This window comes from Pinus tabuliformis, chromosome 7 (assembly GCF_031772625.1).
Source record: "Pinus tabuliformis cultivar Carrire ecotype Pingquan chromosome 7, CPIR1, whole genome shotgun sequence".
Taxonomy (NCBI): domain Eukaryota; kingdom Viridiplantae; phylum Streptophyta; class Pinopsida; order Pinales; family Pinaceae; genus Pinus; species Pinus tabuliformis.
Genome location: NC_142293.1, coordinates 2,004,881,371 through 2,004,953,459, shown reverse-complemented (window position 1 = coordinate 2,004,953,459; position 72,089 = coordinate 2,004,881,371).

Below are 72,089 nucleotides of genomic sequence, written 5' to 3'. Positions count from 1 at the left end.
CATGCCCCCAGGCATAGCGAAGTAGAGTTTCCAGGTTACCATATGAAAGCTCTTGCATTTGCAAGATTGCTCCATCCGCGTTGCAGACAAAAAACTTCCTTGGCGATGTCTACCGAAATAGACAAAGGGGAGTGGCACGGTCACCTCCACTCACATAACTTTGACGAGGGAATCTTATTCCAGTCTAATCCCATTTTCCTAAACGAATGGGTGTGTCAGACTAGTCATATATCCTTCGCGGAAACCTAACCTATACCCAAGGTTTTCCTGCCGAAACAGACCAGGGTGCATGTCCCCTGGGTTTTACTCATGTCCTCTCGAATTACTCGCACTCTTTAGGTGGATGGACTGGAGATTGATGAGACATTCCTTGCGTGAAAAAGACCATTTAGGGATGGAATTTGACTATTAGCTATGTGTGAGCCGGGGAATGAAAGTTGGTATATGAGATAGACCACTCGACCTTCATGCGGAAAACACATTACTCTAAAGAGTGAGGAGAGAATGGCCCCCATGCTATAAATATAGTCGCACCCAAGGAGTAGATTATAATCTAGAGGTCCTTGGACTACCATCACGTTCATATAAATGGTTTTCCTTATCAATGTTATGGGCACATTGGGAAGGATCCCTAACAGTCAACTGGTTACTTTATCGAAGCCTGTCAGATTTCTTATCTCAGGCAGAAGCGATGGCGAACCAAGCGCTTCCCAAGTAGTTGAGGAAAGGATGCTCACAGAAACCCCTTCATCTATGATGTTACCGACCATGATCATTTTGTAAGCTTGTACAATGATTTGGAATGGTACATTAGCTGGTAAACAGGGTCTATCTAGTAGATTCCAATCGAAGGAAACGACTAGGTTTCTTGGAGGTGGGACCGAATAGACGGCCGGATATGACTCTAACGAACTTCCTTCCTGCGGTAAAGGAATGGGTAGATTGCCCCCATATTCATCGGAGTCTGTGTTTATGAAAAGAATTTGAATGGTGTCATTGTCATTCTGTTCGGTGATTGTATCATCTGAAGATGGACCTTCCGAAGACAAGACCGGGTCGACTTCCACCTCAACCTTTTGACTTTCGTCTGGTATGGATTTAGTGGGTTTATCTTCAATGGCAGTTTCTTCAACTAACCATAATGACGTGTCGGTCGGATTTTGATCTAGTGATGGACTCGACAAGAGTTTCTTGTATCTAGGAGGAAGCCATAGCGGTGAAGCAGGACGGTCATCCAAGACTCTTTTAGCTTCATCTAGGAAGGGACAATGGTGGACGACGTGATCACCTTCACATAGTTTACAAGGAAATTTACATTTCCTTCTCTGTCCAAACGCTTTGCTTTCACTAGTTGATGGTGTACTTTCAACATGATCTTCAGAGGTTGATGACACCAGATTGTGCAAGCAAGGAGTCCAGTCCCTTAAGAACTGAGGGATGTAGACAATCTCGATGATAGTGGTCTCCTTTGCAAATGAGACATGAAGATTTAGGCTTGGATGGTGCAGTGTGTGGATTTTCACTAGACGATTCCCGGTTACCCCTTTTTGCCTTTAGCTCCTTCTTCTTCTTCTCTTTCTTCTCCTTCCCTTTCTTCTCCTTCTTAGTTACTTGATTTTTGGCTTTACCAGCTTCATCAAGCGAAGAGGAAGGAGGAGAGGGAGAATCAGACGAAGTAGAAGGTTGGGGGGTAACTTTAGTATCATCTAGTTGCTGACTTGATTGTTTAGGAATCACGGTGTTCTGAATGATGGAGGTTGAGAAGAGCCATATTGGCAAGCCAATTTTCAATCCTGGAAGTGACAATGTGGCCATATGAGGTGCACCAACATCTCCCCAAGAGGAGAAAGGACTAGGATTTCCTCCAAGGGGAAATCCTTTGTTGGTGGACTCCATTTTTCTCAACCTAAGACCAATGCGGGAATGGTGATATTATTCTAATAAAAATAAATTTTAGACGCTTGGACACAACTTGTTTTTTCAAATTTTAAGAGTCAAGAAAAAACAAAAGATGACTCTAGTCGCCTTCGATTTTTAATGAGCCTGAAGTGAAAAGTGCTCAGATGTACCTTTTCCTTTAAGGAGTTTGAAAAGGAATGAAAGAGACTACTCTGGAAATCTAGACAGAGGGATTACGAAACCAATCTCAAAACTACAGAATTCTTTTTACGGTACGGCAGTCAATCTTCCCGAATGATGTGTTCAGTGCATTGCGATCGATAGGGCGGTAGACACGGCTTCCTATGGATAAAGGATATAGCCTATTGTGGTCTTCCAATATATACTCGACGGTACGTGGGAGCACAAGTCCATACTGGCACTTGTCATCTCAAAGAGGATGAATCACCCAACCAATAGTGAAAGCGATAGTTACCAGGCTTTACGACGCCGGAATATGTCTCTAGCCTAGACTTCTAGATGTTGTGTGTTAGGTTCCAAAGCGTTTTTATGTTCATTGAATTTATTTTACAGTTGATATTTCTTAACAAATTGGCCTTTCAAGTTCACTGTGTGATGTTGATATACAATTCCTAAAATGCAATCTAAGATGATAAACAATCTTTTAATATTCTTTTTGCAATGAAAATCCTAGCTACTAAAGAAAGAGAGATGATATTCTTTCAACATAGAGCAAAGAGAACACACTAGATGCACTGTCCTAAATCAAACCAACGAGCAGTCTAAATGCAAATGCATATGCAAGTATTTTTTTTTAGATTTCTTAATGTGTGAATGACAAGAAGAATGCTAAGTACAAATCTGAATTATCTTTCCAAAGTGACAGTACTAACAAATTTCTCTTCAAAAACGAAAGGAAGATAATGACAACACTTTGCTATTTTGAATTGAAAACTACTTTCGACACTTGAAAAACTATTAATTCAAATCAAATACAAGAGTAACTATATAATCTACCATCAAGAAAAATAGAATTCTTTTCTTTGACTGAAAACGACACTTGCGACACATCAAAATCAAAAGACGACATTTTGATTATGCTACTTCTTTGTAAAAGAGAACTGTAAATGGCGCACAATACATAAAAACATTCACAATTCTTTGTACTATGGAGGCAGAATCATGCAAAAGAAGCGAGTTTCTACAGTGGTATACTGATCACAAACAGCAAAACTCCTGAATAAAGCTTAAGAGAGTGAACACAGAAACCAAAATCTGAGAGCAGAAGAGGTCTTGTCTGATCAACGCACCTGCAACACATGGAAAGTGCGATGCAGCGCACCTACTACACACGAGAGGTGCGATGCATCCAGATTCCCAAGAGGAGAAAGTGAGATGGTCCAGGGACGAGACTTCAACTTGGTTCTGGGTCACAATTTGTAGCTTAATTCAGGGATTTAGGCCGAGCTAATGATAGTCAGTAAATAGAAATCACAGGGGCTGATCTAATGAGGTTACTAGAGCCACCACTAGGGCAATTAGAAGGTTTGTAAATCGATTGTTCAGTTTATAAACAAAACTGAGAGATAGACTAAAGTAGCATTGATCTACTTTGCACTTGCATAGCAAACGCAGTTCGAAGGCTAGCTGGCTTAACTTCAGGCTCCATCTATAAGTTTATAAAACAAACAAATATAGACAAGCAAACAACCTATTCGTTGCCCAATGGAGTCGCCATTTTGTTATCATGAAATCTAGTACCCATTTGGAGCTGCTAGTCCCACTAAGACTGGTAGCTATCTTAGAAACAAAGAAACTAACACTACTTTCACTTTCCTTTATGAGAAGTAGATAAGAGGGGAACAAATTACACCAACCTTAGTCTTGCACTTGGTTCCTTGCTTAGTTCCTCTCCCTTCTAACAGATCCTTGCTGCTTTTCCTTCACCTACCCAGCTTCAAAGAGCACCTGTGGAATCAAAGGAGAATAATACTATCGAAGAACAAAGATCAACAATCATAAATAATATAGGACCAGATATATATTGACCACACAAATGCATATATCATCAAACATACAAGAATGTGGAGGAAAACTTCAATAGCTTTATTAATATCAAGAATAGCAAAGAGGATTATAACTAAATGTTCTGACCCAGCATCATCATCCCAGCATGAAAACCCTTCTTCACCTAATAAAAAGCTTAGATCACCCAACACTATGATGTTCTACCAAAGAACCAACAGCACTTCCTTACAAGATACAAAATTCCAGCCTTCGGATCTTTGGGATGAGGGATCCATATATAGATGATTGGAGGGGGTGAGTCAACTTCTGGGATTTTGATTAGTGTCCTCTCTCTGATAGTTCTTGATTCCACTTGGAGATTGATGATCTCTTACTCATCCCTGAGTGAATTTAGAGAGGCAAGTGTCACAGGAGAAGTTTCTGGAAGATCCCATGACGATCCACCTTGAAAACTGTCTCTGCCATTTGTCTACCCTCACCCATCTCACCCTACAAAAGGGCTTTCTAGTATGCATCGCACCCTTTACACTGAGAAAGTGAGACGCATCGCACCCTCTACACTGGGCAGTCTGTATGGTCCAGCTTTGACCAGTTTTGAGCAGTTTTCTATGGAGAACTTCTAGGAGATGATATAATCAGTTGACCTTGTTCCTTTAGGGTGTGAAGCAACACTTTTAGGGACTTAGGAGCCCTTTGTTTATGGACATGTATGATTGGGGTTGCAATGCCCAAAAATGTCTATAACAGATAGGCGAAAAGGAACCTCAGAAGCCAAACTACAACCCAAAAATTTCTTTTGTGGAGCTCTCAACAAAAAATCTATAGGCACTATGAACTGATATTTTATTTATCTTTAAAAACTTGTAGGCGCTACAAAATGATTTCATATTGCTCTAAGAAAAAATTGTTTTCGAACTTTAGGGAAGTTGAAGTTTATCTCCCTCGAAAAACTCGATTATCCATAGTATGACTCATCACTCAACTTAGGGAATGCTATCATCCTACCTCTCCTCGTTAAGGATTCACTCTCACTCAATTTGATTGTCGAGTTCCAATCAAAAGAATGAGTAATTTCTTGCAAAAAAAGAAGCAAAGGCATTGAGAAATAATTTGAAGGGCCGTAGGAAATAAGACATTCACAAATAAGCACAACTCAAATTCATGTTTGACAGGCATATAAAATTCTAGCAATGGTTACAATGAATTATGAAATTAAAATAAATAGAGTTTGATTGGAAACCATGGAAGAAAAACCCATAGATTTATGAATATATACAGATGCAAAACATTTCTTTCATTCCCTACATACATACATACTAGGAGGTAGGAGAATATATGTTCCTCATCCCATTATTATCCATTTCATTCAAAAACATTAGCAAATGTTTTGATTTGTCTTCTCTCCCAAATGAGGGAAGTCAAACAGACAACTAGGTAAGCTAGTCATTACAATGGCAAATAACTCCTAAGTTATATTCTCTTTGAATTATTTAGGAATATTCCAATCATACAACTACATTAAATATTTAGAACCATAACAAAAACAAAAAAATTATTTGTCAGCATTAACATGTGGCCATTCCACCCCATTGTTAAGATCTATTGTATTTCTTCATCTCTCGAGCTTGGTCTAATGCACCTGCATCATTAAGAATATAGAGATAATAAATAATAAATAATAGGAAAAGATTGTTTCCATCTTTAGAGAGGTTCAAGCCAATGAAATTAGAATTCTAGTATAAGGCAGAGAAGAGATTAAGGTTGATTGGTGTACCATGGATCTTTTACAACCACCTATGTTTACCAGTAAGAATTTTGATTTTTGGGTTGTCAAAATGTAAACTATTCTTCAATGTAAGGAGTTAATTTAGTATCATTATAATAACCCATATGATGAAGTATGTGATGCTTCAGTATTGAATTTTATAAAATAGGCATTGGAATGAGAAGTTTTTGTGCAATATAGCAAAAGCTTCATCTTCCCAAAATGCATGGAAGATCTTGGAAGAAGAATTTGGTACAAAGGAAAGTGACATTCAGTAGCAAGTTGTTTTACAATCTACTGAAGAATAAATAGAGAATTCAACAAAAGGTTTGAGAGTAGACAAGAAAGACTCTAGGAGGACAACAAACCTTGGATAATCCCACTCAAATGTGGATGTTGGTCGTGAACACCGTAAAAGTGTAAACCATTATGCAAACGTGCATATGGATGAAGAAGAAACAATAAACATTGTAGAGGGAGAATGATACCTTTGTGTGTGAATCAATGAAAGAGCATATTCACATGGATGGGGAAGATGATGGTGAATCCTACTTTTACGAGACACATGTGGATGATGACTACAAAGTGAGATATGAATTAGCAAATTCAACAGGAACTAATGAATTTGGTGAAGTTGAAATTATTAACGAGCGCATGAATTCTTAGATATCCCACCATAGATTGGATGAACATTATACTAAGGAAATTTGTGATTGTAACAACCTTGGTGAAAATTCCATGTAAGAAAAGTTAAAAATGATAACCATGGTTGATGGGATGCTTATTCCAAACTTAATGTTGGGTAAGACATCCTAGGGGATGTTCATTTGGTTTATTATGTATAAGGAAATTGGAAAAGGCAATGAATAAGGCTTTGGAAAGGAAAAATGGAATTTTTGGCACATTTATTTATGAAAATAATGGAAATTAGGAGAAAATGGAGATGAAAGGTCACAAGTTGCATGTGAGGAGGAAAATGAAGGAAAATAATGGAAAATGAAGAAAATAGAGGCCTCATTCATAAAAAGGCTTCTAAGTATTAGTTGGTAACCTTTTGTTAGTTAATTTATGGAGCTCTCCCATTATTCTCTCTCTCTCCCTCTCATGCTTGGACACTTAGATTTTTCTTGGAGCACTTGGGCATTGGATCAAGAAAGGAAAATAAGGCAAGAGGAAGTGAAGATCCAAGAAGGAAAAGCAGGATCAGGCAGGTACAACAGGATTCTTTGCGAATATTGATTTGCATGTGTGATTTCATTTTTATGTTTGGCATGCATGGTATTTCATGTGGCTCTTTTGTTGTTATGGCAGGGGTTTTACTAGGTGTGATAGTGTTTTTCAGCCCAGCCTTGCCATTTCCTGATAGCCTTGATGAGATGAATTCTCATACTTCGGTTGATCTAGATTGTCGGAAAGATTCAAAGCTCAGTGAGGTATATCTCAGAAATGAAAAGTACATGGCCTAGTGGTGATAGTAAAGCCATTGGCATAATAGCCCCTGAGCTAGAGTGTAGGTTGCGGTAAAGCCAGGATTATGTGCCCCGGTGGTCTTAAGAATATTTTCTGGTGAATGGCAAGATATACAGTAGATAAAAGAGGTGGATTTCTCTTTGTTGGTCCCAGTATTTCTCGCATGGGATGTACGGTAAATCCTGGAGTGTGGGTCTCGATGTAGGGCCTAGATATATCTTAATCAAACTGTGGATTATGGTAAAGCCTGAGAAACTAGGAAGCCCTCAAATTCCTCATGGTGTAGGTGGAGAAATCTAGTAGCAATCATGCTTGTTTGGTTCTTTTCAGTTGGTTATGAGTCCCATATTCATGCTTGGAATATGTCACTGGGGTGATTGGTTGAAGATATATTTGGCTTATCCAATCTATGGTTGGGTGGAACGTTTATTCCCATCCCCAGCTGGTTTCTACATTCATTAATGAGGAATTAATCCCTTTGGTTTTCATGTGTAAACGTCCTCAATTATATGTGGATTCTATGGCTAATTTATTTATGGTATTTATGTTGTTACTATGTTGGTTATGTCTATGTTTTATGAAAATAGATATGTATGGATCTCACTATGTTTTTACTTGTAAATGAATGGAAAATGTATCAATGACATAATAGATGATAATGTAGTAAATTACATGAGGGAACAATGGTTCTTAGTGGTTCTTAGATAAGTACAAGATCCCTATGCTTAAATATGTTGTTTACACTTGTAGATTACATGTTTGTGATATGTTTGATGAAATGACTTTCATAGCTAGCAGGGGTCTAGTTAATGGCTTGTTCAACTAATTTATTTTGCATCATTATTTCCCTTCTATTTTACTACTTTGAAGATGTCATTCCATTATGGGCAGTGACTTGGGCTTTGGGCCTGAAAAAGTGGCTCAAATCTTGGGGACATTGGTATAGAACTGGACAAAATGGTCCCTCAATGCTAGCTTGTAGGCCTGTGAGAGCGTCTAGAGGTCCTTGGACGCTGGCATGCCCATAGCATGAGAGTGTCCAGAGGTCAAGTGATTAAAAAATTTAGTGGGACCTAGGGGAAAGATACCTAAAGTGTTGGCATGGTTCTGAGGGGTCCTATAGCTAATGTGGAAGTTTTGTATGTTGTGTCTCCATCAATTCCATTTCCTTAAGGTCTAAAAGAGGGAAAGATCCAATCATACATACAACCATGATAGCCACTAGCCCCAATAGTGGAATGTTACAGTCACTACCGCCTACTCCTCCAAAGAGATGTACTCGCTCTTCATTGTGGAGAAGCCAAGGCTCATTACAATACACTCCAAGCTTTCTCTAAGTTATACCTATTAGAATATTGGCTCCCAAAAGCCTGTAAAATGAGTTATGAGGTTCTATATATATAAAAGGGTGGGGTGACCCTTGAAATTCCCCTTTGTGACTCTTCAACTACCCTCATGACTCTTCAACTTACACATGATTGTTTACATTCTACTATTGACACTTGGTCTTTCACTTTACAACATGTTTACAATACAATCTACACATGTACCCATGTGAGACAAAAATGGGCTTGAGTAAGCCATGTAAGGCATCACTAGGACTTGGACAGCTAATGGAATACTAACGCATCGATATCCTCTTGGTGATCGATGGTAGTGAACTGATGCCAAGCTTGGTAGTCTATTATGGTGTTCGCGTACTCTATGGTGACATCCTTCTGAAAGAAAAATCTAACCTCTGTTGCATCTGGGTACACTGATTTGGTACCTTTCTCCATCTCGTTAGATAGCATGTACATCATGGTCTTGAGTGTAGCCGGACCAACGACATACTGGTGCATAATGTGTGCACTCATCTGCAAATTTGTGATGGTGGCTATGCACATCAACTACTCAAAGTACATGTCCAACTCCATTCATACTTGGTTCTTTTCTTTTGCCTTGGTGAGTGTGCCAATGGATGGAATCATATGTGTGCACACAATGACATCCATGCTCCTGAACACTCAAGCATGTGAAGCCTGTAAGCTAGTGATGAGCTATGGGAGTTCCTCATAGTTCCAGATCTGACTTTGGATGCATGCCTTCAACTCCATTGCCTTTGGCTTTATCATATTTGAAAAGTAAAATGGGTCTCCCTTGTACCTCACTGTCCTTATCTGCATGTGATCAAAAATAGTGTGTATGTCTGTCAAGATGCCTGCTCTCCTAGTACAACACTACTACCAACCGTTAAGATGGAAAACTGACTTATGCACAGCGACAAAGCTGAAGTGCAGCTTCCATATGGTTCTCTCGAGGGAAGATACTTCATCAAGTATCACTTTCTTCAACTCTACTCGAGCAAATGTTTCAGTTTTCTCTTCTCCCTCCTTGGGCGCTTGTAAGTCCTTGGCCATGTGGTCATTCTCAACTATCAATAATGTCACACTTGAGCTGGTGGCTTCGACATATGCATCTGTATCATTTGCCAATGCAGTTTGATGTCTATGCACATCGAGCACGATCACTCGTTCTTCAAACTGCGCAAGAGATACATGAACATCCGGAGTGGGCACTCTGTGTGACTCCACAACTCTATGTTGTGACTTGTCGAATGATATGTTGTGCACATCTGCTTCCAGGTTGTCCTCAAGGATTTAAATATCTCCTTTATCACTTGGGACGTTCTCTGCTCCCCGATATGGTGAGGTCATGAGGTCTGTATCTTAATCTTGCTCTGCCTAAACCACATTCGTGTCCATCTATTCCAACATCTGCTAAATCTTCTCAGCAAAGTCCTACTCCTGCAACTGCTCATGCTTTTTGCTATCTACCAGTTGTTGTGAAGAATCAGTAACCTGTCTCAGTGCAGTTTCATTAATGTGTTCATGGTGCACCTATTTTTTTTCTTGTTCATGCTACGCTTCCTTCTCTATTTTGTCTAGATCCTATTCATCCCTTAGTTGTCGCTTCAACTCCTGCAACTTCTTCTATGCCTCCTCCAGTTTCTGTTACTCCCTCTATCTTTACGCAATCATTCTATTGCATTTTCACTTACTTTCCCCAATATCCAAAGTTTCTCTCAATACAAGTGGATCTACCTTAAACTTGCAGCTTTGCTCCACCTCTGCACTATCGGAAACCTTCCTCTTTTGTTTGTCATGCATAGCTATGCTACCCTCTGCTACTGTTCATATTGCTACTCTCTAAGATGTTGTTTCCTTGTGCGCTACTAACCATTCTACAACTAATATGACTAGTTCATTAAGCCTTGAGAATTTATAGTAGTATCTCCATTGGTCTTCCTCAGGACAATGGCATGCCCTATGGATCCAAGGATGATACACTCTCACACAATGGTCTTACACTAAGCGATGTGGGTCATATGGATTGAAACTTCTAGTGTCGAAGGTGAACCTCTTGAATTCCTTCATCTCGGCCTCAACATGTTTGAGATTTTGGATCTCGTACAACCCAATCTGCAAAGTAAGAGCGGGCCAAGGTGCCTTCTTCTTCCCATGTAGTCTTGCTGACAACCCTCTCAAGATGTGGTATGCAATCTCTTGCATGACTAGCTTATACATGGAAAACTTCGGTAACACATGTAGAGCCTTCTCCGACTTGTACATTCAAATGAAGGTCCAATGGGTGAGGGATACCAATCTACTATGTTAACCAATGCCTCCACCAATGCGTGTGACATGTAAGGCAAATCCTGCTCAAATGTCATCCTATACACTAGGGTGACGAAGTGGTCTAATAGTTGTAGTATAACTCCACAGAAGCTGCGTTCAGAGAACAACCTGCAATAAGTGTGCACAGAGGTTTCTAAAGGTGTCCATGCCCAACCCAAGCCAGGGAACTACTGATGGGCACAAATTGGATCAAGAATGTAGGAATACATGAAGAGGTTTCCTTGCAGACCCTTGGGAAAATGTTGGCCATTTGTTACTTGTCCCTTCAGCTAGAGAGCCAACATGTTAGACCAATTGAAGGGTCTTCCTTCATTTGCCAGCCAATCCAACACAATCACCCAACTCTACGGGAAGGTCTTTGTACTCTCCTGGCTATATGAGCGACATGCGAAGATGACAAAGAACAGATAATCCTTCCACATTATCTTTGTCTTGTATACCTGATTGGGCATTCTCCTAAACATAGATGGCTCTCTCACCCATCTCTACAAGATGTCTCTTGAGTTTGCATTACTGCTGGGCTTGGTGAAGGGTCCATCCATTGTGATCACCAGTTACGGAAAGCAAAACATCTCCTGAAAATTCTTTGCCCTCAAGGTAGCAAGTTCTTTTCCATTGACACTTATTAACACCATAGTCTTTGGATTAGTATGTGAGACAATCTAGTGGATCATGTGTACACATGGAAATGCGGGATACCTACATGCAACCTAGTACAAGCCAGACTTGTGTATGTTCACATAGACTCTGTGGTCCTCCAGATTCTCCTCAAAGGTGCCTAAAAATATTTCACTCATTTCCTACCATTTGACCTTGATCTCTTTGTCTATGAATAACTTAGTGTCTTCATAGGTGGGCAAGTTGATAAACACTTTCTTGATCACATCTTGAGTTGTGCTCTCAATGGTGTCCTTTGACCCTACTTTGTTGGAAGCCATTGTAACTCTACTGTTAAGAGACTGATGAACACTTGTGATACATGGTGACAACCCAACACTCATGGCAAGAAAATTTTCAGTTGAAAACAAAAGCAACTTGAGGACTGCCATGCAACATACCTCAGTGACTAACATGGAAATTTGCGCAAGAAGGACTTCCACAACTGCGCAGAACATAGTCCAGACTTCTAGTGAGGTGAGTGACTACTGAAACTACGTAGAGCATAGTCCAGCTTGGTCTTTGGAGGATTGAAACTTCACAATGCATAGTTTCAGTCAGCATGATTGCAACCCGGGAAAATTACATTATGCAATTCTTGAGGCCAACTGAGGCACTGCCTTTCAGAATTTCACAGAGCACACTCTGGGAGGCCATTGTGAGGCAAGCTCTACACAATTTCTGTGAGCAAGGCAGGCCTTCCATCCCAGAAATGCGCAGTGAAATCTAGGCAAGGCAAGGTTCGGATCAAGGCAGCTAAAAGCCACTAACGGGAAATTGAAGATAATAAGGACTGAATGCATGTATGAAACTGGGTGCAAACATGAGTGAATGAACATGAATGTAATTAGTGAGTGCAGGATTCAGTAAAATAGGAAATAAATGAAGTGTGTGAAGCGAGTCGTCACAACGATGATTGTTATTGCAGAAACAATTTCATGCATGTGACAAGAAGGAAATGCAATGGAAAACTTGAAACAATTCTTCTACAATCTAACATGCATTAAAATGACAATAGACGTTCAATGAAACCAAGAAAACAACACTCACATAAACCAAAATACAAAAAGCGACTGAAAAACAACAAAAGACATGAAAAGTGAACTTACCCGGGAAAAACCTACAAGAAGTGTGTCGAAAGTTCCTAGATGCGTTAGGATGCCAGAGCTCCAAGATTGAAGTTAAGAATGAGCTCTAAAGCATCGAGTAAATATTTTTGACAAGATCAAGGTTGATGACGTGCATGCCACAATTCTAGGAAAAAGCGACACTTGGCGGGAGGTTTCTAAAACAAATTTTGCATGTAATCTTTAACTGCTAAAAATAGATCCCTAAAATCTAGGGATGCTTTTTGCTTTTTTTCTTTCTTTTTCTCAGGAAAAATCTATCCATTCATGCAAGGAAAGATTCCATAGTCCTAGAGAGAATGGGTCAACTTATGAGCACATTCAATATACAACAAGCCTCATGATGACTTTTGTACAGTTTCTAGGCTAAGTGGCTCTCACTACCCTCAAGCTCTATGCAATTTTGGGACTGAATCCAAGGCTTTTAGCGAAAACTTTGAAAATTGTGAGAGGACGCTAGGTGATGGGAAGCTCTACGCATTTTTCAAGGGGAAGGTAACTTGCATGCTCTGCAAAATTTTAGAGAGCATCTGACTGCTTGGATACTCTACACAATTCTGGAGAGCAAGGCTAGTTTCCCTCCAGTTTTGCGCAATTCTTCAAGTCACCAAAAGAACTAGTTGACGACCAAGTTACAGGATGTCATCTTGCGGGTGAAACAAAAGCAAGTTAGTGAGCACAAGTTTATAAGCCAAGATATTCAATTGAAAGCATAATTACCTATGCAGTGTAAGACATGCTGCTAAGGATGGTTGGTGGGGAGGATCCAAAACGAAGCTAAGGTAAAAAATTTGGAGGATGGTTGTAGCCGTTACAACACCACCTTATCCACATGCTTCTCTATATGACCTACCCTTATATCCAGCCTATAGAATTCCTCCATGTATTCTTTCAACATCATAAAAAAATTTCTTAGATTCTGTAGCTACCTGAACAAATTTAATTGGGAGTCCTTCAGCATAAATTTGTTCTTAAATTTTTCCACCATCCTATCCCAACTTCTAATCTTCACTTTTCCTTTTTTTCTACATCTTCCTACAACTCATCCCACCATAGTGCTGCATGTTCTCTTAACCTAGTCACAACATACTTGATCTTTAGGTCCTTCTCAACATCCTCATAGTAAAAATATTTATCCAGTGTTGATCGAATCCAACAGTTCTTCCACATTTAGGTTGCCATCATTTAGCAACATTTCCATCTTTGGTCTGGACCTAACATTGGTAACCGGTTTAATAATTTGTTCATTTGACTCTTCAATTCATTGATTTCTTTCCACTTCTTTCTTATAACTTGTGTCCTCACTCTCATTGGCCTCTCTTGCATCTAATTCTCATCTATGGGTGGCTTCCACGACCTCCATCCTTTCCTAGATATGCCTCAACTCCAATCTTCAGTCATCATCCATTCGACACCCTTCTCGTCTTCCTCTTTTGGGTGGCATATAAGCATCACACTCTTAACAACTTCTTCAAATTCATTAGTAGTTTCAGGACTCTGATACCACAAACAACACATCGACAATGTGGTATTATTTTTTCTCTCAAAATTATAAACACAAAAAAAAATCAAAATAACTCCACAGTTCTCAACTCTCCTTCTGCTCTTACTCTCTATTTCTATGAGAAAATCTCTTTACAAATCCCTTTTCTAATTTTTTACAAACTTAACAAAACTCAATGTAAAATAACCTACACATAATTTATGAGACTAGTAGGGAGTTGGAATCACTAACCAATGAGGTTTGCAAACTTTCTCTGAAACAAACACTATCTAACTATATTTTATGACATGTAGTTCAGAGGATTCAAAACCGATTGGGGTAAGGGTTTTCTTATGACCTCAATCACCAAGATCTACGCTATTGGCTCGATTTCTGACTATCTGATGATCCAACAGAGGATGATGAGGGCACAACTATGCTCATGGTCCTATGAAACAAAAGAAAATTTAGAGATCTAATTTTTGACTCCTAGATATTACTTCAAAATTTCATTAAAAAATATGGAATTTCGTGCAAATGAATTTCTATTACTCCACAATGTTTTTCTCTCTAATGAAACATGAAATTGCTACGTCAACAAGACCTGGATTTGAATCATTGATTATGCAATGGTTCATTCTCGCTTGCATACATATTATTATTCAACGATTGATAGGGGACTAGGCTACACTATGAATACACCTCATGGTATTCCCTTAGTGTGGGACATCCCAATCGAAAAGGATAAAAACACAGGGACAATATTAAGAATGAGAATTTTAGCAACAAAGGAACTTGGAGTAGAAATCATTGAAAACACAAAATAACATCATTCATTAATTTTGCCTCCATCCATCATGCTTGTGAGGTCTTAAGATAGGTTTACATATAATAATATGAAACAAAAATACATTTCATATAACCCAGGCGTGTTTCTAACAATATCTTCTCCTAATTCAACAACTTGGCCTTTCCTAGAAATTTTAGGCAAACAAATAGAATCATTGTCACATAAAATGGGACACATCTACAAATAGTAAGAAAAACACTAGATTAACTTTCCCTCCATGGACACATAAGAAGCATTAACTCAAGGATATTTAAAAAACTTTTTTTTAGAACAAAAGGCAAAGTGATGCTCCTTCACCATTTGGAATGCTTCACACATCCAAAACCACATTGGAAGCATAGGAAGAAAACCAAAATAGAAGCCTAAAAATTCCATTTTTTTTACATCAAACAAGTGGGACCATTTTTTTAGTAATACTCAGGTGGATTCTATAGTCCATGTCTTTTTCATAATCCGATAAACTTCTTCCACCGAAGATAAGGAAAGTTTAAACCATCCCCTTATGAGGGTGTAGACCCTTCGTAGGGCATTTATAAATCCACCCCACTTGATCCAAATGGATCCTAAAACCTCTAATTCTTCATGTATATTAACTATTAGAAACACTATTGCAAGGAAAAATAGTGAAAGAATGGTGGAAAATAGAGCTATCGGTGGTTCAAATGATGCTACACCAGAGCCATTGGATCAAACAGATCAACGGTTGGGATATCACAATCGAGAGAGGCCAGTGGAGTATATCGAAGGCGGCCTTATGGAAATCGCGATAGCAATCAGTGCAATTTAACGAGGACTGTTGAGCGAGCATGCAGATCAATGGTCTAGATCAACTCGCAATATCGCATCGCTATAACACAAAGGAGGACTTACCAATGGCTTGAGGCTTAAGCAATATGCGATTGTGATTTATCGCATCGCAACAACACAAGGGGTGATGCCAATGGACCACGGGTCATGTGATATGTAGATGTGATGGGCCGATAGCGATGCGCCGATACCCGATAAGGCCGATCAAAGCAATCGGCGATCAGAGATCGGGGAAATGAAGAGACATGCGATATGTGGAATGAGTGAACCCGATAGGTTTATAAATGCAGCTCTATAATATTTGAGTTTTGATATAAAAGTGTTTTGTCGGAATTTTATGTGTATTGGTGTATTTCCATTACAAAACTGAAATACAAAGGAAACATGGATTTGCGATAGTGATCAAACGCCGACCCGAAAGGATTATGGGGCAGACTTTATATCATTGGAAGTCCAACTTTGGCATTTCGGTAGGGATTTCCTGTGTTTTTTGTGTCTTTTTGATATTTCTCTGTGTAAACAGAGAAGTGTAATTTCTGGGATCTTCACCCGCGCTCAGTCCTTTCCATTTGTAAACAGGTGGCAATAATGTCTTAAGCATTATGACAATGATTGTTTAACACTCAGCAGGAAGATGAAGGGATAGTGTCGAGAGCCAGAGAGCCCAAAAAGGGAGATGAACAGACAAACACCGATAGGCTTAAAATCCATCACATGGCAGGACAAAGGGGAGAGTTGTTCAAAAGAAGCAGTTGCTCAGAGACAGTGAGTCAGAGAAAGCGTAGCTACAAACAGTTGATTAGAGGCACTAAGAGGGAGAGTTTGTGTACTCTTTAAACTCGAGGTGAATGAAATCCCTGTGTAATATCATTGTTTTTGTGTTGAGACTCTGCTTGAGCTCACACTTGTAATATTCTGCTCTTAAAGACATAATATAGAGGTTGACACTAAAACATGGAACAGGAGACATAGCCAGGAAGTCTGGTGAACTCCTTGATTATTTGTTGTGTTGATGTGGGTGTTTGTTATGTTTTCTAACTTCTCATTGTCTATATTATTCGCAATAATTTAGATCCATTGCAGTAAATAATATAGGAATTCCTAAACATGAGTCGGTAATAACTTGATATTGATTTAAGATCTCATTTTCAGATCAAGTGGTATCAAAGCTTAAAATTCTGTTAAGGTTAGACAAGCTTGTGCTGGATTTTGAATGCTAACTAGATTAAAGCTCAGACTAGGAGAAGGAGAACTTGTTGAGGCTAATCCAAAGATTGGAATAGTCTATTCTCATAGGAGAATGGTAGAAGAAACTCCACTGGGATTAGAATCTTAGTTCATGGATAGTTTTATGGCCATGCGAGCCATGGTGGAAGAGATGTATTTGGAATTTAAGAAGGGTCGAGGTGAAAGCACTTCAACACCCAAACCAGACAAAGGAGCAGATGAACCTTTTCTAGTTGCCCCTCCAAAAGGCCAAGGAAAAGGAAAAATGCCTTCTCCACCATCTCCTCCATCATCACCTTCATCATCCTCATCATCTTCTTCGCATAAAACTAGCCCTAATAAGGAAAAGAAGAAAAGTTATTTAATTAAATTAGATGTGAAGTTTGATTTGCCAATTTATGATGGAGAACAAAATGCAGAAAAGCTAGATAATTGGATAAGACAGATTGATGTATATTGTAGGGTACAGAATGATGATTCAGAAAGGAAGAAGATTCAACTAGCTAGCCTTCGACTTGGAGGAGCTACACTAGTATGGTGGGAAGGCAAGACACACGTTGATCTGCAAAGACATGGTAAAATCATTTCTACCTGAAATGAATTTGTTTTTGCTATCAAAAGGAAATTCTATTCTTTAGCTTACATGCAGTAGGCAATGATGAGTTGGAAAACTCTTCATTAGTTGAAGGGTCAAAGTGTACAAAGTTATACTCAGGAATTCAGAAAGAGAGCTTTAACTCTAGGTATATCATTAGATTCACCTGAGACTTTATTGAAGTATATAGGTGGTCTTCATAGCTATTTAAAGAATACTATTCTCATGTTTAATACCACTAGCTTAGATGATGTATCAGTTCAAGCAACATATCTAGAAGCTAGAGATAAGAATGTAAACCTAGAGGTTGGGGGATCATCTAAATATTTTGTAAGCAAGAGCAAGGAAAAGAAGAAACTGAAATGGAAGGAGAGGAAAGAAAACACTGTACAAAAGGATAAACCTTTATGGACTCATTGCAAGAAAGAAGGACACGATGAGGCACACTACTGGCTTTTGCATCCAGGACTGAAACCTAAGAAGTTCGGTGGAAGGAAGAAAAAGAATGCTGCAGCTATTCAGTAGGACTTGGGATCAGATTTAGGCGATGAAACAACAGTTACAACCATAGGTATTAAAGGTAAAGATTTTGTAGCATCCAAAAGTAATTCTGCACAATCTATTGATAATGGAAATAGTGAGAGGGAAAGAAATGATCTTTTTCGTATTAGAGTAATTTCCAAACACAATAAGATTGATACTTTGTTTGGTAGTGGATCACAAGTAAATTTGATTTCTGAAACAATTGTAAAGAAGCTAGGATTTCAAACAAAACCTCATGAGAAGCCATACCCATTAGGCTGGGTGTGTGATAAAACAAAGCTACAAGTAACGAGACAATGTAAACTTAGGTTTGCTATTGGATCAACATTTGTAGATGAGGTTGAGTTAGATATAGTTCCATTGGATATATGTGGTATTGTTTTGGGAAGTCTTTACTTGTATGATAGGAAATCTATTTTCTATAGAGCTGAAAATAAGTATCAACTCACTAAAGATGGAATGGAATATATTGTAAGAGCTCATAAACTCAAAGATAACTATTCTCTCATAAACTCAGGACAGATGAAAATAATTGTGAATGCAAGTAATCAATTTTTACTAATGGTTGTAAAGCCAAAGGATCGTGAAAAATCCAATGCATTTGAAGGCTGTGATTCTAAATAGAACACTGATTTAGTTAAAATTGTTTCAGTGTATGATGTTCTATTTCAAGAACCAAAAGGTCTTCCACCCAAGCGAGAAATATTACATGATATTTGTTTGCAGCAAGATGCTCCATTACCTAACATTGGAATGTACAGGTTGTCAGCTTTATAGAGTGCGGAGATAAAGAAGCAAGTACAGGAGTTGCTCGATAAAGGGTTTATACGACCAAGCACATCACCATGTAGATCTCCAATCGTGCTGGTGAGAAATATAGATGGTTCATGGAGAATGTGCATTGATTATAGAGAACTAAATAAAATAAGAATCAAGAATCGTTATCCTCTTCCTCGTATTGATGATTTATTAGATCAACTGAAAGAAGCAGTTTGCTTTTCTAAGTTGGACTTGTGAAGTGGTTATCATCAAGTCAGAGTTGTAGAACAAGATGCATGGAAGAGTGCTTTCAAGACAAAGCAACGACTTTATGAATGGTTCGTTATGCCTTTTGGCTTGACTAATGCTCCTGCTACATTTATGAGAGTTATGAATGATGTACTCAGACCTTTTATTGATGACTTTGTAATTGTTTATTTAGATGACATTCTTATTTTTAATAAGACATGGGAATACCATGTAAAGCATGTAAAGCAGGCTTTAGATGTTTTAAAAAGAGAAAATATCTATGTAAAACTGTCAAAATGTGAATTTGGCAGAACATCTTTAAATTATTTAAGTCATATTGTATGGGGTGGTGAATTGAAGGTAGATCCCTCTAAGGTTGAAGTCAGTGTGATCTGGACTAAACCCAAATCTGCTACAGAGGTTAGGAGTTTCTTAGGGGTAGCACAATACTGGAGAAAGTTTATTGCTAACTTTTCTTTGATTGCAGCTCCATTACATGCTTTAACATGATTGATGCAGGTGTTTTAATGGGGAGGCACACAACAGAAAGCCTTTGACACCCTAAAAGAGAAAATCAGTACAACACCAGTACTAGCACTACTAGATCTTCAACATCCAATTGAGATTGAGATAGATGCTAGTGACTATGGCATGGGAGCAGTGTTGATGCAACACAGAAAACCCATATGCTATCATTTGGAGACATTTTCTTCTGCAGTAGTTAATTACCCCACATATGATAAAGAATTGTATGCATTAGTACATAGTGTGAAAAACTGGAAACATTACCTAATGGGAAAAGAAACAATCATACATACAGATCATCAACTACTTCAATATTTGCACTCACAAACTAAATTGCAGCAATCAAGACATTATAGGTGGATGCTTTTTCTACAGAAATTTCATCTCATCATCAGATATAAGAAGGGCATACACAATAAGGTTGTAGACATGTTATCAAGACCAATCATAAATGCATCTACTATAATTAAGCATAACTCAGTAATGCATGAAAGTTACATTGAACAATATGCTCAAGATGTAGATTTTAAAGATGTATATGCAACTTTAAGTCATGGCAAATAGGTAGAAGAATTGGATTATATGTAAAGGACCAACTCTTATATCATTTGAGAAATTTATGCATTCCAAAAACTGAAAGAGTTAACATAATTCGAGAACCACATACATATTTTATATCAAGTCATTTTGGTGTAAGTAAAATAGTTGCACAATTGCAAAGGTTTTGTTATTGGCCAAGAATGCATGAGACAGTTTCTGGATATATCAAAGGGTGTACAATGTTTGCTACAAGAAAGCCCAGTAATGGAAAATTAGGCTTGTAAACTCCACTTCCAATTCCTTCTTGTCCTTGGGAAAGTGTTTCCATGGACTTTGTTGGGGGATTGCCAAAATCTAGGAAGGGTCATGATTACTTGTATGTTGTTGTGGATAGGTTCAGTAAAATGTGTATTCTAATACCATGTAACAAGCATGTTACAACTGAACAGACAACAAAGTTGTTCTTTCAGAATGTATGGGTTCATTTTGGTTTACCCACTTCTATTGTATCTAATTGAGATTCTTGATTTGTTGGGAAGTTTTGGTCAAGTTTATGGGAGTTGATGGACACTAGGTTGAAGAAGAGCACAACATTTCATCCACAAATAGATGGCCAGACAGAGGTGTTCAACATGACAGTGATCTAGTTGCTCAGAGGCTATTGCAGCAAGCATCCCAAGCTTTGGGATGAGTATTTGTGCTATGTGAAACATGCTTACAACCGTACCAAGAAATCTTCTACTCAGAGATCTCCTTTTGAGACTTGTTTTGGTTTTATACCAAAGTCTCCCTTGGATTTTTTCTTTGGTAAAGACATAACAGTTGATGGACACAGTGATGTGGACAAAGCAACCAAATTCATTGAGCAAATCTAAGAAATTCACTAAGCAGTACAGGAACAGCTGGAAAGAAGTCAAGCCAAGTACAAGGCAAGACGTGACAAGCATTGAGTTGAGCACAGTTTTCAAGTTGGTGATCAAGTTTGGTTGTACATTAGCAAAGACATAATGCAAGGTGAAGGTAAGAAGCTAAAACCAATAAGGTATGGACCTTTCAAGGTACTTGATAAAATTGGTGAAAATGCTTTTCTCCTTGATTTTCTAGCTTATATGCAGATCTATTTAGTCATTAATGCTAAAAACTTGAGATTGTATGAACCATCAATGATTGGAGATCTTGAAGAGCAAAGTCAGTTACCTTCTATTGAGGATCTATTGCCTGAATATCTCAATGAGTTACAAGAAGACATAGTTCTCGATAGGAAGGTGAGAACTATGCATTGAGGGGATGTTGAGTACTTGAGAGTAGGGCTCAAAGGTTCAAATCCAAGCAGAGCACGGTGGATAGAAGTTAAACAAGTGAGGGGGTTATATCCTCACTTGATCGATGCCTAAAAAGCCAACTTTTGGTGGTCCAAAAGATTTTCAGTAGGAAGGTGTGATCCAAAATGGATCCTAAAACCTCTAAGTCTTCATGTATATTAACTATCAGAAACACTATTGCAATGGAAAACAATGAAAGAATGGTGGAAAACAAAGCTATCAGGGGTTCAAATGCCACTACACCAGAGCCCTTGGATCGAATAGATCAACGATCTAGATTGAATCGGGATATCGCAATTGGGAAAGGCCAGCGGAGTATATCGGAGGCGGCCTTATGGAGATCGCGATAGTGATTAGCATGATTTAACGAGAACCATTGAGTGAGAGAGAAAATCAATGGTCTGGATCATCTCGAAATATCGCATCACTATAACACAAAGGAGGACTTACCAAGGGCTTCAGTCTTAAGAGATATGCGATTGAGATTTATCACATCGCAATATCGCATCGCAACAGCACAAGGGGTGATGCCAATGGACCACGCATCATGTGATACGCCAATGTGATGGGCCAATAGCGATGCGCCGATAGCTGATAAGGCCGATCGGAGCAATCGACGATCAGAGATCGGGGAAATGAAGCAACATGCAATATATTCAATGAGCAGACCCGACAGGTTTATAAATGCAGCTCTATAATATTTGAGTTCTGATATAAAAGCGTTTTGTCAGACTTTATGTGTATTGGTTTATTTCCGTTATAAAACTGAAATACAAAGGAAACATGGATTTGCAATAGCGATCAAGTGCCAACCCAAAAGGATTATGGGGCAGACTTTATATCATATGAAGTCGAGATTTGGTGTTTCGGTCAGGATTTCCTGTGTTTTTAGTGTCTTTCAGTATTTCTCTATGTAAACAAAGAAGTGTAATTTCTGGGATCTTCACTTGCGCTCGGTCCTTTCCATTTGTAAACAGGTGGCAATGATGTCTTAAGCATTATGACAATGATTGTTTAACGCTCAACAAGAAGATGAAGGGACAACGCCGGGAGCCAGAGAGCCCGAAAAGGGAGACGGACAGACAAGCACCGATAGGCTTAAAAGCCATGACATGGGAGGACAAAGGGGAGAGTTTTTCAGAAGAAGTAGTTGCTCAGAGACAGAGAGTTAGAGAAAACACAACTACGAACATTTGATCAGAGGCAGTAAGAGGGAGAGTCTGTGTAATCTTTAAACTCGAGGTTTTTGAGTGAAATCCCTGTGCAATATCACTGTTGTTGTGTTGAGACTCTGCTTGAGCTCACACTTGTAATATTATGCTCTTAAAAACATAATATAGAGGTCGACATTGAAAGCTGAACCAGGAGACGTAGCCAGGAAGTCTGGTGAACTCTTGATTATTTGTTGTGTTGATGTGGGTGTCTGTTATGTTTTCTAATTGCTCGTTGTCTATATTATTCGCAATCTTTTTGATCCATTGCACTAAATAATATAGGCATTCCTGCACATGAGTCTGTAATACCTTAATATTGATTTAAGATCCCGTTTTCAGATCACCACTCCTCTGAGGCCCACTCCAAAATATTTTTTTGTGTTGAATATCATTCTCCTTACACACCCTACTATTTTGGTAAAACACAACCCCCCCATAATTTTTCCAACAAAATAATGGGGACCCTTTATTTTAATTTTCCTTGCATTAAGTTTTGGTTTATTTGTTTTCATTTTACCCTCCATTTTGGAAGACTCCCTTCTTTATTGACCTTCTTGCTCGGCTTTGGAAATTTTGATTATTTGAGATTTGAACGTGTCCAACATGCCCTTCATTATGGTGGTTGAAATGATCATGATGCTTACTTGAATGTTGCATTCACTTTTCTACCTTTCACTTTCATGGAAACACTCCCTTGATGACCACAAGAAGATGATGTCTCAACTTTGGTCACGACATCATATTGCATATTGGGTTGTGTTGGTTATTTCTCTCCATACTTGACTTGCTAAAATGCTAAATCATTAGCTAATCATATTGTAAATATATTTTAACATACATATACATATTTTTGAATGTAAAATAATTATTTTTTACCTTCAGATAATGTATTTAATTTTGTAATATATTACATTGTAAAGGAAAGAGCTAACCAGCCATATATTCGGTATTTAATGCCCTCAGAGCAGCACGCCATTTAACGCGATAACACGGGAGCGGGCAAATTCGGCGTTAAATAATATTTGCCCGCTCCCGTGTTATCGGGCTAAGTGGCGTGATGCTCTGAGAACATTAAATACCCAATATATGGCTGGTTAGCTCCAACCCATTGTAAATATTAAAAATAAGCCAATAATATATATATAATTCATAAAATTACACAACTTAATATTTTGTATATAATATATTACAACACATTTGATAAAATAAAATCATTATTTTTATTGCAAATATATATATTATAAATACATATTGTAAATATGACACATTTGTTTATATATGCCACCATGTGCTAAATGACAAAACATTAATGACCAAAAGCTAGACTTCCCCCGACAAATATAATGAAAGGATACATTTTAAAATGCAAATGTTAAAAAGTTTTTCTTTATTTTTGGATGGAGTTTTGTAAAGGCATGTACGTAATATGTCATCAAATTCAAAAACATTATAATCCAAAAGAAACGGACCTAATGCCACTATCCTTCATTCAATATTAAATCTTGAATCAACCTAACAATTTTGGTGAAAAACTTGGTATCGCTGTAACCAAGACCAACCCCCAAAGCTTGGAGCATGCAATTGTCCCGTGACATGCAATCATTACTTAAGCCACGTAAACATTGTCATCATATTATGTTCATTGCATTTGAAAACAAAAAGTTTTAATTCTAATGCGTTTTTTTGACAAGAGGTTTTTATTGGTGCCCCGGATAATCATTAATAGCCTCCAACCGCATATGGGAAATTACTTGAACCTGTGAAGAATAAGAAAATGACACGCAATTGTAAACTGTGAAGTACCAATTGTCAGATAGATCAGATGTCGATAAATGCAACACTTCACTCCTTAATCATCGGTGGTCAATTGAATATGGTGGAATTTTATGATTCAAGTTTCCACATTGTGGAATCTTCAAACTATATCTATCTACAGAAACATGTTGTAGCAGCGATAATTATCCTCTAAAATTTTAGCCTGCATCCAATTTTGAAGCTTTTCTTGAGACTTTCAGTTGATGACTGCACACACTCGGGTCTACTCTGTGAGCTCCTGTGAGTCTTCACATTCACCTTACTTGTTCATTTCAACAAGTCTTGCATGTTGATGTCAAAGTCATGCTTGCCACCATGTTCTGGGTATGCTCAAAGTCTTTGCTTCGTGTATACTTGTTTTGTTTGTTATAAAAACGTTTGTCACTCACACACAGAGTCACATTCACTGTAGCGCAAGTGTCGTTACGGTGGACCAACAATCAATCATAAGTGTCACGCTTGTCACTTACACAGTTGGTTAGTCATATTGAACTTCCTTCCTGCGGTAAAGGAACGGGTAGACTGCCCCCATGTTCATCGGAATCTGTGCTTACGAAGGGAATTTGAACGGTGTCGTTCTTGTTCTCTTCGGTGATTGTATCATCTGAAGATTGATCCTCTAAAGGCAAGACTGGGTCAACTGCTGCCTCGACCCTTTCACTTTCGTCTGGTGTGGATTCAGATGGTTTATCTTCAACGATAGATGCTTCGGCCGACCACAAGGGCGTGTCAGCCGGATTTTCAACGAGTGATAGACTCGGCAAGAGTTTCTTATATCCAGGAGGAAGCCGTAACGGTGAAACCGGATGGTCGTCCAAAACTCTTTTAGCTTCGTCTAAGAAGGGGCAACGGTGGACGGCGTGATTGCCTTCACACAATTTACAAGGAAATTTATATTTTCCTTTTTGTCCAGGGGCTTCACTTTCACTAGTTGATGGTGTACTTTCAAAATGATCATCAGAGGTTGATGACATCGGATTGTGCAAACGAGGAGACCAGTCCCTTAAGATCCGAGGGATGCAAGGACAATCTCGATGATAGTGGTCTCCTTTGCAAATGACACATGGCAATTTAGGCCTGGTCGGTGCAGTGTGTGGATTTTCGCTAGACGATGCTTGGTTGCCCCTTTTTGCCTTTGGCTCCTTCTTCTTCTTCTCCTTTTTCTTCTCAGTTACTTGATTTTGGGCTTTACCAGCTTCATCAAGCGAAGAGGAAGGAGGAGAGGAAGAATTGGACGAAGTAGAGGGTTGGGGGGTAACTCTGGTATCATTTAGTTGCTGACTTGATTGTTCAGGAATCACAGTGTTCTGAATGATAGAAGTTGAGAAGATCCATACGGGCAAGTCGATTATCAAACCTGGAAGAGACAATGTGGCCATATGGGGTGCACCAACATCTCCCCAAGAGGAGAAGGGAGTAGGATTTCCTCCAAGGGGAACTCCTTGGTTGGTGGACTACAATTTTCTCAACCTAAGACCAACGTAGGAAAGGTGATGTTTATTCCGTTTAAAATAAATTTTAGACGCTTTGACACAACTTGTTTTTTCAAATTTTAAGAGACGAGAAAAAACAAAAGATAACTCTAGTCGCCTTCGATTTTTAATGAGCCTGAAGTGACAAGTGCTCAGATGGACCTTTTTCTTTAAGGAGTCTGAAAAGGAATCAAAAGGGACTGCTCTGGAAATCTAGACAGAGGTATTACCAAACCAATCACAAAACTGCAGAATACTTTTTACGGTACGACAGTCAATCTTCCCGAATGCTGTGTTTAGTGCATTGTGATCAATAGGGCGGCAGACACGACTTCCTAGGGATAAAGGATATAGCCTATTGTGGTCTCCCAAAATATAGTCGATGGTACGTGGGAGCACAAGTCCGTACTGGCACTTATCATCTCAAAGTGGAGGAATCACCCAAACAACAGTGAAAACAACAGTTACAAGGCTTTACGACGTCGAAATACGTCTCTAGCCTAGAATTCTAAATGTTGTGCGTTAGGTTCCAAAGCGTTTTTAGATTCATTAAATTTATTTTATAGTTGATCTTGCTTAAGAAAGTTGCCTTTCATGTTCACCACGTGATGTAGATGTACAATTCCTAAAATGCAATCTAAGATGATAAACAATCGTTTAATCTTCTTTTTGCAATGAAAATCCTAGCTACTAAGGAAAGAGAGATGATTTTCTTTCAACAAAGAGTAGAGAGCACACACTATATGCATAGTCCTAAATCAAACCAACAAACAGTCTAAATGCAAATGCACATGCATGTATTTTTTTTCAGCCTTCTTAATGTGTGAATGATAAAAAGAAAGCTAAGCGCAAATCTGAATTATTTTTCAAAGCGACAATTACTAACAAGCTTCTTTTCAAAACAAAATGAGGACAATGACGACACTTTGTTATTTGGAATTGAAAACTTTCTTTTGACACTTGAAAAACTACTAATTCAAATCAAATACAAGAGTAATACTGTAATTTACTATCAAGAACAATCAGATTCTCTTCTATGACTGAAAACGACACTTGCGACACTTTCAAATCCAGAAACGACAGTTCAATTACGCTACTTCTTTGTAAAGGAGAACTGAAAATGACTCAAAATACATAAAAACATTTACATTTCTTTGCACAATGGAGGCAGAATAACGGCAAGGGAGGGGGTTTCAATAGAGGTGTACTGACTACAGGCAGCAAAACTCTTGAATAGAGCTGAAAAGCATGAACACAGAAGCCAAAATCTAAGAGCAGAAGAGGTCTGATCAGCGCAGCTATAGCATAGGGAAACTGAAATGAAATGCACCTACTACACTCGGGAAGTGTGATGCATTCAGGTTTCAAAGAAGACACAATGCGATGGACCAGGGACGAGACTTTAGCTGGGTTTCGGGTCACAGTTTGCAGCTCAGTTCAAGTATTTAGGCCAAGCAAGTGGTAATCAGTAAATCAATCACTGGGGTAGATCGAAGGAGGTTACTAGAGCCACCACAAGGGCAATTAGAGAGCTTGTAAATAAATTGTTTAATTCATAAACAAAACCCAGAGATAGACTGAAGCAGCATTGATCTAGTTTTCACTTGCATAGAAAATGCAATTCGAAGGCTAACTAGCTTGACTTTAGGCTCAGTCTGTAAGTTTATAAAGTAAACAAATGTAGATAAACAAACATTATATTTGCTCCGCAGTGGAGTCGCCATTTTGTTATCAGGAAAAATAGTGTCTATGCAGAGCTGCTAGTCCCACTAAGGCTGGTAGCTACCTTAGAAACAAACAAACTAAAAACTACTTTCGTTTTCCTTTATGAGAAATAGATAAGAGAGGAATAAGGAGACCAACCTCTATCTTGCACTTGGTTCCTTGCTCGATTTCTCTCCCTTCTGATAGGTCTTCGCCACTTGCTTCCTCGCCTACCAAGCTTCAAAGAGCACCTGTAGAATCAAAGCAGCATAACACTATCCAAGAACATAGATCTATTATCATAAGCAATATAGGACCAGATATATATTAACCACACAAATGCATATAACATCAATACAATAATGTGGAGGAAAACTTGAATAACTTTATTGATAAGAAAGAGCAGAGAGGATTACAACCAATTGTTTTGACCCAACATCATTCTCTCAGCAAGAAAGCCCTTCTTCACCTCATGAAAAGCTTAGATCACCCAACACTATGATATTGCACCAAGAAACCAACATCACTTCCTTACAAGATACAAAATTCCAGCCTCTGGATCTCTGGGATGAGGGATCCATATATAGATGTTTGCAAGGGGGATGAGTCAGCTTTTGAGATTTGATTAGTGTCCTCTCTCTGATAGTTCTTGATTCCACTTGGAGATTGATGATCTCTTACTCATCCCTGGTCGAATGTAGAGAGGCAAGTGTCATAGGAGAAGTTTCTGGAAGATTCCATGCTCCTCCACCTTGCGGATTGACCCTGCCATTTGTCCACTCTCGCCCATCGCACCCCATAGAAGGGATTTTCAACATGCATCGCACCTACTGTGTGTATTCAGGTGGGATGCAATGCACTTTGACCATGGAGCAGGTGAAATGGTCCAGTTTTGACCCGTTATGAGTAGTTTTTCATGGAGAACTTCTGGAAGATGTTGTAATCAGTTGACCTTGTTCTTTTAGGGGTTGGTACAACACCTTTAGGGACTTAGGATCCCTTGGTTTATGGACATGTATGATTGGGGTTGTAGTGCCCAAAAATGTCTATAACAATTATTGAAGTTCAAAACTTAAAAGAAATTTTCAATTACAAGAAAAAAATTCCCATAAAAGGTCAAATCGTGTGGCATTATCTACAATTTTGCTACAACCTGGTGATTTCATAGCAACTACTATTACTTCTATAGCACCAATGGTGAAACCAACTCCATAGCACACTCTTGGAAAAAAATTCAGAGCAATGATGACCCAGGGTTCAACCTCATTTTTCTAACAAAGGAGGATGGTGTAGTCTACCTTTTTTCCAATATTTTCACTCCCTTCATGCAAAAGGAGTGTCTCACCCAAGGTGAGCCATAGCTAGTGAAATAAATAAGGGATTCAGATCAATGGCAAAAAGCTAAGTCTGTCATGCTATGATTTGCATCATTAATCATCTTATTATCCCACACAACTAAATCATTGTCGAAACATACATTCATAAAAGGAAAGATAGAGACATCATATACTTAAAAGAGACAAGAAATTTTAAAAGGGGCCATGCAAACATTGAACCATGTAACACAATATTTCCCTATAACTCCTCTTATTATTAATATAGCCCAACCATTACATCTAGGATTCAGATAGACATGTGTGATCTTCTGAGATCAAATCACATTGCACCATATATTACAATCCATATACACAAATCAAAACTTTTGTGCAGATTGCAACATCCTATAGGAAATTATCAACAGTGATGGAAAAATTGTGGATTAGAAGTTTTATGTATTGATGCCCAATTTGTCCCTCTACATCTTATTTTATCAGCTCGCTCACATGCTCTGGTCCTTATGGGGGTTCCTTGATTCCCCCTTTGATCTGGTCCACTTTGACAAAATCATGGTACCTTTTCCCTTTTTCCTCTTGATTCTTTCAAAATCAATCCAACTTTCCTACTTTTGCAGGCAAGTTTCTCTATTTTTCTGGTTACTTAAGTCCCAACATTTAGTTTATTGCCACATTTCATCTTTTGGTGATCTGCTTCCAGTGGATTTATCCATTCTTCTTTTGCAACTATTCTACAAGCCTATTTTCCACATTTCTTTAGAAACTAAAGGACCCAATAGGCCCCAAACACAATCTATGGACTCTCCCTTGAGTCAATTTTCCTCTGGTGCATTAGGTCCTTGATTTGTCCATGCTCCAATGCTTATAATTGTTTCTTCCTCAAATGAAGGACCCAACTCTCATACCAACTGCAACACATCATCTTTGAAACTTGTGTATGTAGAGAAAACAGTATACCATGTTTCTAACATAGCAAAGACTTGGCCTAAACACTATGTTGTCTTCTTGGCATTAAGCTTGGTGGGCTGAGATTGGATGACCCCCTGAAGTTGGCCATCGACATTCGTAGTGAGAGCCTTTAAGGTGATAGAATGTCATTGCGCGACTGGATAAAGCTCACAAAGTACAATGCTTGGTGACTTGTGAGGCATCTTTTATCTGGTTGATTTGAGTATCCAATACATCTACTTGCCCCAAAAATTCATTTTGTTGTTCTAGATCTGAAGTGTTCATAGATTGAGCATAGAGTTGCTTAGCATTTTCTAGGAGTGGATATACGGGGTAATTCTTCCAAGCAAGAACATTTCTCTAGTTAGAGACTTGAGTAATAATACTCTGTGAGTCATTCACAAAATATGGAAGGGTCTCTTTAACTGCCAATTTTTCAACGTGCTTTTGAGAAATCTCCATGTGATACTGGGTAGACTGATCTAGAAGTGCCTAGGGAATTTTACTAACAGTAGCATGTAATTCTCGATTTTTCAAAACCAACATCAAGCAATATGCTTCAACAAAGTCACAATGTTTGGTAGGGTAGAAGGTTGCAAAGTATTTAGGTTGTTCATCAACGAAGATGACAAGGGGGAGGAGTAGAAAACGAATGTGGAATGACATAAGTGATGAAGGTTGGTTCAGTTTTCGTTCTATTAATCTTGTCAAAACTAGTATCAAAATTGGGTCGGCAGAAATGATTTCCTCAGAATTCTTTCACTATGAATTGGGGATAGACTAAAGTGAAGGGGGTTTCTCTTTAGTGACGGAAATGATAAGAAGAGTAGTTGTTGCAGTGCCCTCATCTAATAGATCAATGAGGTTGAGCGTGGTGGTTTTGGGATTTTTATGGTGCTAGTAAGGGGAAATTGGTGTGGGGTTTATGAACGGAGGAAGAGTGGAAGCAATGGTTCGTGGCACAATAGAAACAGGCGCAATAGCATGAATAGTGGTAGCATGATGGACTATATAACCTACCTCCATCCAAGTCATGTCCACCAAAGAGACATGCTCTTGGACCTTCTTCAAGAGCAGTTTGAGGTCTTCATCTGTATTAGCACAAAATTTCCGGGATGAAGATGGAAAATCCTCAATAGAGTCCTTACGACACATAACATCAAATAAATATAGGGCTTCATTATCCTACTGGAGGGATATGATTCCAGGACATGAAAGGACCTCATTATGGAAGGCATTCTCATTAAGATAGAATGACAATTTTTGCATCGATAAGGTTGTAGGATTGTTGGTGAGAATAGGAATTGTATCTCATGAGCATAGCGGTCAAGAAATCGAAGAGGCACTCTAGAAACACCATAGGTGATGTAAACCATTTTTTTCTACCATTGCTCGAAAGCATGCTCATTAAAGTCTTGATTTTCCAGATCTTCAGTACTTAGCCAGGGGGTAGAAGCATAGGTGAGTGACTCTTGATTAGCAATAGGTGCTATATATCTTCCTTCCATTGGGAACCATTTGAAAATAGCAAGAGGAATAAGAAAATAGCAAAAAATAAAATAGGTTGGCCTTCCATAAACACCTTTTCCAGCTTCAAATAACTCGTTAACTAGGTGTTGTAGTGAAAGATCAACCCCCCCATTTTTGACTTATTTATTTCAAATAATGGGGACCCTTTCCATCATTTTTTGGCTAAATCACCTTTTTGATATTTTCTTTTGGTTAAGTGTCCTACAATTTTTACATTTTTTTTGTTTTTATTGGATTTCTATTTTGATTGCTTGATTGAGTTCAATTTTTTCTTAGCTTTTTATTGGTACTTGTTTCATCTCATTTGGTTACATGGTTTTCAAATGGTGCTCATCCGAAGTTTGGTAACTTTTTACCGTCTAGGTTAAAAAATGAAGAAAATGTATATTATTTCAATTTTTATAAACAAGTTAGTAATTCATTGTAAATACTAATTCCTTGTTAATTTTTAGTAAGTATTTAATTTTTCACGAACGGTACTACAAAATTTCCGCAACCAAATTGTAAAATAATTAAAAATTATGTGTTTTCGGGAACTCACTAATTTATTCCAATTCCTAATTTTAAAAGAAATTACAAGACCTGAAGTCTCAAAATTGCAAAGTGGTTGTAGTTCATTTTGTCATATTTTTAATTACCACGTGTTTGTAGTTTATAGTGTATGAGTCTTACTCCAAGTGGGCTCCACCTCACCTCACATCCTCCCTTACTCGTTTATTAATATCTTTGATAAATAAAATCTTGATATGAATATCGGACATCGGTATTTTTATTTGGTGTCAAACTAATCATTTTAAGAAGTTATGATATCAGTAACTCTCTGATATCCGATATCATGTGACGGGTTAGTTTTATTTAACGAATGTCTCTTCCACCTCATCCTCATTAATTTAATAGCCCCTCAGACCAAGAGCTTTGACTCTTATAAACAAAGTGGTTGTAATTTCTATGGAGGGAGGGACCCACCTCCACGTGGACCTCACCTCCCACACCACACTTCACCTCACTTCCTCTTTTACTCCTTGACACCTCGAGAAATAATCTTACATCAGATCCTTGAGAAATAAGTTTACATTGGAACTTGGGGAATTAAGTTTATTCTAACTTCTATTCCAGAACGCCTCTGATATGCTTATTCAACGATACCTCCAATGGTGGTTACGAAATATTTTATATTATAATTTATCATGTTGGATGGTTCATATCGGACCTCGAGGACCTTTGAGTATCAGAATCATCGTTTCAAAAACTTACAATGTATCTTAGTTCCGATATTTGATATTTTTATGCATGAATGTTTTCGTTCATACTATAATATACTCCTCTCCATTTTAATAATAAAGCCACTCCTCATTCAATATGGCTTATATGTTGAGCCCAAATGCCACTTTGGGTCCATAAGTCATGGGCCAATAGCCACTTGCCATGTGTCCCACCATATTTTTAATATTAATTAATTTTTAATTAATTAGTTTAATTATAATTTGTAATAATAATTAATAATTTAATTTTTATAATTAAATTAATTTGTAATTTATTTAAAGTTTTTAATTAATTTGTATATAATTAATGAATTTCATAATTGTAGTTAATTAGAATTTAATTAATTTTGTACATTTAATTTTAGATTTTGAATTTTTAATTAAAATTTCCTATTTTTGTCCCAGACAACAAATTTTCCAGAATCTTGGCAATTTTGACACTTCAACTTTGGAAGCTCAAAAGTTGAGTTTTACTTGGGGAAATGAGGCCCAGTAAGCCTCACTATATACATAAAATCATTGAAACTATTTATGAGGGGTTGCATAACCATATTTGGTCATTAAATGAGTCTAACATTTGAAAGAAAATCAAGCTCCGAATTTGTAAACAAAATTAATTTCTTGAGTTTAACTTTTTGCATTTTCATTTGCTGAGAGCATCTATTAAGTGTAGATCCATTAGACTATGCTCTCTTTGACCAATAAGATTTTACAAGGATCAATGAAAATCTCAGATTTCATTTTATCTATTTATGTAATTGAATTTTTATTGGAGATGTTTTGTTTACCATATTTTGTATTTTTTATCTTAATTTAATTTTGATTGGTTTTTTACAGGAGAAAAATTGAGGAGATCAGGAAGAGAATATTTCAATCAGTGGAATTGCTCCAGAAATAGAAGAATAATATTTTTTACCAATCAAAATTGTTGGAGCGTATTTGTTCTTCAACTACTCTCCTATTTGGAATTCATTTTTGTAATTATAAATAAGGGTTTGTAGAATGGGAAAAGGCCTTCTCTTCTTTAATTATGTAATTCTTATAGCACTAATGTAATATGGGTTCAGAGTTGTAAGTGAGAGGAGAGTAAAATTCCAGATCTGGGGGATAATTTTGGAATTTTTCTTTTCCATTCTCGACTGTGTTCGGAGAGCCGAGTTTGCACTACTGCAACTCAATCTTTTGTAGTAGATTTCAAGTGTTGTAAACTATTGTTGGAGATTGAAGCAAGAGAAACAGGTTCAATAAATTAGTATTTAAAATATTATTGTTTTTACACTGATTTAATTCTATAATGGTAGAAATGTGTCATTTTCATTCATATTTGTGCACTATTATTGATGTGAATAATTTTCCTCAATAATCTGTTGTTATGTATCTCTGCACTTGTGTGCTGAACTTTGATTTCTTAGTAACTATTTACGTAGAAATCAACTTTTTAATTACGATTTAACAAACAATAATATTTTGTGAACAATTTCCTTATATTATTGTTCAACCATTCGAGTTACTGATTTAATAATCATCATCATTTTGTGAACTACCTCCTAAACGTTGTTGATTAATTTTTCACCATTAATAAGTCCTTAAACAAGATATGTGTTTCCATTAATAACATTAGTTAAATGAACTTCTTCATTAGCTGCATATTCATCTTAAGTTAGACATGCTTAAAATCCCAATTATTTAATTACTTTTCTCTCAGGTGGGTTAGATATACATCTTCCTAATTGAGATAGGTTATAATTTCTTGCCTTTTACTCGCATTTTAGAATTAATATGCATTTAGATTTAACTCTGCATTTCTAGAAGTCCTCTTATTAGAGAGGAAAACATCATTTTTGGTGTGGCTAAGCCCTAGATTAGTTTAGGAATCACTTTCTTTCCTGTTTAAAAAGAGGAATCGATCTCATGTCTCCTCTCTCTTGGTAGGTGAAAGTCATACTTTAAGCAAGTAGTGATAGAGAGAAGGTAACTAGACCTAGTTTAACTAGTTTGAACCACCATTCCAAAAGAAAAAAGAGCGTTCTTAATTTCCCAACCAAGTTGTCTCCTTTATAATGTTGAGGCAAACATTTGAAGCCTACAACATTTTTGGCGCTAGAAGGAAGGCCTAGTAAATGTTTTCTTTGAAATTTTTTTATTCTATTTGCTATTGTCTATGTAAAATAATTCCTTGGAATTTGTTTATTGGACCCCATCCAACTTCCACTCTGGTAACAGTAGTCTAGATCCCGTTTCAAGTAAAATACAATGGTAAGACATCTGCTTCTAGTAATCTCCTTTAATTTATTTTAAGTTGCAAAAATGTCAATGTTGATGAAGATATTATTTGCAAGAACTTCACTTGTACTTTGACAGGAAAAACCAAAGAGTGATGCTTATCACTTCTAGTATCCTTTGTACGTAATTGGGATGAGTTTTCAAATATTTTCCTTCACAAATTTAGGAAATATTACTACGAAAATGTGTGTGATCAATTGGAAGAATTGTGTAGGATGGAAGGTGAGACTTTGGGTATGTTTTATATCAGATTCAAATTAATTTTAATGCAACTTTTGTCCAAATATTTACCTCTTGATTTTCAATTAATAGGTTTCTTTAAACATTTTATATCTATCCCTTCTATTCCTTAAGTAAAATCTGAAAATTTATTTGCTTCTATGAAAAAATCAACTACTTAAATCATCAATGATGATCCTCTTCTAGAAACTAGAATTTCCAACAAATGATTTCAGGAGAATAATGATTATGCCCAAATAAATAGTGTTATTGTCAATGAAAAATTACAATAAAAAATAATCAGTAATCAATATCTTCCTCCTAATATTATTTTAAGAAATAGAAAAAAGAATTCTTTCAGCAATGAGGACATGGATCACCATCCCAAAGTTTACAATCATTTTAATCAAGAAGATTTTGAATTCCACATTTTGGGAAATGTGAAACAATTTTCTAATAGAGAAATTTACAATTTTATAAATTCAAATTCCCACTTTTCTCTGTATCCCAAATTATTTGATAATTCATTAAACAATAATTCATTTGCTCCTTTCTATATTGATAACATTTCATAAGATAAAGGAGTTATCATTTACGAATGATCATTAAGTTTTGATAAGGACAAACACAATTTAATTACTTACAATTCTGTAAATTTTCTGTCTAATTGTGATTTAGGAAATGAAGATACTAATGAAATCGTTTACGATGATGAAAACATTGAACCTTTTTATTCTTCTTCTTCAAAAATCATTAACTCCTATTCTTTAAGTAAATCTATTTTTGAAGATGAGAAGAATGCTAGTTTAAATGTTTCAGTAAATTCCCAATCATTAAATCATGATGATTATTTCAACAGATCACAAATTTTCCCCAATTTGTGACTCCTATGATGATAGCATATGTTTCTGTGATCATAATCTCAAAATTCTTCCATCTCTACATGCGAATGAAGATAAAAATTACTTTAATTTTATAATCACAAGTGGAAATGAAATCTTTAAAAACAAACTCTAGCTATGTTGTATCAGTATCTATAATATATATGTAAACTATAATTTGTCTTTTTCCCATTTTCTTTGATTTCAATTTGTTTCTTTTCTGAATCTCATTTTTCATTTTCTAAACATACTATGCTGGCACTATGAGCATGAAAACTCTAATATATAATGAAGTGCGTTAATCAACATATATGAAAAACAATTTTAGATTTTTAATAATGAACATTAGCTACTTCTTATTTTGAAATTTTATTTATTCATGTTTGGCCAACTCATGTATTATTTTCAAATAAGCTTATCACAAATTAAGGCACTTGAGAGTGCACCATTTCATTCTGGTTAATAATGGAATACTTCGAGAAACCTTTTAAATGTTCATCCATTTTTTATTGACCCATTTGAAAAATATCTAGAAGCTCCATTGGTCAAGAATATTTTTGACTGTCAGTGTTCGACAAACCTCCATATTTAAAAATGTATCTTTTAAACTTGGCCTACTATTTTCTCTTCCTTTGAACTTCTTTCAAGTATCAATGGAATTGCATGCAGGTTTTTATGACCTTGTAAGTATTTGGTTGGAATAATTTCAAAGTAAGAATTTTTTAAATAGATTTATTTTGTCGAATTTGTTAATTGTACATAGTAGGCTAAATTTTTCTTTTAATACTTTAGTTTTAGTTTTACTCCAGTTAATTTACCTGTATATACATGGAAGAGTTAAAATGAGACAATGGTTACATTGGAAGTATGCTATACTTAGTCATGTTTCTTTTCATTCAATTAGGATTAACGATAGATTAGTTTAGAATTAGTTTCCTTTCATTTATATTATTGCAGACTTTCAATAAGCAAGTAATGAACCCAAGATTTTCCCTTGGCATCTCCTTCATTTTCCAGTAAATTAGCTTAGAACATACCCATGTTCTTATATAGGCAGATCATATACAATTGTGATGTGCTTGATTGCATTGATTTTGAAACACTTCATCACATTGTCAAAAATGTTTTGTAATAAAATCATATATGAAGAAGTTCCAACGAATTGTTACGGCTTAGAAATTTTTGATTCACAAGTATTTTTAAAGGCTCATTTTCACCACCCTTGTCCTCCAATGTAACCTCCAATGTAAATTTGAAGTGGATGAAATTTGAAAGTTCGCTACTTAACATTTTAGATTGAATAAGTAGTTGACGTTGAAAATATGTGAATTTTGAGAAAATCATGGGAGAACTTGAAGATTCATGAGGTTAAATTACAATCAATATTCTTCCAGGTATGCATTAACAAGTTCATCTTCATCTATTGTTTTTTTTTATTTTTCATACTTTACTTCTTATTTATGTTCTGCGTCTTTTGGAGGTCTTCATTGGCTTGATTTTGGCGGCTTGAGATAAGCAAGTAAGCAACCCTTTCTAATCTATAACATGTCTAGGGAAGTATTTGTTGCTTCATCAAAATTTGGGTATTCTTTAGTTTTTCTTCTATTAATATTTTCCTCCCTTCACACATTTAGAAATATGAGTTAATAATAATATTCTGCCTCTCATCGATGCAACTCAAATGATATGCCTAGACTCTTTATGAGTCAAATTTGCTACAAACAGAGGGAAAATTGTTCAAAACTCTTGCAAAAAATAATCTTATCCATGATTTTATATATCCTAGTTCTGAATCTCACATTTGTTGGTTGAGTTTAAAAACTTCTCCTTTGTGCTCATTCATTTTACATCCATTTTTGTCACATTTCTTCTTCTAAATTGATTCATGTCCTCTATTTAGTAATTATCAGGTTAAGTATCCTCGTAGGTATCTGATCAATTCATTTTGATATTTCACTATGCTCACATGAAGTCATGTTTGATTATATTTGTATATATATGCTTACTTTCATGTTATCATGCTGGTAAAAATCTTGGATGTATTTTAATTATAATTTCACCAAATCGAAGCATTCATTCCTCGAGATGACATTGTGACTTGAGGTATATACATTCTTCATGGTGTGTATACATGGGCCTTTTTACTCTTTTTGCCAAACTTCTTCGCTAAGGATAAATTTCATCACCTATGGTTTGTTTACATTTTTTTCTTTGTCTCGCTATTGGACACCCATTTCATTATCTCAATTATCTTTTAGTGCATCTTCATTTGTTTTTCAAGGAACTCTTGAGAAACCACTGTGGTAATGAAAAAATTAGCAAGGAATTTGGAATAGGAAAAAATAATGGATCATGGTTAAATCATGTTTGATTTCTTATATATTTGAGTTTTGATATATCACTCTATATTTAACATGAAAAATTTCAAGATGTCTCCATTTACACATAGGCATTACATTTTTTGACTTGGTCTTGATTCTTGACAATTTATGAGAATCATGGAGTGAATATGAAATTTGAAATGTTAAGAGAACCATCCTCACTGTAATTCATAAATAATCATCGCTTCATTCACATTTATAATGTATTTTATTTACTTCTGATTCCTTGAATGTGAAATATAGTTTTATTTTAGTTTACTGCTTGCCTTAAGTTCAGATTTAATAAAACATGAGTTTGGGTCAATAATATTTCAGAGAATTCAACTTTTTTATGTTTTAATTCTAATCAAAGGAAGATGTTATCTTTCGTTGTAGAAAACTAACATCCTTCAGGTAAAATTTTAAACGAAATTTACCAATGGTAAGTTTCATATGCCCACTATCATCCTTTTCCACTTCTTTACATTTTGTTTTCAATATTCTTTTTAGATTTTGTTGATATAAAACTCTGTTTTATGGCTCTTCATAAGTTCTTTCACACCTCTACCAGATCAGATTTGGAGCTCATTCTCCTTGTTTTCTTTCACGTTTTGGAGCAACAGTAAGAATTGTTCATTAAATTAGTTAAATGGGGGAGTCCCTTAACTTTTTATTTATTTCATAAGCATTGCTTTTATTGGAAAATTTCCAAGATGTTTTTATGTAAGTTTTTCTTTTAAACAAGAAAATTTGCAATATACATAGACTTTTCATTAGGGCTGAATTTCACTCCATTACTGCTATTTCCCTAACGGTTTGGAAGCCTAATCGCTTATAACTCCACAACATAAAATTTACTAGATTCTCAACACACCACAGACACACATATGATTTTATTCTTTTACTCTTTTTTTGATACATTTTATAGTTAATATTGTTGGATTTGGTTCTCTAAATTTGAAATTTTTGTTTTAGCTTTCGCTTTCTTCATTTTTACATTTTTTGGGTTTGTTGATTTTTTTTTCACTTCAATTTGGAATTCTTTTCACATTTGAAATTGGTTATAGTTTGATTTTGGTGACTCTGCTATGATTTATGTGGAAGGCCTTTTCCTCACCCAACAATGGCTAGGATACATGGGAAATATTTACTCTGTCTATTTAAGTGAATTTCATTTATCAAAAAAAGTATATCTTTATGGAACCATAAAGTCCTCATTCTTTAAAATAGTTTTCATGGAGGAACACACATCCCTTATAAGTGATATAGTTCACCTTTTCAATGATAGAACTAGTTTGAGTTTAACTCAATGGATCCTTCTTTATAGAGGCCTCTGGTTGATAGCTGCTGGAAAATAATTTGGAGTCAACATTATGGAAGTATTATATTCATTAACATAAGTCTCTATTACCATCACACCCCTTTTACTTGGGTACATCATAAACTAAAAGCTTGTAAATGCACTTATTAAAAGGGTGATTAAAAGAGGAAGCATGGGAAATATAAGTAAACTCATCAGGGCTATGGACGCTCGCTGGCAGTATGCTGTGGATGCTTGCCGACAATGGGGATATGGTTGTATGGCATAAAAGACAACTTCATCAGGGTACTGTTTAGGCCTCCTAGCAGTGAAGCAATATCAGAGACCATTCATAACAATAGAAATATTCTGTATCCAAAACACTTGTTTGTACCTTCTTCTATGTTTTATACGAGGTAACTTAAAATATTTTTTTTCCCAAATTTTGGATTCATGAATTTTACTCAAGTATGTTTTGAGTGCTTACCTTTTCGAACTCATATTACCTAATCTATTTATGTTCGACCCATGGAATTTTTATTTTTACTTTTTGACGATTCAATGGAATCCATTATTTTTAACCTTTAGGTAAATTTAAGTTCATTATCTTTAACTAGAGATAATTGTTTCTTCCCCAGGTGTCTCCAGTGTTGTAGTGAAAACTTAAAACCCCTATTTTGACTTATTTATTTTAAATAACGAGGACCCTTTTCATAATTTTTTGGCATAATCACATTTTTAATATTTTCTTTTGGTTAAGTGTCCTACAATTTTGCCATTTTTCATTTTCATCAGATTTGTATTTTGATTGCTTCATTGAGTTCATCTTTTTGCTAGATTTCCATCAATACTTGTTTCATATCATTTAATTACATGGTTTGCAAATGGTGCTCATCCAAAGTTCGATCGTTTTTTACTGCCTCGGTAAAAAAATGAACAAAATTTATATTATTTTAATTTTTGTAAATAAAATAGTAATTCATTATAAACTGTGGTTCCTAGTTAATTTTTACTAACTATTTCATTTTTCACTAACGGTCCTATAAAATTACCACAAACAAATTGTAGGATAAAAAAAATTATGTGCGGGATCTCGATAATTTATTCCAATTTTCAATTTTAAAGAAATTACGAGACTTGAAATCTCAAAATTGCAAAGTGGTTGCAATTCATTTTGTCATATTTTTAATTACCAAGTAGCTATAGTTTATAATGGATGAGTCTTACTCCAAGTGGGCCCCACTTCACCTCACCTCCTCCCTTACTCTTTTATTAATATCTCCAATAAATAAAATCTCGATATGAATATCAGACATCGACATTTTTATTTGGTGTCAAAACGCTTGTTTTAAAAATTTCTGATATCAGTCACTCTCCGATATTCGATATCATGCGACGGGTTAGTTTTATTTAACAAAGGTCTCTTCCACCTCATTTTAAAAAGTATCCACCTCATCCTCATTAATTTAATAGCCCCCGAGACCAATAACTTTGAATTATAAACAAAGTGGTTGTAGTTTCTATGGAGGGAGGGACCCACCTCCATGTGGACCTCACCTCTCGCACCACACTTCACCTCACTTCCTATTTTACTCCTTGACACCTCAGGAAATAATATTACATCGAAGCATCGTGAAATAGGTTTACATCGTAAGCTCAGGAATTAAGTTTATTGTAACTTCTATTCCACAACACGTGTGATATGCTGATTCAACAATACCTCTGATGGTGGTTATCAAATATTTTATATTATAATTTATCACGTTCGCTAATTTATATCGGACCTTCAGGTCCTTTGAGTATCGGAAGCATCATTTCAAAAAATTATGATGTATCTTAGTTCTGATATAAGATATTTTTCTGCATGAATGTTTTCGTCCATACCATAATAAAATCATCTTCATTTATAATATACTCTTCCCCATTTTGATAATAAAGCCACACCTCATTAAATATGGCTTATATGCGAGATGAACTCTCTCAGATTAACCATGGATGAACCCATGACAGGGAAGACCTAAAGAGGCCCCTCGGTGTGTTGAGCCCTCTAATTGACACCACCCCCTCTCCTCCCTCTCCCATGGCAGAGTTCGATACTAACCTTGGCGTCCTTTCCTTCAAGGATATGGTAACAGGTCACCTATCGGACCAATCCTCTTTCTTCACCAGGCTGGACTCTAGCACAACCTTTCACTCCTCAAGAGAGAAACCAGAGAAAAGAGGAATGAGACAGGAAAATGGAAAAGAGGTTAAGAACCACTCAGCAAAAGGTACCACCTTTGCCATCCCCTCAATAACAGAAGCTACCAAAACCAAGGGTTAACTGCAACAAGAAGAAAAAAAAAAGGAGTAACTGTAACCCAAAAGCCAAGAAAATTTTAGAGTTGGAAATATAAGACTCAAGAGTAGCTGTCTACAGAGAATACATGCAAGAACATGTAGTTATCTGCAAATTCATGGGTATCTGGCCCACAAATAAAGCCCTGAACTAGTGGATCCAAACCAAATGGAAACCAAAGGTGGAAATCAAACTCCAACTGGGCTCAAAGGGGTTCTTCAAAGTAATTTTTTACCTCATGGAAGATAGAGATGGGATATTTGAAAGAGGCCCCTACTTCTTCAACTCAACAGGACGATGTATAAGATTTTGGAAAGAAAACTTCACTCCAGAGAAGGAGGATTTCAGAAGAGTCTCGATATCGGTGCACGTATATTCCTAGCCAACGGATTACTGGGATCCTTTGGTCCTAAAAGGCATAGGAGACTGATGAGCACTAGTATTGTAGCAAGAATGTTGCAATTCCTGGGGCTACCAGCTTTACTTTATCAACCCAGGGTTCGTACAAACTTGGAGGTGATAGTGTTGTATACACCAGTAAAAGTGATGGTTCTGCCCTTTGTCACTGTTTAGCTAGCAAGAGACCACTAGGGTTTTCAAGCCAGACTAATATGGATTCAGAAGAAGCTTCAGTACTGATGAAAGAAAGATAAATCTACTCTAAGAGAAAGCTCATCCACTGTAGTAAGGAAAAATACTGAAATCCAATGCTAAATGCACCATTTCCTAACTAACTGTTGAGAAACTATGCTTTACAAGAATTCCAAGCTAACATGTATGAAATGCTACTATCCTAAGCATGGAAGTTCAAAACATCAAACATCACTACTGTGCATGTAAAGGACTAAAATAAATATGTTTTTTTCTTTTTATTCTTTTTATGGAAAAACAAGTGTGAAAGCTAATCTCTTTTGGTGATGTGGCAGGTGGCTTAGGGATTTTGTTGGATGATTGGAAGGTTTGGGAGAACCTTAGGTGACCTTGTGTGGCTTCTTGGAGGTTTTCCCTCAATTCGGCCTCAAAACAGGCCACTACAGGAAAACCTACAGGATGTCCTAAAAACCTACAGGATTCCCTGTATTTCTACAGGATACAACCGAGAGCAAAACGATGGGTGCTAGAGGTGATGGAAGGCTTAGGGAAGGTGGTTGGTGGATGAAATGGAGTGAGAAAATGCCTAGGATCACTCAGAACTCAAAAGCAAGGTTGGGAGATGGTTGGATTTGCTCAACATGCTTGGAGAAATTTCCATGTAAAATGATGAAATTGGTGAAGGTCTTAGTGAAAGCAAGGAATGATTATGGATGGATGAATTTGGAAAGAGGTTGCTTGCTATGAAATCTTTCTCTACTTCTGAAACACCTACAGTGCACCACACAATGATATTTTCCCAAAGATCATGTAATCAAGAAAAATTTCAATGAGCTATAAAAAAAAAGTTTAATGAGCTAGTTGTCTACTTCATGCATGAGGAAAAATTGTAGAATAAGATGAAATCATTGATGAGATCTATTGTAAGACTGAAAATGGAAGAAATGGTAATCAAATCCTACACTTGCAAACCAATCAAATGCTGGTTCAAGTACAGTAAACTCTAAATTCTATGAGAAAGTAGAAATCTACCTTTTTGGGGCTGCATAGGGGTCCTTTCCTCAAATCATGATCCTTGAAGGAAGAGGTGAGGCCAAGAAACCTACAGATAGCTTTGTGATGTTCCTTTTATCCCTTCTAACTTGCTTTTAAAGTAAAGCACAAATGGAAGCAAACTAATAAACAAACTAATCAAATCTACACTACTTGAAATGAAATACTTCTAAGGACAATTTTGTAGGTTTTAACCCCGTATAGAAATTACCTGCACACGAATTCTAAAACACAGAAAATAGACAATGCGAGAGCATAAAACATAAAACACATATACATAGAGATTTTCCCCTGGATCCCAAAATCGGGACTACCATCTTAATTTTTCATTATATTCCTTTCAATGTTACAATACATATTTATACATGCCGAAGCATCCAATACCATGGACCGAAAACCATCGCGTCCAAAACCATGGACCGAAAAACCATAGGTAGGTTCGCGCAACCTAATATAGGGTCCAAATTTTTTTTTCCCGGGCTGCTGCCCCGGACCCCATAGAGGGGGGCTACCCTCCCTCCTCAAACCCCCCATTGCGCAATCACCGCATCAAAGAGGGGTGTTAGGCCCCTATACTACTAGTGTAACCCCCTATTGTTGTTAGTATAACCCACTTATTATATTGATGTACCCATGTAGTGCCCATATTGTTACTATTGTGCCACATAGAAGCCCACTATTGTTATTATTGTGCCCTTACATTATTATTGTTATGTCGGCTCTGATTATGTTATAACCCCTTAGACTCCTATATATAGAAAGGAGGTCTTTTCATTTGTATCATCAAAAAAATTGTTCATTTATGTAATGTAAAGGAGGTTTCCCCCTCGAAGAGGCTGAATTCTAAGGCGTTGATCTATATTTTCTATCTTTTCTTGAGCTGGTTTCATAACATTTGGTATCAGAGCTTTGGATTCTAGGGTTTCGCTGCTCCAAACAGGTCATCGTGGCATTTTCACTATAATGTTTTTTCTGTGACATTTCCGAAGTCAAAAAAAAAAACCCATTTGAGAAGAATTTGCGTTGAACCTTGGGTCCAAATTTCAGAGTTTTTCGCGTGATATTGTCAGAGATATGATTTGAGGAGTTTGGCCTTTTTGCAGACTCCTGAATTACATTCAAAACAGGTGACCTGGGAAAAATTGTCATAACTTTCTCTCTGGGGATCGGATTGAAGTTTCGTAAGAAGGTACAGAAAGAGGACGGACTGTAGCTTCTTGTGGGTGTGTTTCAGATCTAAAGGTCGAAACAGTGACTCGTGCCACGTCGTACAAGTTCACTCTACTGAACTAGTCTATAATCAAGTCACTGTGGGAGATTTCGCATAACTCTTCCTTGGAGAATCCAATTTGGGTCAGACTTGTGGCATTGGAAAGAGGACACAGAGGGCTACGGCAAGTCACAAATTTAGAACTAGGTGATTGAAAAGTACAGAGTTACAGTCGTTTCAAGGTCGAGCTCCTAAAATCAAGAAAACGCAAGATGAAGAAGTTTGATGGCAAGGATCCGGTAAATTGGATACTTCAAATGGAGCAATACTTTGATCTACATGGTGTAAAACTGTTACAAAAGGTATGTATTGCATCTTCATATTTAGAACCAGATCAATTTTTATGGTATGAAGGGCTTTGTTCTCGTAAAAAACTTGTTACGTGGTCAATTTTCACGGAGGAAATGATAGCACATTATGAGGATACAAAGAGCAACACCTTCTTTAAAGCAACACCACAACAATTGGAAAGAGTAAAAGGGCTTTGTGACATAATGGAAAGAAAAATTATGGAAACCAGGAAGCATACCCCTCACAACTATAAAGATGGAAGTGTTGTTTCTCCCAGCCTTCCACAACCTACAAGGTTACACCACAACAATTGGAAGAAAAAAGAGAAAAAGGGATTTGTTACAATTGTGATAGCAAATGCACTAAAGGTCATAGGTGTGCTGAGAAGAAATTATTTTACATAGAATATGAAGAGGAGGAAGAAAAGGATCAAGAAACATCAAAAGAAGAGGATATACGCCAGGACACCACCCCAGAGAAGGAAGAAATGAATCAGACCATATCTTGTAAAGCATTGGAAAGAATTACCACTCCTCAAACTCTCAAGATAGAAGGACATATCAAGAAGAAAAAGGTGAAAGTAGTGAAAGATCACATCGAGAAAGAAGAAATGAATCCAACCATATCTTGTAATTCAATGGATGAAATTACCACTCCTCAAACTATCAAGATAGAAGGACCTATAAAGAAGAAAAAGGTTCAAGCAGAGAAAGATCACATCGAGCATCAACAACAAGTTCTCCAACCTTTAAAGGATAATGCCACTTCGGTGCAAAATCAAACGAAACAACAGGTAGATCAACATCGTAGTGAAAAATGTTTTGATGTAGGTGATTGGGTATTTTTACTGCTACATCTCAAGCAAGGTATTTATGAGAAGGAAATGTTGGCAATACTACATGCACTTAAAAAATGGCGACCTTACCGAATGAGAATACTCTTCAAGGATGAGGATGTGGAAGCATTGTTTTTTGCTATTTATATTATCCAACCAAATTGGATAAACAAAACAAGGGATGAATGGAAGAAGGACGAAGAAGTATGGCCACTTATTCAAAAGTTGCAAAAGATCCCAATTCAAGCAATATTGTTAGAAATTGAAGAGGAAGGAAAAATCATATTGGAACTTGGAGCAGTCATAGAAACAAGAACCTGACAGCTACGAAATCGATCAATTTCAGAGTATTTCATCAAGTGGAAGAACTTACCTGCTGAATATTCCACATGGGAAGACAAGAATTTTATACAGAAGCATCAAGAACTACTCAAGCGTTGAGGACAACACTTTTTGAAGGAGAGGGGCATGTTAGGCCCCTATACTACTAGTGTAACCCCCTATTGTTGTTAGTATAACCCACTTATTATATTGATGTACCCATGTAGTGCCCATATTGTTACTATTGTGCCACATAGAAGCCCACTATTGTTATTATTGTGCCCTTACATTATTATTGTTATGTCGGCTCTGATTATGTTATAACCCCTTAGACTCCTATATATAGAAAGGAGGTCTTTTCATTTGTATCATCAAAAAATTGTTCATTTATGCAATGTAAAGGAGGTTGCCCCCTCGAAGAGGCTGAATTCTAAGGCGTTGATCTATCTTTTCTATCTTTTCTTGAGCTGGTTTCATAACAAGGGGGCTCCGCTACCCCTCTAACCCCCTGGTTCACTACGTTGGTTAGTCGTGGAAAGAATATAACACAACCCAAAATTCTCCCACTTGTTGTTTTCTTTCCACAGGGGGCCACAGGAGAGCTTAGTCATTTTTCCAGCCCTGAAATGCCCATTGTTTCTCTACACCAGGAGAACTTCTCAAAGCTCACAAATTTTTTCAATGCATCTGCAGTATTCTTGAAAGTGTCCACCTTTACCAGCAACACTTTTTTGTCTTGTATCATATCCCTTACAAAGTGATACTGAACATCAATGTGCTTTGTTTTTGAATGATAATCAGGGTTCTTTGCCAGGAAAATTGCACTTTGGCTATCACAGTCTATCCTTATAGCTCCCTGTACTAACCCCATACTTGAACGCAATCTCTGCAACCAAACTGCTTCCTTGCTTACATGAGTGGCTACCATGTATTCTGCCTCTGTAGTTGATAATGCCACTACAGATTGTTTCTTACTCATCCAACTGACTACACCTCCAAATAGGTTAAACACATACCCACTTGTAGATCTTCTCTGATCCAAATCTCCAGCCCAGTCTACATCAACAAAACCATGGATATCCAATGCTTTGTCCAATCCTAGTCTTCCTTGGTAGCACAAACCATAATCACTAATGCCACACAAATACCTGAAAACCTGCTTCACTGCTGTCCAATGCTCCTTCCCTGGTTTTGACATAAACCTGCTCAATACTCCCACTGCATGTACAATGTTTGGTCTAGTACAGACCATTGCATACATCAAGCTACTGACTACACTTGCATATGGAACATGGGACATACCCTCTTCCTCTTCTTATGTCTTGGGACACTGTTCAGTAGATAGCTTTACACCTACAGGAATAGGAACCTTCACTGGTTTACTATCCTGCATATTAAACCTCTGCAGTATTGTCTCGACATACTTCCTCTGGTTTAACCAGAGCTTCCTCTTTGTCTGATCTCTTTTAATTTCCATGCCCAAAATATAGTTTACAACACCAAGATCTTTCATGTCGAATTTGGAGGACAATTGGGTCTTCAAATCCTGGATAATTTCTTTGTCATTTCCAACCAGCAACATATCATCCACATACAAGACCGGATAAATAATACGGTCACCAATTAATTTGAAATACACACAACAATCTGCTTTGCTTCTGGTGAAGTCAAGTCCCCGTATAAATGTATCAAATTTCTGATATGACATCCTTGGTGACTATTTTAACCCATACAAAGACTTCTTTAACTTGCATGCTAGTTCTTTCTTACCCTTCACCACAATGCCTTCACGTTGCTTAATGTAGATCTCCTCTTCCAGATCCCCATGAAAAAATGTTGTCTTCACATCCATCTATTCTACCTCAAAATCAAAAGCAGCAGCAATAGATAAAAGTAATCTAATAGAAGTTACCTTGGAAATAGGAGAAAAAATATCACCAAAATCAATTCCCGGCACCTAGGAATAACCTTTTGCTACCAACCGAGATTTTTATTTCTCCACCTTTCCTTTTGCATTTGTTTTCTTCTTTAACACCCATTTTCTGCCAACGGGTTTCCTCCTAGCCAGTAACTCCACCAGATCCCAACCCTCATTTCTGTGCAAAGATGCCATGTCATCAACCATGGCCTCTTTCCAGAGTTTTCCATCCTCTGAATCTACTGCTTCCTTCACAGTTCTAGGAGCATCATCAGTAATAGATAAAGCAAAATTTGAACAGAAAGCAGATGGAGTATACCTTTATGGCTGCCTTCTTTCTCGAACTGATCTTCTTACACTCGGAGTTTGTGGCTCTTCATCTTAAGATTCCTCCTTTGTTGTAGAGTCTGATTCTTCCTCCTTTAGCTCAAACTCTATCTTCTCGGGTTCCTTTTCTTGGACTTCATGTTTAATAACATCTTCCAACTCTCTGAACACCACATCTCCGCTGTACACAACCTTCCTTGTTTCTGGGTTCCAAAGCTTATAACCCTTTAAACCATCCTTATACCCAATAAAGATGCACTTTTCAAATTTACTATCCAATTTGGTTCGTTTCTCCTTTGTAACATGTACATATGCATCACATCCAAATACCCTCAGATGTGAAATAGAGGGTTTCTTACCAGTCCATACCTCTTATGGAGTCTTATCCTACAACACTGGTGAAGGTGACATGTTGACTAGGTAACATGTTGTCTCCACCACCTCTGCCTAGAATTCCTATCCTACCCCAGCCCCACTCAGCATTCTTCTTGCCCTTTCCATCAACGTCTTGTTCATACTTTTTGCAACTCCATTTTGCTGAGGTGTATATGGAGTAGTCTTCTGCTATGATATACCACACTTCTTACAAAATTCTTCAAATTCCTTACTGCAAAACTCTCAACCGTTATCTGTCCTCAACACCTTTATCTTCTTCTCTATCTAGTTTTCCACCAGATCCTTAAATTATTTAAACCTGCCAAAGACGTTAGATTTCTTCTTAAGGAAATATATCCATGTATTCCTTGAAAAGTCATCTATAGATGATACATAGTACACAAAGTTCCCCAGTGATGGAACCTTCTCAGGTCCAAACACATCACTGTGCACAAGCTCTAATATCTGTTTCACCCTCTTACCACCAGAGGGGAAACTCACCCGATTCTGCTTCCCATATACACAATTTTCACAGAAATCAAAATCTGGAGAGCTATTACTCATACCTTCTACCATACCTTTACCATCAAGTATTTGAAGGCCCTTCTCTCCAATATGTCCAAGCCTTTGATGCCACAACATGGTCTTTTCTCCAGAGACCACTCGATTCTCTGCTCCGCTTTCAGGAACCACAGAACTATTTCACCCATCAACAACAGCTCTACCTTGCAACTTATACATATTTCCAGTCCGAACTCCCCACATTAATACTAGTGCTCCTCGAACCATCTTGCAAGTATCCTTCTCGAACACTGTTTTTACAGCTGCATCATCCAACATGCTTAAAGAAATCAGATTTCTGGCTAGCGCAAGAATATGCAGAACACTCGGATGTGTTCTAACCCTTCCACCTTGCAACTTCAACTTTACTTTTCCGCGACCAACGATTCTAGCCTTCCTATCATCCCCTAAGAAGACATCACCACCATCATATTTATCATACTCGCAGAAGCACTCTATACGGGGAGTGAAGTGAAAGGATGCACCTGAGTCAATCAACGATGCCTGATGATCTACATGTGTACTTGAAGAAGCCAAGTACACATCCCCACCTTCATCTGAGGTGGTTTTCGCCTCTGCACAAGAAGCATCATCAGATCCCTTTCCTTTGTTAGGATATTTAGATTTACAGTCCCTTTTTTAGAGCCCTTCATTTCTGCATTTCCAGCACACCACCTTTACAGGTTTTCTTGGAGATTTATATCTCCCTCTAGATTTAGATCTCCCACTCGATGACTTATTTTTGTTTCTGTTTTGGGACCGTCCTCGTACAGACAAGGCATCACCATTCTGGCTCTCCATATTTTTCTGTCTCATCTTCTCCGTCAGCAAGGATGAGACTATTTCATCAAAATACAAGGTAGTTGCATTGCTACCTATTGCAATAACCAGATTATCCCACGAATCTGGTAGAGAACACAAGAAATTGATGCACTTATCTTCATCTTAAATTTTAATATCAACAGATGCTAACTGACTTACCACAGTACTAAATGCGTTCAGATGCTCTGTCACTGAGTCTCCATCTTTCATCCTCAGGTTATACAGCTTTTTCTGTAGGAACATTTTATTCACCAGAGACTTAGATTGGTACAAAGTCCCTAACTTGTCCCACAAAGCCTTCACTGTAGCTTCCCTTGATACATTCAGCACTATTGAATCTGAGACACACAATCGTATTGTGCTCTTTGCCTTCCAATCCAACTTCTTCCATTCTTCATTGGACACTCCTGTTGGTTTAGTACCTAGATCTGCCATGATCCACTGATCTTTATCCACCAACAGATCCTCCATCTTGAGTTTCCACAACTCAAAACTTTGACCATTAAATTTCTCGATCTCTATCTTTCCACTGCTCACCATCTTCTTTCACCACCAGAATTTATCTCATAGATCTCCCACTAAACAAGATCTACCATAGGCCCAAGCAAAACCCCTCAACAACAAAGGCATCCCCTTGAAGCCAAAACAACTTTGATACGAAATGTAGGTTTTAACCCCGTATAGAAATTTCCTGCATACTAATTCTAAAACACAGAAAATAGACAATGCGAGAGCATAACACATAAAACACATATACACAGAGATTTTCCCCTAGATCCCAAAATCGGGACTACCGACTTGATTTTTCATTATATTCCTTTCATTGTTACAATACATATTTATATATGCCGAAGCATCCAATACCATGGACCGAAAACCATCACGTCCAAAACCATGGACCAAAAAGCCATAGGTAGGTTCGCCCAACCTAATATAGCGTCCAATTTTTTTTTTCCCAGGGCGCTGCCCCGGACCCCGTAGAGGGGGACTACTTGCCCCCGTCAAATCCCCTTGTGACCCCCCCACTGTGCAATTAGCGCAACGAAGGGGGGGCTCTGCTCCCCTCTAACCCCTGGTTCACTACGTTGGTTAATCGTGGAAAGAATATAACACAACCCAACAAATTTAACCATGAATCTATGAAACTAATCTAAGCATATAGATACAAGAAGAGGATCCTTGGCTACTAATATTGGGACCTAAACCAAGACCTTCAGGCCTCTGAGTTAACTCAGTACTGGATCATGAAAAATCTCATTCTCATTATCAAAATAGAAAATTACATAGTAATGCCTGTCACAAGTTTGGAGCTCAAAAATAACTAGTGTTTTTACAACAAAAATTTAAACCCTAATGAGGCTCTAGGCCTCTTTAATTATAAAACTAAAGTCTCCAACGAATTCCTTAAATATAGGGAGGCTCGGCTCCCAAACTCGAGATGAACTAACCTTTGATTATCACTTGCTCAACTTCCTTTTGATCTTCATGACTCGGCAGCTTGTACTCTAAGCTGGTGTGATTGATGGAGGAATATTGGAATGAGGGAGGAGTAAATGAGGATGATTTACCTCCTACAATATCTCTTCCTTGTCCCATTCAAGTTTCAGCCCTTAATCTTGCCAAAATTCCCTGATTTTCTCTCACAAACCTCCATTCAATTCACATTAGTCCACTAGGCATAATATCTCACTTTAACTCATCTCATTAATCAAAATATAATCAAAACATGTAATAAGTTGTAAGAAGAGTTGATTTGACTAATATAGGAGGTGAATGAAGGTCCATATAGTTACCTAATGATGAGGCTCATTAGATGCCAAATGGGAGAGTACATAAAAATGTGTTAAGGAACTAGAAGGGGCACTATGTCTCCTATGCTAGAATATGTGTGTATATATATGTCTCTGGAGCCCTCCCAGAAGCCATAAAACTAATTTTCAGGGATGAAGTCTGGATCCAAAGTATATATTACGAGCACATCCCATTCAGGTGCAAGAAGTGCTATGAACATGGTCATCTCTTGAGTGACTTTCTGCAAAACAAAACCCCTCAAAATGATGAATATTAAAGAAATAAAAAGGAAATCGAGGGATTCACCAGAGTCAATACAAGAAATAAAAATAGTAGGAAAACCAGTACAAAGAAGGAACAACAATAGGTTGTCACTCAGAACCAATTCAATGTCGTAGAGAATCTGTAAGAACATTTGTCAATAAAATAACCCAATAGGAGATGAAGCAAGAGAAGACAATAAAACTGAGGCAAACAGGGAACAAGAGGACATAGATGCAGATCAAAGTAATAAGGAAAAAGAGAAGTCATAGGAGGATATAGAAATGGAACATATATTGATGGGTGAAATTCCAGAGGAAGGTGCTATAAAAAAATCACTAGAAGAAGTAGACCTAGGATCAATAATAGAGGAATGGAAGACAAATGGAATAGAGGCAATCACTGAACACCAACTCCAAAAAATAGAAGGGGACTATCTTCTCCAAGAGGAACTTAAGCATAGCGTAGTTCATCCCCCACCAGATAGAAATGCATTGAAATGCATCATAGTGATATATATCAGCAGGAAGGTATAACCCAAAAGGACCAAGCCACAAAAGGGGAAGAAAAAAAACCAGCCATCTTCTTCAAGAACTGGGAGCCAAGCTCATCAATGAAGGAAAGGTAAAAGCCCTAGCCCTAACCCTCTCTCTTAACCTACAAAGTGCATTTCTTGGAATATAAGAGGACTCAGTGGTCCTAGAAAGAAAAGAATCCTAAAACATAAAATCCTTGTCGATAAACCTGATATCCTCTTCATTCAAGAAACCAAACTTGAGTCTTCCACCCATCCTCTCCTAAAAAAAATTTGCTTTGAACATTCCAATTACATAACCAACTCTGCCATAGGATCAACAAGAGGAATCATAACCATATGTAAAATCTCACAGTTCGATCTCATCTCCTATGTGGCTAGTCATCATTCCATTAGTACTATCTTGAGAATTATAGGCTCCAACGATAGCATGTACATCACCAATACCTATGCCCCACATAAGGTGATTGATCGAATCAAGATGCTTCAAGATATCGCAAATTTAGTGGATTCCATCCACATGCCTTATAAAATCCTCACTGGGTACTTCAAAATGATAATGAATCTTGGGGGAAAAGGGGAGGAATTAGGAAACTGCACAAAAATTCAGAAGCCCTTCTATCAACTATTGAAAGCCTCAATTTCATAGATATCCCTACAAGTAACGACACCTTTACTTGGAATAATAGAAGAGGGGGAGAACGAAAAATAACTTCCAGGCTAGATTGTTTCCTCCTCTCTCAATAAGTCTACCTCACCTCTTTGGAAATAGAGGATAGATTTCTCTTGCAATCTTGCTCTGATCATTGGCAGATCTCATTTAAGATACACATCTCTCTTGGCCCCAAAAAAAAGGCTTTTAGATTCGAGGCCTGTTAGCTAGATCACTCGGATTTCCTAGGCAGGATGAGGAAATGTTGGGACAACTCGAAGACAATAACTAGAAATAATATGTACACCTTTAAACAGAAAGTAAAATCCATCAAAGAGGAAATCAAAAAATGAAACAGGGAATGTTTTGGCAAAACTATCACTGACTGAAAAAACTTGTAGCATAAAATGGAACTCCTCCAACAACAAATGATCAATGAAGGCATAACTGATTACAGAAAGAAATAAGAGATCAAACTAGAACAAAGCGAGGAGGAAAGAGCCACTCAAGAATAGAAATTTGAAACAAAAATCTAGAATAAACTGCCTAAAATGTGGGGAAAGGAACATTGCCTTTTTCCATAGTTCGGTGATCCAGCACACAATGAATAACATAACTCTAGCTCTAAATAACGAAGAGGGAAACCTCATTCATTAGTAGGAGGAAATGGAAAAAGAACTAACTGAGTACTTCAACACTCTCCTCACAGAGCCAAGGAATAATAAGGTAGAGAATATATAAAAAATTACAAACCACATTCCTAAGATCCTCACAGAGGAACATAACAAAATTCTTTTGAGAAAGGTTTCACTTCAGGAGGTGGAGGAAGTATTCATGATTATGCCCAATGGTAAAGCTCCTGGACCGGATGGGTTTGCCATTGACTTCTACAAAGCTTTCTCACCTATCTTAAAAAATGAGGTCTATGCCCTGGTTGAGGAATCCAGAATCCAAAAACATGTCTTAGAAGCTCCCAATACCACCTTTTTCACTCTAATTCCCAAAGGAAACACATTATACTCCTTGGAAAAGTTTCATCCCATAGCCCTCTGAATTGTTATCTATAATATCATCTCCAAAGTTTTGGCCAACCTCTTGAAAATCATCTTTCCTCTTCTAATGTCCCAAAATCAAACTGGCTATGTGGACGGGAGGAAAATAATGGATAGTATCATCCTCTCCCATGAACTAATCGACTCCCTCAAAATGTTAAAGAAACTTGGTATGATGATCCAATTGGATATGTCCAAGGCGTTCGACAAAATCAGTTGGGCTTACATGAGAGATGTCCTAGTAGCTTTTTGGTTCCACAAAGATTGTATTAAATGGATAATGATGATGGTTTCCAGAGATTTTTTCTTAATCCTACTGAATGGCTCCTCATCTCTGCCCTTCCCGATTTCACTCTTTCTCTTTGTCATAATGGCATAAGGGCTCAGTCGCTCTATTGCTGCTTCCTTTCTTCTAATGCCCTATCTGGCCTCAAGCTCTACCCTTCAGCTCCTCCTTCCATGCACCAACAATTTTTGGATGAAAATATACTCATGGGTCTCCATAGTTCTCAAGAAGTCTCCTCCTTCAAGGCCATTCTCTCTAATTTCTCCACTACCTCTGGCACCTCCATCAATCAAGAAAATTCTAAATTATTCTTCTTCAACAGCCCCCCATCCATTCAAAGAAGAATTGTTCGAATCCTTTATTTTCCTATCAGCATCCTCCCCTCCAGATACCTCATGGTCCACCTCACACGCAATCCAATGGCTTGCTCCACTTGGAAATTGCACCTTCCGATCGCTAAATCTGACAGGCCGCCTAGTTCTAGTAAAATCAGTTTTACGGGTTATTCCTCATTATTTATATTCAGCTTTGACTTCCCCTAAAGTGATCTCCAATGCTATCAAAATTCTAGAAAGGAAATTTTGATGGAGAGGTGCGGAAAAAATTAGAAATGGGCTCTAGTAGCATGGGAAAAAATGTCTAAGCCCAAGAAAGATGGTTTCCTTGGACTTAGGGACATCGATCTCCTAGGAAAAACTTTTGGAGCCAAAGCTCTGTGGAGAGGTATAATAAACCCCAAATCCCCTTGGGGAATCCTATGGAAGGAAAAATATGTTGTCACCCACTCCGAGGAGCAAATTAAAAGGTTGAATGGAAGTATAAAAGGTTCGATAATATGTAATCAGGCATGGGAAAACCGAGAAATTATCCATAAACATAGTTTATGGGAGGTAGGAAATGGGGACAAGGAAATATTTTGGGAATATGCCATGGCATGAAAGGCCATACCTTGATAATGATCAATATCAACAGACTAAGTCCGAAATGCAAAAAATAGGTAGGAGCAGCGTCTGCCACTATTGGAAACCCATCACCGAAGGTGATTAGTGGAGAGAATGGATTGATGAGAAAGAGTGGGATCCCCCAATCAACACTCAGGTGTGGCAAAAACTATCAAGTGAGCTCCAAATTTGACAAATTCTCTACGAAACCTCTAAGGAAAAGATATGATGGGGTCAAAACCTAGTTGGGCACTTCAATATAAAGGAAGAATATATATACATAGCCCTTCTTGACCAACTTCAACCAAAGCTCCAAATGAAATTGTTGTGGGATAGAAGACAATGGCCAAAAATCTCTATCTTCCTATCAATCACAATGCACAGGAAAATTATATGTTGGGATAGCCTCAGGAAAATGGGATTTATTTGACCATCCAGATGCTACCTATGTGAGAAAAAAGAAGAAACTACAAATCATTTGTTCAATGAATGCCCCTATGCGAGTAATTTATGGAACTGGGTAAATTTGGTATTTAAAGCATCAGATTGCGATCCCTCCTCCATTCTTAACACCAACGAAAATGGTGACCCTCCTTCTCTCCCAATCCTCTTGTCAACAGGGCATGGAATCTCCTCTCGGGCATCCTACACTGGGTTCTTTGGAAAGAAAGAAACACCAGAATATTCTTGGAACCTCACTTCAGGAGGAAATCACCCTCTCTAATGTTAAGAAATCAATTCAGGAATTTGTGGCCTCCTCTATTATACACGATCCCATCGACCCTCCAAGTAGCTCTGACATAAAATTCTTAACATGTTGGATCTACATCTCGCTGGATCCCCTGCTGCCTCCTCCATTTCTAGAAATAGGGGACTTGCTCGCAAATGGTTGGCCCTAGAGCAAGGGACCATTAATATTAAATACGATGGAGAGGCCAAAGGAAACCTGGGTTCGGCGGGGTTTCAGCGAGCCTTCAGGAACAACTCCTCTTCATCTCCTTCACGTCATTCTACTACTTCTAGTCCCTTGGTCTCTTCATCTCCCCCCTACACTCAGTCTATTGTTTGCTCCCTCCTCTCCCATGGCTGTCAAGCATAGCTCTAGCCTGACTCGTAGTTGGGGCCGTAGTTGAAGTAGAGATTCCTCACACTGGAACTCCTTAGTTTCTCCTCCCACCACTCGCACTGAGTCCTCAATGAGGTGCACAACTCTAAACTACTCTATGGCAGTGAACCTTGATACCCAAAAGAGAATTACAAGCTTAGAGGCTCAGGCCAGACATTTAAGAAGAGGTGTTCCCTCAAAGGAAGTTGATGTCGACTTCACATGGATGCCTAACCCTAGTCTCACAAGAGATAGAGAAAATCTCTACGCTTGCTCTATCGACATCTGCTGGAAAATTAAGACCATCCTAAGATTGGCTTTGCAGGAGTAGGCAGAGTGCTCCAAGGTGGTGGAGAACAAACTTGACAAACTCACTAACAAATTTGTGGTTTTTGTCGAGGTTCTCCACCACTGCAATTTCATTACTTGAGAATTTGCCCAATATACTATCCTAAAGAAAAATTATTCTACCAAGATGCACTCGCCAGCTGACTTCTCTCCAATCATAAAGAAAGAAATGGTGGGAGCCTCCTCTAGCCATCCTTCTAATATGGTGTCGTAGGAGGGAAGCACCTAGGAGAAACCGATAAGCCTAGATGATGACCCTGTCACCGCCAACCGTTAATGAGTGCGGAAAGATCCTTGTTGATACATCTCCCACGCAATTGCAAGGTTTTGGCAGAGAATGCGACAATGAAATCAAAGTAGAAAATAAAGACCCTTCGTGTTGACAGTCCCGGCTCGACTTAGTTTTTAGGTTTTTTGTTGGAGTGAACAACAATTTTTGTTTTTGTTTGTTTGTCTTGTACCAATCACTGTAATTCTCAAAGAAAAAAAATTATATTTTGTAAAGTCTCAATGTATCTATGTCAAAATTACTATCAGAATCAGCAAGGTCATTGGATCTTGTGCTGGAGAGATAGTCTCACACAAACCAACTCATGTAAATACCTCTTCTACTTAGTAATATAACTTTTATTATTTACAAAAAAAAATAAAAAAATTCACTTATATGTTGAGCCAAAATGCCACTTTGGGTCCATAAGTCATGGGCCAATAGCCACTTTCCATGTGTCCCATCATATTTTTAATATTAATTAATTTTTAATTAATTAGTTTAATTATAATTTGTAATAATAATTAATAAGTTAATATACTAATTTAATTTTTTTAATTAAATTAATTTGTAATTTATTTAAAAATTTTATATAATTAATGACTTTTATAATTGTAATTAATTATAATTGTACATTTAATTTTATATTTAGAATTTTTAATTAACATTTGCTATTTTTGGCCCACACAACAAATTTTCTAGAATTCTCGCACTTTTGACACTTCAACTTTGGAAGCTCATAAGTTGAGTTTTACTTGGCCAAATGAGGTCCACGACAACTCATTATATAGATAAAATAATATATAATATTTATTAATTGATCACATGAACATATTCGATCACTAAATGAGTATAAAATTTCGTAGAAAAGTAAGTTTTGAATTTGTAAACAAAAGTAATTTTCTAAATTTAAATTTTTGCATTTTCATTTGCTCATAGCCTCTATTGAGTGTAGATCCATTCAACTATGTTCTCTTTGACCGATAATACCTTTACAATGATCAACGAAAATCTCATATTTCCTTTTATTTATTTATTTAATTGAATTTTGATTGGAGATATTGTTTTTTCCAGATTTGGTATTTTTTATTATTATTTTAATTTGTATTTTAATTTAATTTTGATAGGTTTTTGACATGAGAAAAATTGAGGAGATGAGGAAGTGACAATTTCAATAAATGGAATTGATCCATTAGTAGAAGGAAAATAATTTTGAGCAATGAAAATTGTTGGGGTAGATTTGTTCTTCGATAACTCTCCTATTTGGAATTCATTTTTGTAATTATAAATAAGGGGTTGTAGAATGAGCAAAGGGCTTCTCTTCTCTACAATTTTGTAATTCTTATAGCACTACTATAATAGGGGTTTGGAGCTGTAGGTGAGAGGAGAGTAAAATATCAGATCTAGGGGATAATTTGGGGATTTTTCTTTTGTATTCTGGACTGTGTTTGGGGAGTCGAGTTTTCACTACTGCAACTCGATTTCTTTTAGGAGAATTCAAGTGTTGTAAAGGACTGTTGGAGATCAGAGCTAGAGAAATATGTTCAATCAATTAGTATTTAAAATATTATTGTTTTTATACTGATTTCATTTTATAATGGTAGAAATGTGTTATTTTCATTCATATTTATACACTATTGTTGATGTGAGTAATTTGCCTCAATAATATGCTATTATGTATCTTTGATCTTGTGTGATAAACTCTGATTTCTGAGGAACTCTTTAATCGGAAATTAGCCTTTTAATTTTGATTTAACAAACAATAATATATTGTGAAATATTGCCTTATAGTATTGTTTAATCATTCGAGTTACTAATTTAGTAATCATCATCATTTTGTGAACTACTTCCTAAATGTTGTTGATTAATTGTTCATCATCAATAATTCTCTAAGCATGACATGTTTTGGCATTAATAATATTAGTTAATTGAGCTACTTCATTAGATGCATATTCATTTTAAGTTAGACATGCTTAAAATTCCAACCAATTAATTACTTTTCTCTCGGTTGGGTTAGATATACATCTTCCTATTTGAGATAAGCTTAAAATTTATTTCTTTTTTCTCACATTCTAGAATTAATTTGCATTTGGATTTAATTATGCATTTCTAGAAGTCCTCTTATCAAACATGCAAACTTTAGTTGTTGTTTGGCTAAGCCCTAGATCAAATTAGGGACCACTTTCTTCCTTTATTAGCATGAAGAGTTGATCTAATGTCTCTTCTCTATTGGTAGGTGAAATTCATACTTTAAGATAGTAGAGATAGAGAGTAGTTAATTGGACCTAGTTTAACCAGTTAGAACCACCATTCCAAATGGAAAATGAGCTTCTTTAAGCTCACAACTAGGTGGTCTCCCTTATAATGTTGAGGAAAACATTTCGAGCCTAAAAGAGTAGGTATCTTGACTAATTAAGTTGTTCCCCTTTCACATAGACCTCTTCGAAAGAGATGACGTCGAGTGATCATTCCCCCCTTGTATAGTGTCACATGAGATTTTTGTTGATAATATAATAGGTGAGCTTGATGGGTTGATTATTAATCATTTCAATGACTGCTCCTCGACCCTTTTCTTTGAGTTCCATATTTGGTATAAACATTATTCCTATCGTATTTCTTACTCCGCTCCGAAACTCACTGGAATACTGTAGCAAACTCAGAGCCATATGCGAACAATCTTGTGAGCCTGTGAATATCATGGACATGGATCAGATATTATTGATCCAACCACAATGAACCTCCATGAAGTCAGTTGATCAATAACTTAGTGCATCTGATGACTTCTCTTGTGGTTCCAAAAAGATGTAATTCATGCAAGATTGACAATGATGACTTATTAAGTGGATGGAAGTTGGGTTTGGTTTTGAGAGAAGAGTGGGTGATAGGTCTCACATTAGGTTCCATGAAGACATTTGTTTGTGAGGTAGGAAAGAGAACATGGTCTAATAGGTCATTATCAACTAGGAAAGCTTTTTCATACTTCCAGAGAAAATCATTAGTGCTATGAATATAGGAATCTATAGGAAAGAGGGAAATGATATTTTTAGACATGTGACCAATGATAGTAGAACGATGACTATAAGCGAAGTGAACATGGGGGTGACAGTAATGTGGTGACTCAAATGAGGATGACATCGAAGCCACGATAAAATACTCAAACATCTAATGGGTGGAATGACATGCAAATGACAAATAGCAAGGATTATATAGAAATGTGGCAAAAGTTTGGAACGACTGAAATGTTAACTCATAAAACATTTATGGACCCAAAACCCCCACAACTATGAAAAAAATCATGAAACATGTCTTGAATACATAAATGAATTAGAAACAAAATAAAGATATAGCTAAAAATATTATGGAAACATGAGCATATCATATTGCAAATAATTAGAACAAGACTAGACTTAATGAGTAAAAAGGCTGGTATTAATGGCAAATGAAATGAAAAAGCGGACTTGATAAGACGTCCCCAACAAAAATTTCTTATAGTGAGTTGTAACCAAAGGATTTTATTGACATGATAAAAGAGAATAATATTGACTAAAAATTGAAGCAACTGACAAAAGAAATAGACTCCAACTAAAAAGTGATGGGAATATCCTATCGAAAAAACCTAACTAATACTCTCTTTTAAGAGAGCATTCAAAAAGGTGGTTTATGAACCAAAGTAGGGCTTTAGTCATGGACCATTCACCCAACTAGGAAAAAGGATACCATCCAACTGAGCAAGTTTGACAACTCCCGAGTCTCGAATCTCCGCAACATAAAACAGGCCAAGCCAATGCATTTGTAGCTTACTAGGATGCTTCAGATATTTGTTGTCATAAAGTAACACATGATCCCTAAAATAAAATGACTTTTCTTAATGTGTCACTCATGCAAAGCCTTTTATCTCTCTTTCTCCATAAATTTATGGAAATATACAAGGAAGCATTGTTCGTCTAGTTGCAACAACTCTTGCACTCTCTCCGAGATAGATTCATCTTCCAACATCATATTAGCATGAGTAATAAATACATTCAGGATTATAAATTCTGTTGGAACCACTACTTCCCTTCTATATACGAATTGAAAAGGTGTATACTTATGCAACTGCTTAGCTATAGTGAAATAAGCCCATAAATTTCTTGGAATTATTTCATCCCAATCATCCCTATTTTTTGAACAGATTTTGGTAAGAACCTTCCCCAAGATCATATTAAATGCTTCATTAGTTCCATTTTTTTGGTGTTATGGCTAATGTGTTGTCCTTGATGGAAACCTAAAAAGGTAAGGACGTCAATATTTTCTATAATTGGATGATTATGCAGATTGGTACATATGTTATAGATGATATGGACAAAGGAACTCCAATTCAAAGAGAGATGGTTGGTAAAGATAAATTTTGAGAAAGTATACAGAGGTCGTGAGAAGCAACTTTATGTACATTTGAAGGTATTGTGAAGAAAATTCATGTATATAATCTTCACCATGGTAATCTGGATACTAGGGGAATTTACCATGGTATTGGCCTGAAGTAATGGATGCGACAATGGTTATTTCATCCCACCAAAGAATACCAACAAAATTACTAAGAGATTGGCCTAAGGTATTGGTTAAGGATAAATCTGTATAAAGAGATGGAGATCAAGCTATTGGTGGTGCAAGTATTGGGCTTTCTATGAATGATTTGATCTGAAACAGGTGTGCACTAGGGAGGAAGGAGAAGGCTCAGATCTGAAATATCTGTAGTATGTTTACATGGATGCTTGATTGATTTATTTATTACAAATGTCTAAGTAACTAAAAACGATAGAATTGTACCTATAATTATGTTGTATTTAGAAGTCTAACAATAAAGGTTTTAGACAATGAGGTTGTGTTTTGCAGTGAAATTTTTCATATCTCTACATAGGTTTGTCTTTGGATAGTTGCCTACATTGGCAGATTTGTTTCTGGGTAGTCACGTATAATTTATGTGAAGTTATTTATATGCAAGTGTTATGCATGGTATTCACATACATGCACTGATATATTTCATGGATGCCACTTGTAAGCTCTAGGGTTTTTTTAGTGTGGTTTAATGATGATATTTGATTAGTTATATTATGATTACTTTTTTCTGTCCATGATCTATATATCTTGATGATATCTTTCTAATAATATTGATTGGGTTGATTGTTCATGATTGGAATATTGGTTTGTTAATATGCTACAATTTGGTGATCTGTGAATGGTTAAGTGGTCTATGCTTGATTCAGTACATGATCTAGTGATTGATTCTGCAACACCCAATTGGAGTCGATAAACAAGACCTTACAAACCTCCCTGAGGTGCTTCATTAGCCCCATGAGCTAATCCACCACTCTAGGTGCCCAACCCCTGAGTTACCCTAGAATTTCAATGAATTAGACTAAAAGTCCATTCCATGACAAGGCATGCCTGCGAATGGAACCCTATAGTCACTCCCACAATGACTGCAAGGGAGATACTGCAGTCTTTTTCAGCCAATTTTGTGCTAGGCACTATGAGATTTAAGCCACTTTTTCAGTGCTAGTCTCCAAAGCAATGCCTAAAACTTTATGAGACTTTCCAAGATAATAAATGACACAAAGGAAACACCTTTAACACAAAACTTGATCAAGATCATGACATAACCAAGCCTAACCATGACAGACATTTTGTCAAAAAATTAGTAAATATGCAACCTACAGGTGTAAATAAAAGATCTGAGCATAGGGGTCTCATACTTATTTGAGATTCACCATGAAGCATTCTTTCCTTATCACTTTAACTTTCATTCCATCCATTAGGTTCTAGATACATTTTTCATTCATTTAGAAGTAAAAACCTGATGATAGCCATACATAACTGTTGTCATAAAACATATATATAAACAACATGATAGGGACATAAATATCAATGATATAACAACCATATACACCACATATAATCCATCATAATACTCATAGAAATACCAGGATAAATGACCTTTCATTAATGATGCTAAATCCAAACTTGGGATGGGACTTCCACGTTCCACCAGAACATATAATGGTTGAGCCAAATCTCTCTTGATCCATTCACCACCATCCCATATTCCAAGCATGAATGTGGGATCTCATATAACACATCAATAAAAAACCATCCAGGCCTTCCAAAAGCCATCCACCTGAACTCATAGAACAATGATTCCACCTCAAGGTCGAACATAAAAAAATCATACCAACCTTCAAGAGGCCATCCACCTGAACTCATAGAACAATGATTCCTCCTCAAGGTCAAAAATAAAAAAATCATCCCAGCCTTCCAGGGCTCTATAGTGTTTATTCCAACCAGGCTCCCAAGACTAATAACTCAACCCAGGGCTGTTGTTAGGCTCTAGAGAATTTGTCCAACCAAGGCCTCTAGGACTAGCAACTCAACCCACAACATTTTCTAGGCTTCCAGAGTGTTTGTCTAACTAGGGCTTCCAGGAATAGTAACTCAACCCACCAAGGGTTCTAGAGCATTTGTCTAACCAAGGATTCTAGGACTAGTAACTCAACCCAAGTTCTTATAGAGCTTCAAGAGAATTTGTCCAACTAGGGCTTCCAGGACTAGTAACTCAAGCCAAGCCATTATAGGGCTTCCAGAGCATTTGTCCAACCAAGGCTTCCAGGAACTATTAACTCAACCCAAGCGAAAGAAAACATGAGAACCAACCAAAATAAGTACTGAAAGTAAACCCACAATCACCATGGTTTTCCATAAAATGGTAAGCCTAAGAAAATTCATTGTCAATCTAGGAAATCCTCCATGCCAGTGAAAGATCATAACCAAGAAACCACATGCATGTGCCATGCATGCCAAAAATAGTGAGAAAAACATACATGAAACTCGGTAGCTACAAGAAAATATGATGTAGTTTCTGATTGTGATGCCTTCTTGTATTTTCATGCTCTTCCTTTGCCTTCTTGCTCCAAAATTCCAAGTATTCCATACCCACCAAGAGTGCTCAAAGAAAAATTCAAGTCTCCAAGAGTATGAGAGAGAGAGAGAATAATGAGAGAGCTCAAAAACTAAAATAACAAAAGGTTGAGCCAAGAGCTTGCTAAGTAATCCTAAAAAGAATTTTTATTAATGATACCTCTATTTTCTTCATTTTCCATTATTTTCCTTCATTATCCTCCTCACATGAAACCCATGACCTTTCACCTCCTTGTTATCCTAATTTCCATTAGTTTCATAAGTAAAATGCCAATTAATGCCTCATTCCTTTCCAAAGCCATAGCCATTGCCTTTCCCTATTTCCTTAGCCATAATAAACTGAATCAACACCCACTAGAATGTTTATCCCACCATTCAGCTTGTAATACGTTTCCCATCAACCATGGCCTTATATATTTTGTACATGGAATTTTCACTAGGGCTATTAAAAAACCCTCCCCCTTGGGGGAACACTGTCCTCAGTGTTCAATGACACCTATAACCAACAAGAGTGCTGAAAAAGGAACATATTTCCCATGGAGCTTTATAACATAGCTCATTGCATTGTTTACAATGAACACTACTCAAACATGACAAACATACAATTTACTGGAGATTTATAACTCAACTCATTACGGTATTTACAATAACCACATATACACATACACATTTTCTTTAATCATCAAATAACCATACTTTCTATGGAGCTTTATAAATCCATCTCGATACAATATTTACAATAATAACCACATATACACATATGCACCTTTTCCCAACCAACAAATAAAAGGATATGATTCTTGCATCTGCAACAAGGGAATTTAGAGGCTCACACCTCCTTCCGAGGAAGTCAGGAATCCACTGCAAAGTTAAATCTGCATCCAATGTCGAGTGCTTTAATCTCGCACCACTTCTCCTCTCAGTGAATAGTTACCAAATCATTGTTCTAGGGTGCATACCTAATGAACATTTGATTCCATCTTACAATGCTAATGACCAAGAAAAATCCATCCCCATTCTTCCTTCTTTTGCCACACAGCCCATCAGGAAATCTGGTCAACACCTTCCATGTAGTCACTCACCTTCCAAGTTCCGCTAGCATCCTCATCTCGGGCAGTCCATCCCTTGGAAAGGGTTCCTCACATCCAAAGATACAAAAACCAATGCATATCCCTCCCTTAAAACCATCATATCAGTCATAACATGCTCATGGAAATAAATGGTGACTATTAGGTACAACTATTCCAGAATGGCCCTACTCCTGAAATGCTTTACTAGCATATTGTTGTATGTTCCAATTTATTTTGTTGTTTCTACTAATAATTGCAATCGGTTTCAACCACCCAACCAGGAATTTCTATGCTTCATGTACCAAGAACATAACTCCCATTAGATTGAAAATAAATTTAAATAAATTCAAATCATACCTCATTGGTAGCTCATCGATAAGGTACACTCACAATTATGTTTACTTCCTGTCACAACAAGTCAAACTAGCATATTTGATCAAGTCATCATGTATAAACATGTCACATCAGGTTGGTTCGAAATAAAACCATCATAGATCAAAATCATAACTCACATGTAACCATCAAAAACCAAAATCATAAATCACGTTTAATCTTCATAGACTAGAATCATAAATCACATGCAAAGTAAAACTAAATAAAATATTGATACTTATCCTTTAATCAATCCTTGGCCTCCACCTTTGTCTTTATTCCATACACACTTCGTATGGGTTGCCACACCTTAAAAAAACCCAGTGCCTTCTCCTCAACCATGTGAACATACACATAGTGTACATCCCACACATACAACCACTCATGGCATACCACACCATCCAATACATGTATCTACACCTACCACACAACACATATATGTACATAATGTACATCACAAGACATGCATTTCACACACAATGTGTGACACCAAAAAATTCATACACATACACCTCATATACAACACAACTCATACATCTATACCTGATGTACAATGCCACAGAATACATGTACCCACACAAAGTACAAAATAATGAATACACATGTCACAATAAGACGAGTACACAATGCAGAAACATAGTACTATAGGTACGCAACACAACATGTACTACATGCACATAATACCACACATACACTAGTACCATATGTAGCACATGTACATAGTACTACCTATACACCACAACCAGTTGCACAACATGTGCACAACATCACATGTAGATGACACCACCTGCACAACATGTATACAACGCCACATGTACACTGCACCATTTTTACACGACATTTTGTCACTGTCCCTGTACTCCCCATTCCTCGATCCTAGAGGACCTCTATAGTGAACCCCACATGCTTTGCCTTCATGAAGAAACTCCCATTGTGTCCCTCTTCATGAGAAAATCAATTCCCTTTTGCACCATTTCCCCTGAAACTTCTGTTTTGCCAAGTTTACAAGACCTGCGCTAATGGCCTTTGTCTTTCCTGCATTGGGGTGTAGAGATTAGCACTATCCCTAGCGCAAACTAGAGCGACTGAGCTATGTTCCAATTGCATCGGTCCTGTTATGGAAATTTTTTTGAATTAAGAGCCGAAGCTTCCAGCTCTAAAATCTTCATAATGGAAGTCTGGTAAATGGTTTGGCCGGATGGGGTCGAGGATTTCGGTTTGGACTCCTTTCCCCTATAATGATGGAACTAACTCAAGGGATAATACCTTCTCCCATGAGAAGAGTATCCATATCCTATCCATTCATCCTATATAAACCTCCCTTCTTCCAAAGCACAAGCTAGTGTTAATGTTGGTGTGCTAGTGCTATTTTGGTTTGGAGTAAATAGAAAGCTATTCATAGTTGTAGCTATATAGTTGTATGAAGGAGAAGTTTGATTTGGTTTTGAGTGAAGCCTAAAGGGAATAACCTTAAAAATATTGTTGATTGAGGCCATCATGGAATGCTAGCATAAGTGTGTGGGAACGTAGTCTTGTCATAGGAGAACCGCAATGTCAAGACAATGGTTGTAATCTCTTCTTGATATCAATATATATGCAACTATTGATTGATTCCCTACATGATTTTTCATCTTACATATTCATGGGTTAATGTTTGTTGACTTTTTAAGTAGGTTGAATTATAATTTGTCTATTATCATGGTTGTTGTTTGTTGTTGTTTACTTGTTTCAGTTGTTTGCAGAAGGAAGTGAGAGATAGCTGGAGCGAGCAAGCAAGGACATCGTCAAACGAGATAAGTGTACTGAGAGGTAGGCCCTCTTAATTTGTTCTAACCTAAGGAAACCTTCCATAGAATGTATTTTTTCTGGCTAGACCCATTATCGGGCTAGATGACTTTGTTTGTTTTCGCACTTATAATTTTACTTCACCACAAATTGGCGACTCCACTCAGGAACCAATGCTTTTGTTTGTCTTCGATTTCATGATTTCATGAAAACTTTTATAGTTCCACTTTTTCCCTTTGGTTCTATTTCTTTTCTCCCATTTATTTGCCTAAGTTTGAAATTCGTAGAAATGGATCTGGTCTTTGTTTCAATTTTTTTTATTTTTTTGCTTGGCTCCCTCGATTGATGCGCTTAATCTGCTGACAGTCGCGTCGACCAGCCTCTGGCGCTTATTTTTAGTTAGGAGTCACGAAAATGTTTGTAAGTGAATATTAGGATTCGACCCCAATCTTGGCCAATGTGTTCTGCTCTTATGATTTTGACCCCGTAAGCCTTTTGGACCATTTTCTCCCTCACTAGAAAGCTTCTTTTCATTTGGTTTTGTTTGCTTGTTGGCTTATCATCTTTTCGCTTGATTTCTTGAGTCATTGGGTGGTCAGCGACACTAAGGCATCTAGATTGTCATCCATTCAGCTGTTTGTGAACTCATTGAGTTGGGATGTAGGTGTACTTCTTGCATTTTGTTTTCGGCCCTTTTACGACTTTGACCTCTATTATGAAAGTTTGAAAAGTTTTCGTTTGCTTGTCTAGTCGTTTCTTTTCCGGAATGGATCATGTTTCTTGTCTTGTTGTTGGTAAAGATGGTATTTCATTAGTCTGAATGAGCCTCTCTTTTCATTTTTTCATTTGCTTGAAGAGCTTATTGTCTCAAAAACGTTTTCATTGAAGTCTTGTATGCGAAAAGTTTATTTCGTTGTTTCATGAAAAAGTATGAAATTCTAGTTTGTTTCATCATTGTGCTATGATAGCTTGCATCACTAAAAGACTAGAATTGCATTGGCATTTGGAAAAGAAAAAGAAATCTTTTGCTTCTGAAAGCACTGTTAAATATGTCATTGTCATGAAATTAGGAATTGGAATGCATTTTTGATTAGTTTATTTTTCGAAAAAGTAAGGTAGTGAAAGATCATTTCGATTTCAGTTGCTTGGTTGTTTGCATTTGATTGAGTATTTTCTACCCTCTCTAGTGTAGGCGTTTCATCGAATTTAAAGGGTCTTGTCTCATTTAGTTGCATTTAAGGTTTTTCAAGTCGCATCACTAAGACCTGAAAACTGAATAATAGCTCAAGATAAACTTTAAAATGAATTCAATTAAATTAAGGCTCATTTGAAATTTAATGATCATATCTAGAAGGTCTAGGCTAGAGATGTGTTTTGATGTCTTTAAACCTAGCAGCTGTCATTAGCTTCAGCATTAGATAGCGCTAGTACGGATTTGTGCTCCCCATACCATCGAATATATAACAGGAGACCCCTCTAGGCTGCAATCCTTTATCCTTAGGAAGTGGAGTCAATCGCCTTGCAAACGTGATACACCAAACACAACATTCAGGGAGATTGCCTGCTCATACTTCTCGGTTCACCTAGAGGTATTCTACAGTTCACGGCTGCCTCGTAATCCTGTTTACCTAGATCATCTAGATTAGTCATTTAATCTTTTGAACTCATTAAACTTAAAATATCATTTGAGCACTTGTCCTTTCGATCTCATTTCCAATCGAAAGCGATAGAGTCATATTTGTTTCTTTCTCGAATCTCGAAAAATGAAAGAGCACCAATCTTCTATACGTCTTAATAATTGATTTCCCACGATCCGAAAACACCCTGTTAGTCTTTTCTGAGACAAAATCGTGAGTTTCCCTTAAAGAACATTTTAAAGCCTTCAAGTTAATTTTTTGTCGACTAAGACAAGATCATCATGGCTGAACCATCTGGTTCACGCAGTTCCTCTTCCTCTCCTCCTTCTGAAAGATTGTATGAGGAGTCATTTCCTGAGTTACCAGAGTCACTCAAGGACCAAGGTGTTGAACTCAGAATTTCTTTGATCATTGAAAATTTGTCATCTCGTCCTACGCCTAATTTTGATACTGGGTCATTTGCTAATCTTGGCCCGAAATCTCTGAAAAATCCTGTTCAAAGTTCCGAGAACTCATCGACCACTGACGGTCAGCTTGGACTAGTTATCTACCCTTTGAATCCTTTGTTTGAACCTGTTGTGATATCACTGCAGTGTCCTTACATTCTGTATGACCAGTCGGGTGTTCCTTTGGAACTATCCCCTTGTACTTCTTTGGCCATTCATCATTGTTTGTTTCCAGACATGGAACCCAAAGGCGATGCTCCAGTAACCTCTCCGAAAGAGTCTGAAGTTTCTGCTCCACACACTGTTGAGGAGGAAGAGATGCCTTTTCCTCCCAAGGGTTTCCCCTATTCAGTGGGTATTCCCGCTAGTTTTCCACCCAACTACGTGTCTTTGGCACAGTTTGTTTCAGGTACACCTAGTGCCTCATCACTTTACCATAACCTTGTTTGGGTGTCAGGTGCCATGCCTACTTCAGGTCCATTAGTTAAGAACACAACTTCCCAACAGGCTGTTACCTCAGTCTCGGTGCAACCTGTTAAAGCCTAGAGTTACCTCAAGCTGAAAAGGTAAGATTCTAGGTCCACATCAAACTACGCTCAGCCTCGTAGCTAGCCCTACGAGGACAGGAGAGGGCTCTCTTCGGGTCAATCTCAGAAAAAGATAATCAGATGGGGCTTGAGATGACTGATTTAACAACTAATCTTAGGCTAGGTATGAAGTGTAAGGATTTGATTTGATTTCTGGGGGGTTTTTGTTGGAAAAAGGGAAAGGAAAATTTGGGTCAGGGGATGAGGCCTAGTTTTTGCAAAGTTCTAATTGGGGCAAGGAAGGCAATCATTTTGATGTTTTGGATTGAATGAATGGATGGATCAGACTGGTGAGGGGCTAAGGAGGGCAAGAGGGTCTCAAGAGTCCTCCTCAAACGTATGAAAACATGTAAAATTAAACAAAATTTCAATGCAGAGCAGAGTAGTCCAATGAATTCTACCTCAATCACTCATTTGTTTAATTTCAGAAGAAAATAGAAGGGAAAACGATACACATAAACATCAATGAACTACAATTACTTAGAGAAAAACACCATAAAAACACAAAGCCACATGGATCCCAACAAGTGCTGCAAAACCCTGGTCTTTCCTTTGCCAAAAATGCAAAAATCAGATGTACAATAGAGTGCTAAGCAATCCCAAGTGTCCCACTATGCTAATGATTGAAAGATCACAAAATATAGGCAAGCCTAACTCCTTCCCATGCCTCTAGGGGTCGAGCTCATCATACTAGGAGCTGTTTCAACCATATCTAAACAAGGAACTGAAAAATAAGCAATGAAACAACTTGCCTCTATATGTTAGGATACTGATTCATTCAGTTGTTTTTCACTCTTTAGTGAATGAATCCTCTAGAACAAGTAAATATGTACCAAAATTACATAATGGTTATGAAATTACATCATGGTGGATCAAGAGTTACATGAAAAAGTGAAACTGGTCAAAATTGGGCGAACTTCTTAGCTGTACAGTGAAAAATAGGCAAAAATCCTCTATGCTTCGTGCCCAAATTCTCTATGCATCGCGCCAATTTGGAGCTGAATTTGAGGCCCTTCCTGGTGTCCAAATTGAGCCCAAGATAGCTTGCTAGAAATCCCTGCCTGCCTGCTTTCCAATGCAAGTAGAATTTCTGAATTTGGATGTTAGTTTCGCCTCCAAAACTTCAATCTCCAAATACTGCTTCCCGTGTGTCAAAATAGGGGCAGTGTGGTCATTTTTGAGTTTTTTTGACCTTTTGAGGGCTCAAAACCTACCCAAATTGCTTGGCCATAGGTAGGAAAACATAATTTATCATGAAAAATCTAGAAATGCAAAGTTTTTTTGATTTGGAGTGCTCTAGCAAAAGTGAGCGCCATGTGGTGCGGTGCATAGGGAGGAAAACCCTGTTTTTTAGTGCAAAAAATTTCAAAATGAAAAAATTGCTCCAAATTTCTTGAAATTTCGGCTGAGTCATCTCTATCAAGTGCTGTGATGGGAAAAGGAAGCCTTAGCCAA